Raw genomic sequence first — 71,867 nt, forward strand, 5'->3', positions numbered from 1 at the left:
ATTTTTAAAGATATGAATTTTTAAAGGTTCGAAAAAATCTCAAATCTCACTTTCGACCCATGAAAAATATATTTTAAAAAAATAATGGCTAAGTAATATATTTGAATAAATTCTTTATACAATAATTAATAATATTGTTAAAAGAGATTTTTAAAAAAATCAGACAATTACATACATTTTATCGGCTATTTTACAAAGAAGCGATAAAATAAAAAAATAAAGAAAACGTCTTAGCTAAAGGGCCAGGCGCGGTGGCAGCCTAAAATGCCCGACATTTTAGGCTGCCACCGCGCCTGGCCCTTATTTGTGTATATTTACTGCAAAAAGTATTAAGTGTGCATCAATAATATTATTGCATTTAGCTTTTGCTAGGCGCATTCTAGAGTGCACGGAAAAACAGAAACACTATAGGGTTAGTCAATTAAAATATGTGTATCTTCTTGTGTTGTAAATAAAGTTTAGTTTAGAATTTAGATACACCGCATCGCATCGCCTCTTCACTTTAATTAATCCCCAAACCACGCACTACCCTACCATATAGTCGTTATTGACGAAATAAAATATTTAATCGAGATTGTTCAATGTTGTTTATCGCTTTGACTTATAGGCATTTAAAAACTTATCCCAGGTACTACAGTGTCTGAAGAGTGGTAACTTCGCTCGTTTCGCTTCGTGAAAATACTGTATAAATCATCAACGGATGCAAAAGCTATAGGTTAACTTAACTTTTATTGACAAAGAAAAAGGTCCTTTGTGTCCGCCCTCTTTATTTGAAATCCGTTATTAATTGATATTTTCAGTCAATATCGTTTTTTTTGCCTCCATTGCAATTCATTGTGGACGATTTAGGTATACAAAACTTTCACAGTGATGAGTGAAGTAACCACTTTTTAAATACTTCAGTGCCTGGAACAAGATTTTAAATGTTTGTATGGTTGCCCAAGCACATACGGCATTCTCGCAACATAGTCGGCCTAGTCCAGTGGAATAAACACTGAACAGGTTAATACATCTGGGACCAACCATGTGCGGGTTTCCTCACGATGTTTTCGTTCACCGTTGCATACGAGATCAGAAAAATATGTATCATTGGTAGATGCCTTCTGATTTAACCTGCACCGTCTGCGAGTGCAAACCAAAGGTTTACACACTAGGCTACGCACGCTTTTTTAGTCAATAATTATCCTGTATTAATGCCTTTTTTACAAATTGTCTATGGGGGAAAGATACCTACATGCGTCGAATAGGCATAAAAAGGTCGAATGGTCTTGTACCTGAACCCTTACTGATCGTATCTACTAATATAATATTAATCTTACATAGAGGAAAAGATAAAAGTGGAAAAGATAGTTTTTTGTGCATTGCACATTACTAGGCCTCCAAGCACTATGCATTTAGGTAGTATAATCGCATAGTCAATTTTCACAATAATTATACTTACTGGTCCTTTCCAAAATAGGTCTATTAGGTACATACAGTTCACATCAATGCCAAATTACAACACATTTACGCTAATAAAGCTCGCATTCAAATTATAACGACTTATTTATTACCTTATTATGAGAATCCATGAGAATTTTATGAAAATTACAAAAAATATGTCGAAATAATCACAAAATCTGGTATAACAAGTGAACATTCACAGACAATGTCGTTATTGTGATAAATCATTATACTTTTAAGATAACTAAATGGTCCTAACCATTGTTAAGATACTCGAGTTGCGACTTAAGATCACATAAAGATTGAAAGGCTTGCAGTTTTGAAATTTTTAGGTTATGTAGATAAACCGTAAACAATACTGCCAACTGCAGAACTGAAATTGTTTAAATAAGAAATTTAAAACAACCCCAATACAAAATTCCAATAAGTGCCAGAAACCAAATGCAAAATATTGAGTCGATCAAATCACTGGAAGTTGCTTAAAAAAAAGGAAAAACAGGCTATACTCCACTCGGGCTAACTTGTCGCTAGCGGTCATTGACTCCCTGTCAAAATCTTGTCATTTTCCATATAAAACCACGATTGATAACATCTGACACTTCATTGTCAATCGCGGTTTATATGGAAAATGGCAAGTTTTTGACAGGGAGTCTTAATTTTATTATTCGTAGGTCTTAAAATAATATAATTGGACGCTGTTAAGCATTCGTGTACTAACCCACACAAAAATTACGTATTGAGTTATGAATGCAGTTAAGTTCTGTAGATGATTTAGAACAAGACAGCATTCAAAATTTAACAGCCAAAAAAATGGTGGGAAATGACACTAATGCTTAACAGCGACCATATTTATTTATTTATTTCTCACGTGGTGGGCAATTTTTTTTTAAATATTGAAATGTCGTCGGATCTGTCAGATTAAGATAGGGGATGTTTAGTATACCCCAAAGAAGCTTCCCTATAAAGCACTGACGATTCAAAGGTTATTTAAGCCTGTAGGGACATTTTAAAATATAAAAAAATAAAGCTTCATATTTTCTTAACTAAGCTTTGCAGATATTTTATTTTGCTCTAAACTAAATGATTTATTCCTCGTTGTCTAAAATATATTTATAATTTACCTAAATTAGCAAGTTTCTGAATATATTTTCTTTTCCAAAACTTTAAAATTTGCAGTTTCTGAACCCACCGCTAAAATAAAAAAACGCTCTCTTTATTTTTTTATCAGCTTTACCTAATGTACAAAACCTACTAGGTCTCCATGACGCTCGAATGACTACAAAAATAGCACCCTCCCCTCCTCTACGATTTATTCGCCACGTTCATTTAAGGCCTTGTCGAGCACTCTCTGTAGGAACACTCGCGATCTTGTCAGTTTTCAAACAAAAACTATATCATAATCAAAAGTCGGTCCACCGACTAATTAGTTCCGATGAATGACTCTACTTCGGGACTGTTTGGGGAATGACTCTGACGATGATGGCATAACTTTATCTGGCGGTTTTTTAAATAATGTCATTATCCGTCGTTATCTATTATCCTGAGTTTTGTAATATTTTGTTCTTGGAAACCACTTATTGCATAAATATGTAATTTGTAAAAAATTATAATGTAATAAAAATTGCGACGAATCGGATACACGTGTCACCGCATTGATCATAGGAAACCGCTGTATAAAGTAGAATATTGTTTTTATAGATAATGTAGAATGACATAGTATAAGAAAATAATCCATACTAAATTTATAAGTGCGAAAGTGTGTCTGTCTGTCTGTCTGTTACCTCTTCACGCCCAAACCGCTAGACTGATTTTGCTGAAATTTGGCATGGAGATACTTTGAGTCCCAGGAAAGGACATAGGATAGTTTTTATCCCGAAAAAATGTACGGTTCCGCCGCGATAAACGAGTTTAGGCGCAACGGAGTTGCGGGCGTCATCTAGTGTTAATATAAATAGAAAAGAAATAATTATAAATGTATAAAATAAAGTTGTAACAAACATAAACAATAACAATATAACCAGGAAAAAACCTGTAATAATTGTCCTGTATTATGTATAGGGGAAACAAGAGGTCCCAGATTTAAAAAATATATATTTTGTTCTTAGATGTGTTTGGGTGAATTTCCCAAACGGCATTTTTTTTTTGTCTTCGTTGAAATTACTATTTAAAAAAGGGAATATTGTTGTAAATTATTTGTTTTAGTATTCAATAGGTAGCTATAGGATTGTGGCAAAAATATAATATGCCTAGGACTATTACAAAGGTAGAAATAAATAACTTAAAGATCTATTTTTATCAAATCGGTGCTGTCCCTCTACTTTTTTTACAAACAAAAACGCTTACATACTAGCAAATATGAACAATTTAAGGGTATAACTTATATTATTTCGTAGAATATTAGTTAATCTATTATTATATACCATATTTTATTATATAATTAACGATTATAGTCACTTAGAGGCACAAATGTACTTGTCCTGAGAATTTTCCTCATATCGCTGGATAAAAGAAATTTAAGCATTACTTTTCATCGACGAGTCGGACAGTCTCCGAACCCCAATTTTAATTTACTTCTTAGTGTGTGCTTCCACGCAGTCAAGACAGATTTGCGTCAAACCGCTGCATAATCCTGTCAAAAATATAAGTATGCCATTAAAATGCTCTCGGACAATTATTTTATAATATCGGTGATTGAATTTTTTAAATGTAATTAATAGTTTTAAAATTGTTGTTTGGTTCTAATGAATGTATTAAGTGATTAAGCTTCATTATCTGTAACCAAATTTATCTTAGATATAATGCATTTTTTATAATTTCCTAAAAAGTGCGTTATTTCTCACGTCGCTGCTCTCATATCAGTGTAATCGGTGGTCATTTTAACCACCGATATGATAATTTACACCGAAATTATAAGAAAAAACGAATCGGTGTCTTAAATCTAATATCGGTCTTTAGAATCATGACCAACGCACAGTTTTGTCACATCGGTGGATTGCTTTATCATATCGGTTGATAATTTTACCATAACGGTGAATTTTTTTATCATATCGGTTAATCTAGTGGTATTTCGTTAAGTATACAAGGAAATTACAAATGCGCATGATAGTAAAAATAAATGGATGTAAGGATGTATGGGCCATTCAAAGTTTTTATTTTATTTTTCTTTTCAAATCTAGTTCATTTTAATAGAGACAACGATGATAACTTTTTTTTTATTCTATATCCCTACATCAAATGACTGGATTTCCCAAACCGCTTTTTTGCGCGGCAAGGCTGAAGACTATCTTATTTTTTCAAGATGTCGTTTTCATTTTCGATTTTAAAAGGAAAACATAACGCTTATAATTTGGGCCTATCTTTATTTTTTTAAATAATAATTATTTTCCAAGAAAATAAACATAAATAGGCGATTTCCAATTTTGGTAGCTTGTCGCCGAACAATTTTACTCAATATCTAGACCGATTAACAGAAAACTTGATACTGGATTAGATTTTTATTTTTATGTAGTCGTTTTATTTAGTTGACATAATAATATATCAATTTTATTGTGCTAACTTCTGTAGCTGAGTTTTTATGACACAGTTTAGGTCTGTCGCGGAGAATTTTTAAATTTTGGTGGGATTTACGAAACGTTGTTTCTAAGAAATACAATTGATCCCTTAAGCATAAAAAATACGCCATTTACTTCATTCAGCCACACGCTTACTAGTTTAGGAGGTGGCTGTGGGCTGGGTCGTACCAGTTTCCAGCCAGAAATGAAAGTAAACCGTTTTGTCACAAAACCTCCGATTTTATGCAATTTGGTGTAGGTACTTAAATTATCCTACTTGTGGCAATAATATCATGTTGTTATTTTGAATATCGGTAGAGTTTTGGTTTCTTTATAGTTAAGTTAATGTGCTATAACTTTAGTGCAAGTAGTTTTTTTTAATGATTATTATTTTTCTCGCAAATTCTAATTTTGGTGGGTAAGAGGGTGTGTAAAACATTATTTTCACAAAATACCATTGATTCTTGAAGCATAAAAAATACGCCATTCACTTCGTTCTGTCATAAGCTAACTCGTCTAGGTGGTGGTTGTCGTACCAGTTTCCCGTAAACACCTAATCTCCAATTTTGGTGGAAACAAAAAATTCCACCAAAATTATATAAAAATGCAAGTTGTTGAAATCCACTCGAATATTGTAAAACATTTTAAAAATATTTTAACTACTCTATTCTTGATCAAAATAAATACATAAATATAATATCATATAGGTAATATTATCATATCACTCGATTAGTATGTCATTTCATTCATATCGGTGCACAGAAATAAAAATCGGTACCGGTTTATCATATCGGTGGAAACCAGAATTCAAACTGAATTTTCTCCTTAGTCTTAACCGATACGTTAATGATATTAAATTTGGGAACATTTTGTATCCTAAAGAATACATACAACCTGAAAAGTATATAAAATATGTATTAATAAAAAAGTTCACCGATATGATAAAAAAATGGTCATTTGTTGAAATTCACCCGTTTATATTAATACTTCAGAATTTCTGGGATGAAAATAAGAATCAACAGAATCAACTGAATCGTACTTCCAATTGCTTGCACAATAATGCAATTGTGTGAAGGTTATTTGAAATGATCTACGAAAACAACCCAAAACAGAAAAATAAAATGTATCCTAATAATTGAGTACAAAATTTTCCATTTTTCATTTTGGGAAATCCTCTTACCTACTTCGTAATTCCCAAAAATTACTGAATAGTTTTAATATACACATTATATTACAAAGTAATAATATAAATATCATAAGATACAAATAAAAACTTATTTATATCCCACATTTAAGATTTTATTTGTATCTTAGATGTACCCGATGTATTATTTTCCTCTATGCTTAGTTTACCAAGTATACAAACATCTATTAATTGTTTTATTAGTACAGTCATATATTTTTTTAATTATATGCTAATATATTGTTTATAGTAATAAAAAAATACTAGAGTACCAAAAACCGAGACATAGATCAAAATGTTGCACTACTTTGAACAAGCTATGTGCGAAAGAACGTTAAAATCATTTTAATTGCTTCTTATAATGAGTTCTGTTTAATTGGTCATTCATTTGTAATATTCGTCTACGAGCAATTCCACAGAAAGCCATGGGTTTTCTCGAATTTTGCTGAAAATTTTGGTATAAATAAAGACCTAAATCAATCAAAAACTTTATAAAATGTATTTTACATATTACAAATAAGTTTATTATAACCTCAGAACAGGAATCTAAAATCTGTGATTATAACAAATATTTTTACAACAGAAAGATAAGCAATTTTATTTAAAAAAATGTAAAAATTTTCCAAGTGGGAGTCCGACTCGCGCATGTCCACGCGCAGGGTTCCGTAGCATTATAGAGCAAAATTAGGCCAAAAATTGTGTTTTTTGTATGGTAGCCAAAAATCACGTTTGTTGTATGTAAATAATAATTTTATTTTGTTTTTAGTATTTGTTATAGCGGCAACAGGTATAGGTACACAATCTGTGAACATTTCAGAATTTTAGCTATAGCAGTTCTTGAGCTACAGCCTGGAGACAGACGGACAGACGGAAAGACTGACAGACATCGAAGTCTCAGTAATAGGGTCCCGTTTTTACCCTTTGGGTACGGAACCCTAAAAATTAAAACAAACAGCACTGAACAGTCGATTTAAATAAATTGATGGCCTCTTGGAATATGCTGTGTTCTGAACTTATTTCTCTTATGAGTTAGCAATAAAATATTATCAGCCATAATTATTCCCATGACATGGCAACTACTACACAAGTACCATGTTTAAAATATTTATCTGTCCATTGTCACTCGTGGACATAATTGCCATTGTCATTCACTTCCGCGTGTCGTTCGTGATTCAGATACATAACACGATAAACTTTCTATGAGATAATTACTGGGGCCTAATTCTTCTACCTCGAATGTCACTTGAATCTCAGGATTGCGTTCGCCCAAGTGAGACAACCTACTTATTCGTCTGACTATATTTCCTCATAAATAAAGCCACAGTAAACCCAAGAAATCATTCGATTTAAAGTATTTAATTTGAAGGATTTTGTCGTGGAACACTTTTCTCATTCCCGAAGTTTCAGGGTGCTCGGTGAACTGATACGAGAAATTACTGAGTGGGTACTATTTCTATTTGTCATTAGCTAAGATCGGGATTCGTGATTATCATCATAAGGAGTGAGCACACTGACACGGGCCGTGCCGGGGCTCAGCGTGCCGGGGCTCATCGCAAAAATCAGCCTCCATACAATTTGTATAGAAGCGGAAATCCGCTGCACTCCGTCACAGTGTGCGATACGCGCATTCGCTTCCATACAAATTGCATGGAGGCGGATTTTTTGCGTTGAGCCCCGGCACGCTGAGCCCCGGCACGGCCCGTATCATCATTTCAATCGTTTAAACCCGACGAAAAGAAGGAATTGACCTGAAACGGTATTTCAAAATCATATTTTGCTTAGGATAATAATTACCCTCTATATTTGCTCCTAAATAAATATATTTTGAAAAAGAATATACATATACAAGTAATTAATGATATAACCCTTAAAATACATTTCATAACTTGTAAACATGTTATGTTTTCTATAATTACCTCAAACGGAAAAGCGGTTTGATTTTATTTTTCCTGAAGTTTCTTTCATCATTTATGTTTTACTTTAACATAAAGGTATCGATGAAGCCATGATCAAACAAGGTTGAAGGTTACACTTTTATCAGATAGAACATAAGTAACATTATTTATCATTATGATCTTAAGCCAATCGCCATCCACTGCTGAACGTGGGCCTCCCACACGAGCGCCGACTATCCCTTTTTCAAATCGTCGAAAAATTGAGCTACATGACGTCAAATGTCACAACTTTTTCCTAATCGTGGTCTTTCACAAAATTACCAACCTATGAGTCTGTGTTTATATTATGTACTGTGTGTATATTTGTTTTGTTAAACAAAAGTACCTGGATGAGGTCGAGCTTTGCTCGGTATAGCAAACACTCATTGACTTCGTGTTACTTAATAACGCCATCTGCTGGTCATTAAAACAATTAGTTGCTAACAAAATAGTATTATTCTTCGCCTATAGATGTCAGGAAGAGTCATATTTTTCAGTTTATCGATTATCGATAAAACACGAATAAAAAGACATTTTCTGAAAATGATTCCTAGCTAGATCGATTTATCGCCCCCGAAACCCCCTATATATAATATCGTTGGAGCCGATCGTGTATATATATATATATATATATTGGAACGTTGTTGCTAACGATTTAACATAGGTTGGCAATCTTGTGAAAGACCACGATTAGAAAAAAGTTGCGACTTTTAACGCCCTGTATCTCAATTCTTCGACGATTTGAAAAAGGGATGTGATAATCAACGCATATACCAAACCCTTAGTAGTAATATGTGACATCCCTATATTACCACTGCACTATTTTATCACTAAAAGTGTATTGTGCAATGTCACAACGGCCGCGGACGTGCCGCCGTGAACACTTCATCAAGAGACAACATCAAACAGCCTGTTAAGAGATTGACATCGCAAATTGCAAAATTGCACCGCGTTACGATGATTTATATTGTAATTCTAGTTTGTCTGCACCGAGCCGAGGCGCTGTTTGAGAATCGTGTTTTGGTAGGTATTACTTTGTTTCTAAATACTAAACCTAGACCTAACATGACTTTTTTATCGGACTTTCGAAACAGAAAGAGTTCTTTATTTTGCAGTGGATATACGTTTTATAAATAGCGTTCCTATATTATTTACTACATAGGAAAATAGATACAGCCAAAGTGCTGCGGCATGCGTCGGAGACGGGGCGTACCAAGCTCGACATTCTACTCTGGTAGTGAAAAAAATGTTTGTGTGTATTGAATAATGTTAATCTTATATGCCTACTCATATAAAATTCTCGTGTGACGTGTCACAATGTTAGTTACCGTAAGTACTCCTCCGAAACGGCTTTACTGATTTAAGATTTTTACCAAATTGTATATATGCATATTCAGTAGGTCTGAGAATCGGCTACTGGCTACTTTTTATATTGATAAGTGCATTTGTTGAATAAATTATAGAAAATGATTACAACTCGAGACTGACGGCGACCATTGTTTGTGCGACGGGATAGCGATGGACGTTGTCATGATGAAATATACTTATTTAGTCACTTCAATAAAATAATATAGGTGAAATACTTTATATGGCAAAACAATGTTTGCCGGGACAACTAGTTTATAACTAAAAGATATTTTTAAAATGCAGCGCCAAGTCTCGATTCCTCTCGATGACAACATCAAACTGACTCAAGTAACAAACAAATGAACTAACATAATAAGATTTTTTTACTCTACTAACGGTAATATAAACACCATATTATATTTAGGGTCCAGCTGATCTGAAGTTCCAATACCTGGAGCCATGTGACAAAGACGTGGAAGAACCATTCAGGTTCGCCCTAGACCAGAAGAAGTACAATCGCACCGTGTACATCTGGGAAATATCTATGGATACTGAGTATCTCGTAGATGACACTTTGACTGTGAGTACAACTTAAGAGGATTCCACACCGCCCTTTTTTCCATACAAACGTTGTCCCCTGTTTCCTCCCTGGATAATGCTAGTAGAGTTATAATTTTTTTCCTGAATATCTACGGCCACTAATACAATGTCCCTATGTTTTCTTTTTTTTCATAATTTAATTATTAAATAAGATATGAACGTTCAAAAACGCAAAAAAATGGCCAAATTTTCCACTGTGTTCAAAAGTCCAGAAAACAGATTTGGCTAGATTATACAAAAAAAGCAAAACATAGGAACACAGCTCAAGCCTTTCTTTAATCTTTAGTGAAAAAAGTACTTAAATCGGTTAAGTTTTGGAGAAGGAATCAGGGGACAACGAATCGTTGATTTTCTGGATTTTCTGCAGTTGTCTCTATCGCGTTCTGCGGTATAGGCCTGAGGTAAGGGAGACAGCTATAGATATTACATGTACTTTTTTTTCATTTCTCTAGCCCCTGTTGTATCCTCTTAAGTGGACGTGTGAGTACGACATATAGAATACAACTTAAGGTGCCATACAAAATATTATTTTCTCCAAAAAAAAAATTCGACACGTGGTATTATGTAAAATTTATGATTTTTTTAGGACACCGACACTATTTCCACGCCAAAGAAGTAGCCTAACAGACAAACATTTTGGCCTACAAAGATATTATTATATGACCCCGTGACAATTTTCTTGTAAATAAATAAATTCTATTGTAATAAATTCTAGCGACAAAAAAGTTATTGCATACTTGAAATTTCTGTATTCAAGAGCCGTATTTACCACACTCTATTCAGGAATCTTTACCCTATAATTTAGTAGTGTAATGGGACTAAGAAAACATTTACTAGCTATCGACGCCAACATGCCTTGCCGAGCCCTAATACATATTATATATGCCGCATTTCCGCGACGGAATTTCGGCATGGTAATTTAAAATACATTGCCGGCGTAATCATGTCGAACTTCCGCCGCGGAACATCGGCATGGTGTGCTTAGACACTAACTATTCCTTTGTCACTCATACTTCATTTTACAATATTATTATGGTAAGGTTGAAGTGAACCTGGCTGTAAAGAAGCAGGGTGGGTACAAGCAAGGCGCGTTCTACATGTACAAGCCCCTGTGTGAGGCTCTGAAGACAATGATTGGAGACATTTACAAGGAATTCCTTACCAAAGCAGCAGGCGTCGACGACTGTCCTGTGCCGCCTGTGAGTAAAAAAATAATGCTAAAGATTAACTCGGACTTCAGACCCGCTCTGAGAGAATTAACTGCATATGGTACGCGGATAATTTTGGTTAAAGAACATACACAAACATGGGATTGACAGAAACATACATACATTTATACGTGGGAGAGCCATGCTTCGGCACGAATGGGCCGGCTCGACCGGATAAATACCACGTTCTCACAGAAAACCGGCGTGAAACAGCGCTTGCGCTGTGTTTCGCCGAGTGAGTTAGTTTACCGGAGGCCCAATCCCCTACCCTATTCCCTTTCCTACCCTCCCCTATTCCCTTCCCTTCCCTACCCTCCCCTATTACCCTATTCCCTCTTAAAAGGCCGGCAACGCACATGCAGCTCTACTGATGCTACGAGTGTCCATGGGCGACGGAAGTTGCTTTCCATCGGGTGACCCGTTTGCTCGTTTGCCCCCTTATTTCATAAAAAAAAACATTTCAAAAAAAGGGAGACTAGAACTAGTAAGATTAAAATAAACTTGTGAAAATACAATGTTATGTTCCTTGGTGAAACAAAATTAAATAACCAACAAAAATATGTGGGTGCATACTGCATAGCCCATAGACGAATAAGCTCTCGATCCGCCTTTGAATGAAATTCGTTCGTAATAATAATTTTGTTTACAACAAATAAAACTTAGAAGATTTTTTTACCTTTTTTTGGGGTTCAAGCGAGTACTATTCGCTTGGCATCTGTTATGCGCTTCTAAGCTAAGTATAAAGGTACTAAAAATATAAAATAGACTCCTCTTTTATTATTTTATATTTTCAGGGCTCGTACACCATGAAAGATTTCCACTTTGACAATTCTGAGTTCACGATACCCCAGCTGTATGGAGAGTACGAGATGACATCTTACATATACAAGGACGAGCAGCGCATCAGCTGCCTTAGAGCTTACTATGAGCTGGCCCGAAAAGGCTCGGAGTAAGCCAAGCTATTCACGCGGTTTTGACTTCACTTGGAAATTAAATATGTTTTGTGGTGGTATTTTTTATTATTGCATTCCTGAATTAATACAGGTAGATTGCTGCCCAAAATTTTATTTTGTGATTTATCGGGGAAAATTCGCTTGTAATGTAACGTTACAGAGGGAGGAGAACCGAGCATTACATTGCGCACCTTGTAATGACACAATGTTTAAGTTCGTGATACAACTTGTAACATCAATGCTACGTGACAGCGAAGCCAACTTACTATGTAATGCTTAAAATCGAATCTATAATGTTACATTACACGCGAATGCTCTTGGTGAGGGAGCACCTTAACACAATAATGTAATAATAATAAGGTAATGTAACTAGCATTGTGTTTCTAATCTAGGCTATTCACATGCCTTGTTCTTTTTTCACGCCCAAGTGTAGCTATTGTCCTTTAGCCTAATCGATTTATTTTTAATTACGTTCTCCTACAAAACTTAAAAGTGTTCTCTGACTGTAACACTATGGTAATAATATAATAATAATAGTAATATAAAAATAAATATTCCATCAAGTATTAAGAATAAAAATATTAACTAATGTATAATTCCCTACTCAATTTAATTTCCAAAACTTAAAATAGATATACATACTTAATAACAATTATACAATTACTGTATAACAGATATTTGAAATTTAAATCTTGGTTAGCAGTGTTGTTCACTGTTTTTGGGATGCGACATAATTACAGAATGCTAAACTAGCATCAGGATTATGTGACAGGATTGAAATTTCGCAAAAGAAGACAACCGGCTTGGCGTAGGAAAGGAAGTCAAATTTCCCCTCCACTGCTACCGCGCTGCAAATAAAATATGCATTACGTTTTATTTTCGCACGTACTATATTTTGATCGAAGCACGGTATATTATTGTATAGGCTAACTATGATCAATGGTCAGAGACGGAAAAATAGTCTGTATATTAATATAAATGTATGTAATCTAGGAAAAATTGGCGGCACAGGATTACTTACCGACTTACCGGGGTCTCGACCCCGCTTGATTAAACTGTTACATCCGAAATGCGACATATACGCGGCTTTGCCTTTCTTTATTGGCAGTTGGCACTATTTTATTGATACTAAGAGCCTGTTTCACCACTTCCTGATAAGGCTATCCACCAATTAACATACAGACAGATCAAGTATGGAGAATCTGTCAAAAAAGTTGTGAATAGCCTATTAGGCACTTTATCAGAAAGTGGTGAAACAGGCCCTAAATGTTTCTTTTTATTTATATACAGTGACGGCCTTCCCCATTGCGAGGTCCCGGGCGGCAGGTCTTCGCAAGACCCTTTGGTCATTTGTTGACCGCCCCCGACATCGGGACCTCACCGCCTAAAATTCAAATAAAATGCCACTTTATGACCTGTTGCTTGACGCGAGGCCCCTGCAAGTGTTCGCCACCCCCTAAGGCCGCCACTGTTTATTTAAATAGATGTAGCCAGAGTGCAGAAGGAAACATTGCGGGAATCACACGTTTTGGCGTAAAAAAAATATAATTTACTGCGACTTCGCAAAAGACCGTAGCGCTATAAACACAATTTTACAGGAGACCGAGTTTATATTATACAGACCACTATTTTTAGTTGAATATCTAATTAATTACACAATATAATATTTAAATTTTAATTTAATGGTTACGTATTACCTACTTAAAGCATTTTAATTATTATTGCACACAAAAAACTGCCCAAAAAAGTGTTACGGCTTTTTGGATAGTCGGTGTTGAATATCTGCAATGTTTTCACGCTAGAGGCAGCGACTGTAGCTCTACCATGAGTTTAAAGCTATACTATTTTTCGATTCTCGATACCGACTACCGTAAATTTTTAGTATGGAAAATTTTACAGCGGCTCTAGCGGTTACTTGCGTAACTGAAATCGCCATACTAAATATTTACGTAGTCGGTATCGAGTATAGATAAATACTATAGCTGTAAACTTATTGTAGAGCTACTGTATAAACAGTAATACGTTTTGTTCGACGTTTGACAACGTGTCAATATTCTGATATGACTATGCAACATAATATCACAGATTTTAGTCACATTATTTACTGCATGCACATGCAGTAGCGCCCTCTGCTCCGACAGTTGTGTTATATTCAAGGTAAAAAATCAAGCATTGTTTCATGATCATGACAATATCATGTTGTTATCATAAAGTTAATATACCTAGCGGAATAAAGCAACAATCTCGAGCTGTCAAACGAAACCGAAACTGGTTTTCATTTGTGTGAAAAATATGTGTACGTATACACTTACACAAGCATGATTGAACATGAATTCTATGAGATTAAATTGTTAACGTGCGGCACGTGCCGACTAGACGTCAAAAAAGAGTGCTGCTGTCATGTATCACACGTCTCTTTTTACCACGCAGTGTTACTGATAGTGACATCTCTCTTGGTCAGGCCTTTGTTTCTCTATTCCGCTAGGTATATTAACTTTATGGTTGTTATAGACATAGCTGCTTTGACCCAGGGTGTGCGGTCAACGATCTGTTGTATCGAATCAATCACTCCCAACATCACGACTGCGGCTGACAGAGGGCCCTCCTGATAACGATATACTTGAAATGGGCAAAAACAAAGCGGGAAAATTTGTATCCACCATAGAAAAATTAAATTAACCATAACTTCGATTTAGTAATATATACGAAGATTAGGCAGCTCTGGAAATATTGCATACATACGGGTCGAATTAATAACCTTCCCTTTTTTGAAGTCGTTAAAAAATATGCAAATTGTAACTTAATCTAATTTTATTACAAATCACGTTGTTTTGTCACATCCTGGGATGAATTTATAGTCCATTGAAATGTTACATGAGCTTTGCATTTTTTAGAGGACGCAATTATATTTTTGGGGCATGTGGAGAGATAAGTAGAAGCTTAACCTCAAGTTTGTGTGGTCGCCACTCTTGTCCCGCAGCCGCCATCTTGAAAAAACGGAGTGACAACACCAGACAACACTATTCTCGCGATATCTCGGAAACTGTATGTCCTACAAAAAAATTGTTAGAACATAATTTGTCGCAAATCATTTTGCCTACAAACATTTTTTATAACTTTTTACCCTAAATTAAAAATTCTAAAGTTATAAGCAAAATATTGAGAATTTATTATAAGAATTATAAAGAAACATCCTGAATTAGCTAGCATGAAAATAGTGTTGTTACCATTTTTTTTCAAGATGGTGGCCGGAGGACAATGGTGGCGACCTCACAAACTTGAGGATAAGCTTCTATTGACCACATGTCCCAGAATTAAAATTGCGTCCTCTTATAAATGCAATATTCGGTCCTAATTGTAACATTTCAATAGACTATAATTACTACTTATTTCTTCACTCTTATCACAGTATCCGTTTTCTACCGGTTCACCTTGATATTATTTTTAATTGCTTTAAATTTAAACTACCTGTTTCTAGTGCATAGCTCTATATGACCTTGAACTACAATATGAACATTACTTAATTATTAAGTATAGTTAATTTAATACATTGAAAATTAAAAAAAAGTCCTCAATTTTTTTCCTCATTCTTGATTACAGTAAACGTCAATCTGTTTGTCTATAGAAATTCTAATTAATACTACAAGATCTCAAGATTTAATATATTTGTATTAACGTTTTATCTCGAAAATGTCCGAAAATTGCCAAGAAATTTTTACTCAACAAATTATACAATATTTCCAAAGTATGTGAATTTCTTTCGCAGTACTATAATTGAAAGTTCAAAACAATTTACCGATCACACCTACTCAGAGACATCCATACACGCTATTATATTAATTTGAAAGTATATATTTTATATTATATTTTTATAGACCTATAATTTAACAACTTACAAAACCTGATAGTAATCTTACAAAACCTTACATACCTGTAAAATGTTACAAAACATGCGCTTGTTCTTCGGCTAATCCATAGTTCGACAACATATTTTTAGAAAAAAAAATCCACAGCCGAACATATAACCTCCTCGTTTTTTGGAAGTCGGTTAAAAAGGAGTCTCTGCTAAAATAAGAGACTTTGTTACTCTTTTTGCGTTGACTTGTCTGTGAACTTTACAATGAAAATTAAGATATTTAGTTAGAAATGTTTCATGACACATCCTCTGCCTTTGTTTGATAGATTGCGTGAATATTAGTAAGTAGTACTATGAGGGTTAGTGCCAATCCACACGTACCACAACCACACGACATCGCAACGACAAAATGTCGTCGAGCTGTAGTTACGTGTGAATGGTGTCGCTGCAGCATTTTGTGGTTGCGTTGTGGTACCGACAAAATGACGTTGCGATGTGGTTGCGACGTGGTTGCGATGTGGTTGCGACGTGGTTGCGATGTGGTTGCGATGTGGTTGCGACGTGGTTGCGTCATGTGCAAGTCGAAATATTGTAGTTCGACTCCGGCTTTTATAGCGGAAACACATCTTGCTTAAAGTCATAATATCTACGCTTCACACCACGTCAGTCTGGCCCCGTGGTAAGTACCTGAAGGACTTGTGTTACACAAAGACTTCTATTTAAACAAATAGAAGTCTTTGGTGTTACAGGTACCAGACAACGGAAATATATTTAACACTTTTATACTAAACATATATTTAAGATTTTTATTATATGATACACTTATTTAATACACATACATGACCCAGGAACTTTGAAAACTTTTTGTTCCGTCGGCGGAATTGGAACCCGCGACCCCCGGCTTGAGCTACCAACGCGCTCACCACTGAGCCACAGAAGTCATGGATTTCGGGGTACATCCTTTATTGGTAAACAAAAGTCAAAGCCAATTTCGTACTGATTATCTTATTGCCATTATGCCATATTATGCAATATGCTACATATTGCCATTATGGACTATGAGCCATAAAGGACAAAAATCTCGTTTAATGTATGGGAACCCCTTAAATATTAACTTTATATTGTTTTTAGTATTTGTTGTTATAGCGGCAACAGATATACACAATCTGTGAAAATTTCAGAAGTCTAGCTATAGTGGTTCTTGAGATACAGCCTGGAGACAGACTGACAGACGGACAGACAGACGGACAGACATCGAAGTCTTAGTAATAGGGTCCCGTTTTTACCCCTTGGGTACGGAACCCTAAAAAACATAATAATAATAATATTATTATTATATTTAAAAAAAACATTAAATAAAAAAATATACGGCAACGAAAAATGCGAGTAACGAAACGCATTCGTGAGTAACGTTTCATACTAGATGGCGTACCCGTTACTCAGTACCAACTTTTGCTTTGGAAGAGCGCGGGCAGCGTGTCGTTGCATCGACGCAACGTTGTGGTTGCGATGTGGTTGCGACGTAGTTGCGACGTGGTTGCGACGTGGTTGCGACGTGGTTGCGACGTGGTTGCGACGTGGTTGCGACGTGGTTGCGATGTGGTTGCGATGTGGTCGGTATTTTACAAGTGGTCGACAACGACTGCAAAATGTGGTACGTGTGAATGGTCCAGTTCATTTACAATACGAAATATTATATGCCCGACCACGTCGTGTGTTTGTCGTGTGGTTGCGGTTATCGTGTGGTTGTGGTACGTGTGGGTTGGCCCTTATAGTATATTATACTCAATTGTATAAGAAAGAAAATTATATTATAATCATTTCTCCGCTGCGAATTTTTTAACCCGACATTCAGTAGCGAACTTAATACAAATTTACTCGATTGTACCAAGTAGGTACAATTATACCAAGTAAGTACAATTATACCAAGTACAATAATTGTACTTACTTGGTACAGTATTTACAGTACATACAGACACATAACTCCTGCGTAGCCTCAAGGAAACCAGACGCCATAATGGAAACAGTTAAGAGGTCATTATATGGAACACAGAACCTTCGGAAATGAATGGAAAATCTACATAATTCATGATAATTATTTTCGTATGTAATAAAGGCAAACAAATTGAATGTTACGGCTTCATTACACTCATTCAACTTATAGGACGTTTTTTTTTGTAGATAAATAGGTACTTCAGAACAGATATGTGTACAGATACACTGATATTTTATAATATTATTGCATAATCAGGATTATGTATACACTAACTTATATTTAATTATTTGAATTGGTCGATTTTCATCATTATATAACTATATTTTTGGTTGTATTCTTTTGTCCAGCGACTAGATACCTATTATTATAACTTTTACACAATTAAAAACTGTTAGGTTGGGTTGGGTTGCACTTCAGGAATGCCGATAGATGTTAAAACGAAACAGCAGGTACATTTTACTGTCTGGTATAAAGAGACATTGACACCGCCGCACCGACGGCGCTCCTTTTTTTCATTCACACCCCCCTTTAGGGTTGATTCAGACCGCAACGCGACGCGTAGATGCATTTCTAAATTTGTATGGATTTGACAGATTTCAATTGCGTCAGACGTCTTGCGAATCTGTCAAATCCATACTAATTTAGAAATGCATCTACGCGTCGCGTTGCGGTCTGAATCAACCCTTAGAGCATTAATTTACTAGGCTAGTCGGTAATCCGCACGCTGCCGATTCAGCGGACGTACTGTGAAAAAAATTATCCGTTTGATGCGAGACGTCCGTTGCGTACGATACCAACCTGTGGAGGAAGCTCACCCTAAGGTGACGTACCGCCTAAGCGGTACGTCACAACTGGGGGCCTACCACCACCTCTACTAAGCGACACCGTTTGACAGATAAGCAATATTACTTTAACGTCAGGCTAGCGATCTTAAACAAGTTGATATTTCAAAGCGGATTTAAGGCGAGGATAAACCCCAATTTGTTATTCCGTGACTCCCGGTTTACCTAGTTCCAATATAATAACGAAGTGTTAAAAAATATGAGATATAAAGCACAATATTCAAAATACCTTAAACCATAAACATTTTAATAAAACGTAATACTTTGGCTGTAATTAATTTACAAACTTACCTCCGAAAAAACTCTATTTCATCGAAATATAAGTATTAACTAGGATAATTGTACATTTTATTTGAATAAATTGTTAGTAAATCTATATTATAAATTCTTTAACCGAGCAATTTTGTTTCTTAATATTTATTTCCAAAGATATTTAAAAAAACATGAAAAATAGAGAAGATCCGCCCGAGAACCTATAGTTTTATGCTAAGCTAAAATGAATCTTATTGCGATGCGTATACGCTTGGTCTTTGGTTGTGTGCAAGGTTATCGTTTTTGATTGAGATTAATCCCCGCCTTAACAATGTTTTTCATATTTTACTGTTTTTTTTGTAAAAATATATTTAAAAAGTGAGTACTGTAACGTTGTTGTAATCTTACAACAAAGTGTTTTGGAAACATGATAGTCTTAGGAAAGATCTTGGTATGCCCCCTGCAATCGTCATAAACTGTCAACGGCTGCCATCGGCTGCCGCCGACACGTGCCGCTGACTACCGCTGACTGCCGCCGAAACGTGCCGCCGACACGTGCCGTCGCGTTCGTCTGTAAGAAGCCTTACGAATATTCGATAAGTTCACGTGTACTGATGCAAACCTAACATAATAATTTACTCGTCCCAAAAAAATATGCACTATGCACTAAAAAGTTTTCACTTCAGTAAAAACACTTTAGCAGTATTTACAAGATTTCTTTCCTGTATGACTGTGGCTTGTGAAACATTCACTGTATGACCCTGAGGCCTGTAGCATACCCCGGCGCGCGGCGCTTGACCGCACCACGCTGTAAGGTCGCCATACTGTTATTAATGAACTTGGCTTATTGTAGGTGTTTGGGACAGTATTCGCCCATAGGTTTCGTCGCTGGCTTCGTCGCTGGCTCGGATCGGACTCGAAGATTCCAAGGCTACACCGGTATATCTTGCTGAGCGGGGGCGTAAATAAAACACACGAGTCGTCGAGGAGAACATCGACCCCGAAATCCGTCTCGCTTACCCGGCTCAAGGCAATGCCATATAGAAAGCCCCTCTGAGGTACCCGACCGCGGCAATGCCGTATAGAGAGCCGCTCCGATTCGTACGTCTCTTCAGTCTTATTTTCACTATCGGAAGCGGCTATTTTCCCTATTTTCCCTATTTTGCCATGAGCCAAGGTAATTGAAACGCATTTCGGGAAATTCTTTATTTATCGTTCCACAATAATCAACTTATTCTAAATAATAACACTTATATTTAACACAGTTATAGCTAGGCGAAGATAAAAGTTAATACAATTTACATAGTTTTTTAGCACATTTTTCCTAATATTTTCCAAACTATTTATATTTCAGACACTAATTTTCTGATAATTATAAGTTAACATTCTATTTTATTAAAATAACAACTTTTTACCTCTTAGGGAGCCACAGATTTATCACAGTTCACTTCTAAAGTTTATTTTTAAAAACACTTATTTTGCACTGAGTTTATTATCATATTTCACTGTTAACGAGTTTGTATACACTCACTACGAGTTTATCGGGTGCGAGGCCGCTGTCCTCAACATCCTCCCCCCGGCGCAGTAGCCAGGGTCTACGCAGCCTTCTCCGGTGACTGCGGGCTCGCCGAATCCATGGTTGACTGCAGGCTGGCTGGCCTCGCTGGTGGCTGCCCGGCTGAGCACGAGCTGGTTGAGCTCGTCACGTCTCGATCTGGTGACTGCGGGCTGACTAGGCCCGCCGCTGACTGCCCGGCTGAGCACGAGCTGGTTAAGCCCGTCGCGACTCGTTCTGGCGACTGCGGGCTGACTAGGCCCGCCGCTGACTGCCCGGCTGAGCACGAGCTGGTTAAGCCCGTCGCGACTCGTTCTGGCGACTGCGGGCTGACTAGGCCCGCCGCTGACTGCCCGGCTGAGCACGAGTCCGCCGGCTCCTCTCCCGGCGCCGTCGGCTCCTCCGGCGGCGACTCTTCTATCACCGCCAGCTTTGATGTTGGTCTGCGGAACACTCCACTACGCGTGCGCACGTCCGCGCAACGCACTCGTCCGTCCGGGCCCGGGTAGACGCGGTGTACGACTCCTCGCGGCCACGTATTACGCGGCAGCGCGGGGTCGACGACGATCACCAAGTCCCCCGGGGCCAGGTTGCGGCCGCTCCTCGGGGCCCCGCCACGGGGCGTGAGCGTCGGGAGATACTCCCTCACCCATCGCCTCCAGAACTCGTCCGCCAAGGCCTGCGCGACCCTCCACGTCTTCTTGTCGGCCGGCTCGCACGGCCCGACGTATGGTTGACCAGTAGATGACCCTATGAGGAAATGGTTAGGTGTGATCGCCTCTGGATCGTCGGGGTCCACGGAAACGTGAACGAGCGGTCGAGCGTTCACGGAGTATTCCGCCTCGGTCATCAGGGTCTGGAGCACCTCCTCCTTCGGTGATTTCTCGTTCAGTGTGGTGAGTAGGGCGGTTTTTACCGACCTCACCAGTCTCTCCCAGGCGCCCCCTTGGTTCGGCGCCCCTGGCGGAGTGAACTTCCATTTCATGCGGTGTGTGAGGCCCAGCTCGGTCATAGCCGGCACCCACTCGGCGTACGCTCGTTGCAGCTCGACGTTCGCGCCTCTGAAGTTCGTCCCATTGTCGCTGTACATGACCGCCGGCCATCCCCGCCGTGCGGCCATTCTTCTCATTGCCATCAATGCTGAATCGGTCGACAGCGTGGCTACAAGTTCCAGGTGGACCGCTCGCGTCGTCAAACAGGTAAACAGCGCTCCCCATCTCTTCTCATGACGCCGGCCGATGGTAACGATCATTGGGCCGAAACAATCGAGACCGCAGTAGGAAAATGGTCTCTGGAACGCCCCCAGGCGCTCTGGTGGCAGGTCTCCAGGTTGCGGGATTTTCGGGCGCGCCCTCCTCATCCGACAGAAGGCGCAGTTGTGTATGATGCTCCGCACCGTCGGCCGTAGCTTCAGGATCCAGAATTTCTGTCTTAGATCGTTCACTACTCTCTCGCGGCTCCCATGTCCGGCTCTGGCATGCTCCCTGGCCACCAGCAGCCTCGTGAACGGGTGTCTTCCGTCCAGGATAACTGGGTTCTTCATTTCATCCGGCACCTGCGCTGCTCTGATCCTCCCGTCCAGCGTAAGCAAGCCGTCTCTGTACACCGGGTTGAGCCGGTACAAGGAGCTCCATCTCGGCGCCGTCCCTCCGTTTTTCATCTTCTCTATTTCCCGTGCGAAGCTATCGTGTTGTGATTTTCGGTACCATAATACCTCCGCCTTCTCCAGGTGCCGCACGTCGAGACTGGCCCGGCGATCACGACACTTCTCAATGAATAGTAGAACCATCGCCGTACATCTCACGAGGCGCTCGTACTTTGAAAAGCGGCTCACGTCTGGCAGACAGTCTACTTCGCTCGCCTCCGTGGTCTGGAAGGCGACGTGCTCCTCTAGGTCCTCGGCTTGAACGGGACTCTCCGTGGGCCACTCGTTCACAGGCCTACGCAGGAAGTCTGGTCCATTGAACCACGGATCCTCTTCGCTTTTGGTGACATAGCCCGTTCGGGTGGCCATGTCAGCGATATTATTCTTGGTGCTCACCCACCTCCACTGGTGTACGGATGTCAGCTCGGCGATCTCTCCCAATCGGTGTGCGACGTATGGCGTATATTTCCTGCTTCCGTTCTGTATCCACCACAGAACTACCTGAGCGTCGGTCCAGTAGAAAATCGCATCTGTCTTCCATCTGTGTTCCGCTGTGACGGCGTTCCCGAGCCTCGCTCCGACCAGAGCGGCTTGTAGCTCTAGTCGGGGTATCGTCTGCGTCTTCAGTGGTGCCACCTTAGCCTTGGCTGCGGCTAGCATTACTCGAATTTCTCCATCTTCTTGCTCCAGCCTCCAGTAGACGGCCGCCGCGTACGCGTCTTTGCTCGCGTCACAGAACACGTGCAGCTGCCGGTTTCTTGTGGGGCTCCCCCCGTTGTAGCTCCGGGGTAGCTCGAGGTGGCTGATGTGCTCCATGTCTCTCAGCCATCGAGTGAAGTCTTCGGCTGACTCCGCCGGCAGCGGCTCGTCCCAATCCAGCTTCTGACGCCACAGACCTTGCAGGATAACTTTGGCGGTGATGGTGTAGCAGCTCAGTAGCCCCAGCGGATCGTAGATGCTCATCACTGTGCTAAGGGCCTCTCTCTTGGTAGGTGCGCGCTGTAGCTCTCGGACCTCTTTAGGGACTCTTGATAGAGATGTGTTGAATTTCAACGTGTCCCCTCGAGAATCCCACAGTATCCCCAGGGTCTTCTGTTCACCCTTAGTGACAGGCTGCGCCACATCATCAGCTAGGCGGTCCACCGGTAGCCCCGTCAGCGCTCGTCGGTCGTTGCTCGTCCATCCCCGCAAGTGGAATCCGCCCATCTTGTGCACCCGGTCCACTTGTTCCACGACTTGCTTGGCCTTCTCATAGTCTGGATAGCTGTCCACATAATCGTCCATGTAGTGAGCCTCGGTGATGGCGCGATAGGCTTCCGGGCACGATACCGCGTGTTCCTCTGCATTTCGATTCCGTACTGAGTGTGCCAGGTACGGTGAACACGATGCCCCAAATATCATGACCACCATCTTGTACTTGGAGGGCGGCTCCTCTCGGCCCTCCCTCCACAGGAACATCTGCGCCGGTTGGTCCTCCCTCCTGATCTTCACGCGAAGGAACATCTCTTCTATGTCTGCTTTCACGGCCACGGCTTCCTCCCTGAACCGGAACAGTATCCTCGGTAGGGATGTCAGTAGATCGGGCCCCTCCAATAAATTATCGTTGAGGCTCACGCCGTTCGTTTTGGCCGCCGCGTCGAAGACCAAGCGCAGCTTGCCCGGCTTGTTTGGGTTCTTGACCGGGAAGTGCGGTAGGTACCATGTGTTCTCGCTTCCGGCCTCCGTCCCGTCGCATTTCTCCGCATATCCTTTTCGTATGAGGTTCACCATCTGCCCATGATACTGCACCGCATCTTGGGGGTTTCTGTCGAGCTTGCGTTCTAAGTTCTTGAGCCTCCTCAGCGCGTTGTTGTAGCTGAGGGGCAGTTTGACGCCATCCTTGCGCCACAAGAGTCCCACTTCGAATCGACCGTCTTCCGTTCTCTTGGCCGTTCTGCCAAACAGGTCGATGGCTCGCTGTTCCTCGTTGCTCAGTTTCGCCTTAGCCGCTATTCCCAAAGCGTCTATGTCGAAGTGTTTCTTCACCATTTCTTCCAGACGATCGTTTCTGGTTTCCACCGTGGATATATGCAGGATGTCTTCGTTCTCGTCCTGCCTTATGATGCGCTTGGGGATGCTGCCATGTATCACCCATCCAAGCTTCGTCTTAGAGGCTGCAGGCTGGTTCCTCTTCCCGATTCTCAGCTCCCGAGACACGATGAGCTGCCAATTGTCCGTGCCGATGAGAAGTTGGGGTTTCTCGTTCTCGTAGCAAATCTCTTCGTTCTTGAGATCGCGCAGGTGAGCGAGTTGCAAAAGGGATTCCGGAACGGATTGAGTTAAGAGGTTCAACCCGTTCACAGTCCTCGCGGTGATGTCGTGTCTGGTACCGTCGCGACCTCGTACGCCCAGTTGTACGAGGCGGCTTCTCTCTTCCCTTCTCTCGGCGTTGATCCCGTGCATGCGCAGCATCTTCGATGGACCGTCCGCGCCGATAGCCTCAGCGACGTCTTCATCCAGCAGAGTCACCATCGAGCCCTCGTCGAACAGCGCGAAGATGTCGGCTTCGCCCCGTGGCCCAACGACTTGAATTCTTCTCATCTTCAGCTTCACCGCGCGGTCGGAGGCAACCGACGCGGTGATTACGGCGTCCTCGATCGGTGGAGCGCCGCCGGACCTCTCCTCGTGTAGTAGTGGGTGGTGAGGCCGCTTGCATCCCTGCATACCGCACTGCTTCGCTTTGCAGTTGTATCTTCTGTGTCGGCTCGATAGGCACAGGAAACACAGCCCCTCTTGCTTGACTGTGTCCCATCTCTTTTGCACACTCAGTTTCTTGAAAGCAGCGCAGCGAAACAGAGCGTGGCGGTCGGTGCATATCGGGCACTTCGTTTGTTCTTCGCGCATTCTCTCTGGCTGGCTGTGGCTCGGCTTGCCTCGGCCCTCTTCTGATATCGCGAAGACTGGTCTTCTCGGTCTAACTTCGTTCTTGTTGGGAGGTGGACGCGATGTTTCTTTTCTCGAAGCCGGAGCCGTGGTGAATCCGTAGCGCAGTGCTCTGTCCGCTTCTCTCATTAGGAATTCAGAGAGAAGGACGACATCGGGCTCGTTCCGGTAGTGCGATGTCTCTTCTGCGTAGTCGTACCATTTGCTCTTCTCGTACGGGCTGAGCTTCTCCAGGATGTCTCTCACAAGCAACGGATTGAAGAGGTACCCGTGCTTTAACTTCCTCAGGATGGCCACCATGTTCTGAATCTTCACCGCGAAGTGGTTGAGCTCTGCTGCCGAGCCTCCGAGCCTCGGAAGCTTCTTTAAATCTTCCATCATGCGGTCGACCATCACCTCGGGCCGGCCGAAGCATTGCTCCAAAGTCTTCATGATCTGTTCGGGTGGTGTTGCGATGCTCAGCAACGGCGCCACTGCTTCTCGAGCTTCCCCCCGGAGACAGCTTCTCAGGCGCGCCAGGTTCTCGATCGGCTTGAGCTTGTAGAATGTGGTGGTATCTTCCATGGCTGCTTTGAACGGCAGCCATTCCGAAGGAGAGCCCGTGAATATGGGCAACTCCGTCTGATGGCGCGGCTGTCGTTGGTTCAACAGCTTGTCTAGAGTGTCGGCAAGCTGTTCCACCCCGTTGATCCCGGCTGCAGGAGGTGTAGGTGAGCGAATGCGGCTTTGTATCGGCCGCTCGAACCTCAATCTCTGCGGCTCGCGTCTCTCTCCCGCAGGTGGTATGTCTTCTGGCTTCGGCGCGTCCCCTTCTTCCTCTGGCACGACCCGTTCCTTGGCCGTCTCTTCGTTGTCAGGACCTTGTTCGCTTAGCCAGGCTCGGACCCGTTGCTCCACCTGCTCTGAAGGCTCATCATCGTCTGGATCGCTGGTTTCCTCGGCAGTGGCGACATCAGCGATGAGCTTCTTCTTGATAAGTTCTGCTTCGATCTGCAGTTCCTTCTTACGGAGTGCGGCAAGTTTCTCTTCCGCCTCATATCGGATGCGCGCGACGACACTTGCTGTCGATCGACGCGACCTTATTGAAATAGCCTTCTTCCTGGCTACAGGTACTCCCGATGGCGCGGGTGTCTTGCTGGCGCCCGGCTTCGGTTTCGACGCAGTTTGAGGCGGATCCGCCCTTCCCCCGGTCGGTGGCTGGCTGGTTGCGGCTGCAGACGGCGACCTGGGCGGATCCGAAAATACTTTCGGTGGCTGGTTCTCCTCCGCCCCGCTCTGACTCCTCGTGACGACCATCTTGAAATTAAGTTAAATCTTCTATGTTTAATCTTCTAAGTTGAATCTTCTATGTTGAATCTTCTATTTTGAATCTTCTATATTGAATCTTCTATGTTGAATCTTCTATTTTCAAGGATCTTCAGTAGGTTTTTGTGACGAAAAATCTACGAATCCTTGCTTCCCCTCCAGCGGTGTTGTCTTGTATCTCCGAGTCCAATCTTCTTCAAGTCCGGTCTTCCAAAATTTTTTCTTCCAGTTGACTGTTGAAATTCTTCTAAGTGTCGTCTTCAAGTCAGGCGCGCAAAGGACCGCTTCACTGTCTTCAAATCCGGCTCGAAGGACCACTTCACTGTTTGGGACAGTATTCGCCCATAGGTTTCGTCGCTGGCTTCGTCGCTGGCTCGGATCGGACTCGAAGATTCCAAGGCTACACCGGTATATCTTGCTGAGCGGGGGCGTAAATAAAACACACGAGTCGTCGAGGAGAACATCGACCCCGAAATCCGTCTCGCTTACCCGGCTCAAGGCAATGCCATATAGAAAGCCCCTCTGAGGTACCCGACCGCGGCAATGCCGTATAGAGAGCCGCTCCGATTCGTACGTCTCTTCAGTCTTATTTTCACTATCGGAAGCGGCTATTTTCCCTATTTTCCCTATTTTGCCATGAGCCAAGGTAATTGAAACGCATTTCGGGAAATTCTTTATTTATCGTTCCACAATAATCAACTTATTCTAAATAATAACACTTATATTTAACACAGTTATAGCTAGGCGAAGATAAAAGTTAATACAATTTACATAGTTTTTTAGCACATTTTTCCTAATATTTTCCAAACTATTTATATTTCAGACACTAATTTTCTGATAATTATAAGTTAACATTCTATTTTATTAAAATAACAACTTTTTACCTCTTAGGGAGCCACAGATTTATCACAGTTCACTTCTAAAGTTTATTTTTAAAAACACTTATTTTGCACTGAGTTTATTATCATATTTCACTGTTAACGAGTTTGTATACACTCACTACGAGTTTATCGGGTGCGAGGCCGCTGTCCTCAACAGTAGGCTTCTATTTTCTAACGACATTAGAAGACACTATACTCTAAATCCTAGACAAGCTTTCATATTAAAATATAATATTATGTCAAAATAAGTATGACGTCTGAATATTGTGGTATGGGCCTTGATAGGATTTTTAATATCAATTCTAATTTCTGAGTATAAAAAAATAAATCAAAATAAATAAAAAAAAGATTTTTTGAGTCTTTGAGTTATTACTTCTTTACCTGTTTGAAAAAATAATTTAAAGCTTCTACTCGTGATAGTTACAAAATATGATGGGCTTTCGCTAATCATCGTATTTACTAAAGCACACTTTTTTAAATTCTACGATACCTTATAACAGCTACTTATTTTGCTTAGGGACTTCGCATTCACCCATAAAGTATAAAGCAGTTTAATATAACGAATTTTATGGGTTTCATCTTTAAAGCAAGTTAAGTTTATTTTAACAAGCATGAGAAATAAAAGTCACAACAACTCATTTTTTGAGTGGATCATGATCACAATTCATAAAGATCAATCACCGAGTAAAAGACTTCAACGCGCGTGTCGGTATCGCTCACCGCAAGTCGTGCGCGGGCGCAGCGGCCAGCGACACGACTCCGCCCACGTTAACGTGTTAACATTGTCAACACGGTTTGGGTGAAACTTGGTACGAACATTTACTAATATTATAAATTGTCGCTGTTAGGGTAAATTCAACCGCAACGCGACGCGTCGATGCATTTTTAAATTTGTATGGATTTGACAGACTTGGACGTCTCACGCACTTGAGATCTGTCAATTCTGTACAAATTTAGAAATGCATTAATTATTCGTGTTATGAGCTACCAAAAATTACGTATTGAGTTATGAATGCAGTTATGTTCTTTAGAACAAAATCACATTCAAAATTCTACGAAAACAAATTGTAGGTTACTACAAAAAATTTGATTTATTCACCTCTTCACGCCTAAACCACTAAACTGATTTTGCCAAAATTTGAAGATACCTGGGTCCCAGGACAGGACATAGAATACTTTTCATCTCGAAAAAAGGTATGGTTCCCACGCATTAAATCGAATATTGGCACAACGGAGTTGCGGGCGTTATCATTTTATACTTAACGAGCTTTTGCCCGCGGCTTAGCTCGCGTTAAGAAGTATTATTATATACAAACTTTCATCCCCTATTTGAACCCCTTGGGGTTGGAATTTATCAAAATCCTTTCTTAGCGAATGCCTACGTTATAACATCTACCTGCATGCCAAATTTCAGCCCGATCCGTCCAGTGGTTTGGGCTGTGCGTTGATAGATCACTATGTCAATCAGTAAATCAGTCACCTTTGAGTTTTATATATATAGATTATTATCTTCAATAGGAGATGTAATTTTAACGACATCCCAAATTGTTAAGAAGATATTGATTTGTCAATATCTTACATTATCTTGTTAAAAATTTGCGTTTATTTGGGTAGTAATAGGAGAAAAAGTTATAGGGCTTGATGGACTATGCCTGGATACTGTAAAGGTCAAATTTAATTTATTGGTATAAACAATTTTATTAAATAAATTAAAAAGATGTAGGTAAAAAGTCCAAAGACGACTATTTGGGTTAAAAATTCAAGAACGACACAAATTCAAAAGAGAGGCGTCTAAATAATGGTTTATGTAATAAAGTAAAAAAATATATAAATTGACTTCAGACATTCAGTGCCAGAGTTATACTTATTTAGACCTCTGTGGCTCAATTGGTTGAGTGTGTGGCAGCTCAAGCCGGGGGCCGCGAGTTCGAATCCCGCCGACGGAACAAAAAGTTTTCAATGTTCCCGGGTCTGGATGTGTATTAAATATGTGTATGATATAATAAAAATCTTAAATATAATATGTATATAGTATAAAAGTATTAAATATATTTCCGTTCTCTGGTGCCTGTAACACAAGTCCTTCAGGTACTTAGCACGGGGCCAGACTGACGTGGTGTGAAGCGTTCATAGATATTATGTTAGTAATTAGTATGAAATAAATAATATTTCGCTTTACAGTTTACGATTGCAGTAGGTCATCATAATTTAAGAGTTTATATATAAATAATAAAGATAAATGCAAAAAATTACAAGACTGTTTAATGATATACTTACCTAATAATATATTTAACAATCATCCAATTAACTGTGTATACGTAATGGATTTATTTAAATATACAAATTATTACAGAAAATATTAACTAATATTTGGAAATTCACAAGCTCGGAAAATTGTTTTTGTGAAACAATCTTAAGTCATCAAATTATCATCTATACTAATAGGTGCAGTTGATTCGAAGTACTTTTAGCGCTTATTTTAATGAGCTATTGGCCACTGTACCTACTTGTGCCATAATCGCAGAAATTTATTCACAGGCAGGTGACGGACCTACGTCAGTTGGTCGAGTTTTGTCAATTCAATATAAGTCGTGATCATAAAGTTAATATACCTAGCGGAATAGAGAAACAAAGGCCTGAGCAAGCGAGATGTCACTATCAGTAACAGTGCGTGATAAAAAGAGACCCGTGATACATGACAGCAGAACTCTTTTTTGACGTCCAGTCGGCACATGCCGCACGTTGACAATTTAATCTCATAGAATTCATGTTCAATCATGCTTGTGTGAGTGTATACGTACACATATTTTGACACACAGATGTAAACCAATTTCGGTTTCGTTTGACAGATCGTGATTGTTGCTCTATTCCGCTAGGTATATTAACTTTATGGTCGTGATTTACAAATCGGCTGGGTTTGACATAGCACGGCCAAATTACTTTGCATTTGGTCTGCCATCTGCCTATGAATCAACTTCTCTAATAGTACGTAAACTAGCAAACCCAGCAACTACTGCTATAAATGCATACAAGATTTATAAATAGGCCGTTATAAGCCACGGCCTAGGGGCGGCAGCGTCCATTGAGGCCCTACAGATTTCATATAAGGAGCGGCAGAAATAAAATAGTTTCCTATACTCTCATAACTACCTAATAATTATATGGATAAATAATAAAAAAAAATGTTTTATCTGCGCATGCACACTTATCTCTTCCACAATTTTCACCTTCGCTCGTGGTTGCCTGGAAGAGATTGCTACCTAGTAATAAGGCCGCCATTGTAACACCTATGTAAAATCTTGTTTGTATTCTCTCTGTATTGTGTGCACAATAAAGAATATTAATTGAATTTGAATTTTTGGCAATGAACGCATATTATGACAAACAATTCTCGTTGCGTTATTTTTGGAGTTTGAACAACAGATGTTGGCTGATTTCGAGACATAAGCACACCATCAAAATCGTGACAACTGTTTCGGAGGAGCTTGGCAATAAACATGAGGAGTCGAGAATTTTATGTATTTAATTATGACATTAAATACTAGATTGCCAACAACCTCCTTGCACCGAAATTCGCAACGAGAAAGAAAGCTTTCTAAAGTCTCAAAGCATCCCTTACCCACCCTAAAATTGGTTTCATTTAAAGCGGTTAATCTACGTCCTAAGACTTAACAGACGAACAGACTATTGCATATACGTATATATTATAATCAATTGTCGTAGTAGGCTGTAGTATGTGAACACCGGTACTTCCTAGAACTCACTGTATCCTATCCGCTCACATCCGCCTGGACGAAGGACGAATACTGCTCTACCTTGTTCACATTAAGTTCGTGTTTGTTCGTGCCTGTAGTTTATCTTTCGCTGGCGCTTTTGATTGGCTAGCGTCAAAACATTAGCCAATCATCATCGCCGTACTGTATTCCTATCTTAACTACTATTGAATAGATATTGACAGAAGTCAAAATATCTCAGAAATTGGGCATTTATATTCTAATGTTTAGTTTACCTATAGTCTACTATAGGTTCCATTTTGCTCTACGCCTTTACAAAGCAGCATGCCGTCGCTGCTTTGTTCGAACTGTTGAATGCCTGTAAGCATATGTGATATTATTAGCCTAAGGTGGCGTTCTGATCTTTGCTGCAAGTACCGAAAGAATTCAAACAATGCTATTAAGCCCAATAGCGCACTAGTGGCTAGGTCGTAGCGGCCAGGTCGCGGTGGCCATCGAAGGTATGGTGTGGCCTCTGGCCGCCGTGCGCCAGAAGCGCGTGGTCTATGGCGGTTTTATACTAAGGTATGTTTCTCAATGGCCGCCACGACCTGGCCGCTAGTGCGCTATTGGGCTGACCTACGCTATAGGATTAATTTTACTCTACGCCCAAAACAGCGGCGGCATTTGTTGCTAGACCAATTTCATCTGTTTGAATGTTAACTCGAGGAAGTTAACAAAATGAAAGATTGAAAACTGTAACCTTAACTATAAACAAAATAAATATGACAGATATTAGTCAAAAGTAATTTTTAATAAACTAGCGGAGCTTTCATAACGTATTTTAATTATCTACGTTATGTTTATTAAATTGATAAGCATTGCCAAATGAATATCTGTTAATAGGTACCGATAATAAAACAACAAAGTAACTGTATTGACACAGTTCTAATTCAGCTATTACAACACCCGGAACTCGAGCTAGCTTATAGCTACAGTTTAAAGGGCGTGCTAAAATAGCCACACTAGTGTTGTGCTTTTTATCGATTTTATTGGTGCGGTTAAACCGACATAAGACATTAATCATGACTCACTATGAATATATCGTAGTAAAGACTTTTTGGTAGTAATATTTGGGAGAGTGACTATCCGCAAAACGCTATAATTTTTTATAACACAGTAATTTGCTGCTCATGCGTTTTATGTAAGGACACGAGAACGAGATTTCACTACTTTACAGTTTATGGAGATTTGTCGGCAACGTTTTGCCGATATAATGATATATGAATGAATTTTAGTTACGCACGGTTAAAAGAACTATGTGCATAATTAAGAGAAAGAAACTTGTTTGGATATTATACTTATATTGGATTAATCTGAAGAGCTTTGATACTGTTACAGTTAGTAACAAATAAAGGCACATGAAAAAATCAACATTGTTCACTTTTAGCGAATACTCATGGGTACTTGGTAAATTAATTAGGCACTATACTATTATGTACCACTTTTTGTTAGGCAATCAAATACGATATTGCTTATTGTCAGAGTATCGATATGTAAGTGAATCCTTCCTATAAGCCGGTTCGATTGACCGATGATCTCTTTGTGTACGCCCAAAGCCACTCGGGCAAGGCTACCTTTCTATTGCAGTCTACGAACATAAAATAATTATAACAACCATAACCTAACCTGCATTCGAAGTGGGGATTTCGAAATAATTTACATAAATTCCACCGAGTAAAGTTAATACAACAGTCTAAACGGCCGATACTTGATTCTCGACCTTACGGACGAAGTTCCCAGGTATTTGGTAACGCGCAGTTATAACGGCGGAGTTTACACAACCAATGGTATCATAACATAATGCGACTATCATGCGTTACCGTACTGTAAACATTAAATTCTTTCGTTCGGCTACCGCGGCCCGAGGTCGGACACACTCATGACACCTGACATTGTTCTAACATTGCTGGCCAATTACGCACCGAATTCACCTCTCTTTTAATTATACCGTTCAGTATAAATATCGTGGTCCGCCGGTTAAATTTATCAGTCGGCCGTGTAGGTTTGAAGTGATCCAGTTCGTCAGACAGCACAGACCACGTTCGCAATGCAATCGCTGGTGGTGTTCCTCGCCGTGGCCGCCGTTGCGCGCGCCTCCCTCCTGCCGCTGGCACAGCCCGCGCACCATCCCGCCATCGTCCTGGACCCTCACGGCCGCCCCCTGGACACTGCCGAGGTCATCGGCGCCCGCGCCCTCCACCTCCAGGCTAAAGCCCTGGAACCCCACGGCCACATCGCCCACGCTGCCATCGCTGCTCCCATCGCCCACGCCGCCGTCGCCCACGTCGCTCCCGCAGTGATCGCCGCCCCCGCCGCCGTGTCCCACCAGTCCCGCGTTGACATCCGCCACAGCGCTCCAGCCATTGTATCCCACGCCGTCGCCGCTCCGGTCTACGCCGCTGCTCCCTCCGTCTCCGTGTGGGGCGCTCACGGCCTCAGCGGCCTCCACGCCTCACCCCTCCTGGCCCACGGCCTCCACAAGCGCTCCCTGGGCCTGTGGGGATCCCACGCCGCCATCGCCGCCCCCGTCGCCCATGCCGCCGTGATCGCCGCCCCCGCCCACGCCGTGTCCCACCAGTCCCGCGTCGACGTGCACCACAGCCCGGCCATCGTGTCGCACGCCGTGGCCGCACCCGTGATCTCGCACGTGGCCGCGCCCGTGGTCGCGCACGCGCTCCCCGCCGCCGTGTCCCACCAGTCCCGCGTTGACGTCCGCACCAGCCCCGCCGTGGTCGCCCACAGCGTGGTCGCCACGCCCTTCCTGCACTCCGCGCCCCTCGCGCACTCCCTGCATGGTGTTCATGGTCTCCACGGATGGTAAACGGCTAGAACTGACGAACTCCCAAAAAATTGTACAGTATAAATATATTATAAAAGTATTTATAAATAAACAAACTAAGCTTACGCAACATATTTTTCTATCTTTTTCTGGTTCTTCCCTAATAATATTTTTACAGGTAATCCTAAATTTGTAATTTATGAATGAGCAGATAAAAAGTAATTCGCCGAATGCTATTCAAAAACAATAAAACTAAGTAATTTACTTTTTGATACAGTTAAATAGAAAAAGATCGGCCATGTGCGAGTCGGACTCGCGCACGGAGGGATCCGTACCGCCATAGAGCGAAAGTTGGCAAAAGAATGTGTTTTTGTATTAAATATTTATTTTATTATCATATTTTATTAAACTACAAATATAATCATTAAGGATTTAGCGCCCGCCAGTTGCCAATATTGATTACGAGCAAAAAAATCACGTTTGTTGTATGGGAACCCCCTTAAATATTTATTTTATTATATTCATTCATTTTTTATAGCGTTATAGCGGCAACAGAAATACACAATCTGTGAAAGTTCCTTTTATTTTTGAGATAATATTTAAAACTGGAGACAGATAGACAGACGGACAAACATCGAAGTCCTGAGACTGTATACAAGACCCTATTACTGATAATAGGGTCCTGTTTTTATCCTTTGGGTACGGAACCCTAAAAATAGGGTAAGCTCTCATCGAGCGCTACTAGCAGGATAGCGTACTATTGACTTTTGTACCTATTATATTATTGGTTATTTCTTCTTTGTTCGCCTCCGTGGTCCAGTGGTTAAGAGCGTAGCTCTTGACTCTGAAGAGATCGTGGGTTCGTTTCCCGCGTTGGAAACATGTTATTTCCAAGTTTGGTTAGGACAGTGCAGGCTGATCACCTGATTGTCTGACAAGTAAGATGATCCATGCGTCGGATGGGCATGTAAAAAGTCGGTCCTGCGCCGATCTCTCGCCGGTCGTGTCGGTTTTCCGTTCTACTGGGTTATGTGAGTAAAGGAATAGAGAGTGCTCTTGTGTACTGCGCACACACTTGGGCACTATAAAATTACTCATGCGTAACTGGCCTGGTTTCAATGAAACCGGCCACCGTCACCGAAACCGGTGTGGGAGTTACTATTATTATTATTATTTGTTCTTTAATGTTCTAGTCTAGTTTTGTTTAATAAAATAAATTAGCAAAGTTGTCAGCATAATAATTACTAGGCAGTAAATAAAATTAAGTTCTGATAATTTGAAAACGGTGTTAACTCGCAACGAAGCATTTAAAATGATTTGAAAACTGGCGTGAAACAGCGCTTGCGCTGTGTTTCGCCGAGTGAGTGAGTTTACCGGAGGCCCAATCCCCTAACCCCTACCCTATTCCCTTCCCTACCCTCAACTATTCCCTTCCCTTCCCTACCCTCCCCTATTACCCTATTCCCTCTTAAAAGGTCGACAACGCACTTGCAGCTCTTCTGATGCTGCGAGTGTCCATGGGCGACGGAAGTTGCTTTCCATCAGGTGACCCGTTTGCTCGTTTGCCCCCTTATTTCATTAAAAAAAAATGATTGCCTGAGTTATATTTAAATAAATAATAGTTTTATTTTATTTCGCTTGTTATAATTTTTATTGCTTCATTATTTACATTGAGGTGTAGACGGTGTGTTTATTATACAAATTATGAAACATTTACATTAAAAAATTGCTATTTCAGACGTGGTTCCATTCGCTTTAAGCAATAAAGTTATAACTTTCCAGTTCATGAGTTACACTTTTGAAACGGAATATTTCAACTGATTTATATTATTTTATAGACATATTGAGTTTAACGCGGTTGGTTATAAAAGCTTCTAAATCTATGGTTCACACTCAAGAGGGCTACAGGCTCGATCCTCGATGGAGGTGTGTATTTTTCTGATCTCAAGTACATAATACAGACGCTCGTACGGTGTAGGAAAACAGCGTGTGGAAACCCGCACATAGATGGTCCCAGACGCATTTAGATAATATTTATTCCTCTGGACAAGACCGACTATGTTGCGAGAATTCCGTATGTGCTTGGGCAACTATACATACATTTAAAAAATCATGTCCCAGGCACTACAGTGTTTGAGGAGTGGTTACTTCACTCGGACAATACTGTATAAACCATCCACAACAGATGCAAATGCCTAAGCTTTTTTTAGTATTCAAGCTATTATATTATACAATGCAACTTCTTATCGTATTAAAATTAAAGCTTATCTTGGGTTTTGGGCACCTATGATTTGACTACAAAATATTCTTGATACAAGTTGTAAAGTCTTATATTTTTAAGATTTGTAAGTATGTAATTTTTATCTATTTCTTTTAAGACACGTAGGTATTTGCCGCTATACAATAAAAAACTTCCCTTCCTGTGTTTTTGTGTGTCATGCTTATTTAATATAATACTAGCTATTTGACCGAGATTTGCTCGGTATTCGATAAAACACGAATTAAATGACATTTCCTAAAAATGATTCCTAGCTAGATCGATTTATCGCCCCCGAAACCCCCTATATACTAAATTTTTTGAAAATCGTTGGAGCTGATTCCGAGATTCCAATTATATATATACAAGAATTGCTCGTTTAAAGATATAAGATATATACTTACAAAATTTTATGAAAATCGTTGGAGCCGATTCCGAGATTCCATTTATATATATACAAGAATTGCTCTTTTAAAGATATAAGATATTGAGCTACCTACTACCTCCTCATTGTGTTATCTATATTCTCACTCATAGACAATATTTTGATACTGGTCAAGCAGGAGCTTTACTGCACGTTATTGCTGATGATGATGACTAAAGCCTTCGACACGCCATCACAAAGCTTTCCCACGACAAACACATACCAGGCTAAGGACGTATAATTCTAAATTACTCGTGAAATTAATTATAATTTTTCGTAAATCACTTCACACATATTTTACTTTACAATAATTACACAATGAATTCATAGTAATGATGAAAACGTGAAATAAAAAAAAAAATATTATAATGAGTGTTTTATTTGGAGCTTAAGTATATTTTTGGAATAAAATAGTTTATTTCATTTGATGTGGCTTTAATTTTTAGATGCAAAATTGGAAATTTGTGACGTCACACTGGGGGGGGGGTCTCACAATGTGACCACCTGTGACAAAAGGGGGAAGGTGGGGTCTAAAAATCATGAAAATCGTGTGACGTACTCTATGGATATCTACGTGGTAAAGCCATGCTTCGACACGAATAGGTCGGCCGCAGAAATACCAAGGGCTCACAGAAAACCGGCGTGAAACAGCGCTTGCGCCTTCCCTACCCTTCCCTATTCTCTTCCTTAACCTCCCCTATTCCCTCTTAAAAGGCCGGCAACGCACCTGCAGCTCTTCTGATGTTGCGAGTGTCCATGGGCGACGTCGCCAACCCTTACGTCTGTCAAATTAATGTGTATGTAGTAAATAAAGTTCAGTTTTAAACACCATTTTGCACTGTGACCTTGAGAGTTAAAAAAAGCCAATAGGAGTTAAGGAACTACACAGCATCGGTATATTGTAACATACTTACATTTATTATCCATACGAATATAATAAATGGAAAAGTGCGTGTGGCTGTCTGTCTGTCTGTCACCTCTTCACGCTCAAACCGTCGTACTAATTTTTATGCAATTAGCCATGGAGATAGTTTGAGTCTCGATAAAGGACAAAGGAAAATTTTGTCCCAAAAAATGTACGATGCGATTCGAACGAATTTCTGTGCATCTCAGTTGCTCTCGTCATCTAGCTATTAATAATCTAGTAAATAATTAAATCAATTTCCTCTACTACTACTCTATAAGTCGCACGACCACTACTACAAATCTCATTTAGATCTCGTATTTATAGTAAAAATCTGGTTTTCGACTTCCTGGATCGTGTCTAGGTTATTAAAATATTATCTATATTACTCTAATTAAACATATCGTATAATATTTGCATACATTATCTTAAAACATTATCTACTATATTATGTGACTTTTGAATTTAATGTATGCAAATGTTTGAAAATGGATGCGGCAAAATGTCAACATAATATTAATTGCTTTTGTTTCATATAATATATAAAGGCTGGAAATTCGTCTAAATTGCATAACTAAAGCAATATGTTGAGATGTAACACTGCCTTGTAGTATTTTTCAGGTCATATGGTTTGAAATGTATGTCCAAAGCCCCTAGCCAAGACGTTCTTTATCGCTTTTTAGGGTTCCGTAGTCAAATAGCAAAAAACGGAACCCTTATAAATTCGTCATGTATGATAGTAAATCTTAATTTAACTTTCATGATATCAACTGAAATATAAAAATAAATTTAAAACCTTATAAGTTCATAAAAATAAACCTTATTGCTGCTGCGGAACCCTTCATGGGAGTCCAACTCGCACTTGGCCGATTTTTTTATAGAATCAACGAGCAAAATATATGGAATTGACATAACATGAGTCGAATGTCGACTTTATTTTATCGAACGCTTAATCATACATTTTGATAGACGAAGTTACGCTTTTAGCGTTGCTACTTTCACAGTGAACTCTATACAAATCGAAGTTCGTACCGAATCCGCTCAGTTTGTAGAAGCTCTTTAAACATTTTCTTTTATTATTCGATTGACATAATGAGGCCTTTATACAGACATTTTAAATTATTGTTTAAACTCGTGACGCGGGCGCATTGCCACACAAAAATTAAAAAAAATACTCTTTCAGCGCTGCTACTTTCACAGTGAACTCTATACTCTCTAAGGAGGCTCTTACACACACACAATGTTTTAATAATATTATATCACTTTGTTTTGTTACACCCTGTGTATTTAAAAATGCTCATTTTAATTTACATGAAGACATTGTACCGACTCAGCTGAATGATATTATCCGTAGGCTTATTTATAATATGGATAAGCCATCTAGTACGCCGCTCGGTTTTGTGGCATGTCCATATAAATCTACATTGTCACGCGCCGCGTCGCTCCCGCCCCGCTGCCCGCTGGTTTCTTCGAGACTTCAGCCGTTACTACTACTTTAGCTGTTATTTATACGTATTTTGATAGACGAAGTAAATGCTTTTTGCCTCGATATGCCTCATCCAATTATACCTATGGAGAAAATCTAATAAAATATTTTAATGAAGGTTAACATGACTACCGGTAAGGAAATGGACTTGAACAAACAACATACAAAAAATACTCAATATTAGACCCCGCAAAAAACTACCACGCCTTTATTAGTACTGCGACACTATACAATGCCTGAAGCTATTTATGTAGATTTAAAAGCTATAATTTTTTTATTGAAGTTCAATTTTATAATATGCTGCGTTTTGCGTAAAGGGCTTCACACACGGCAGCTATAATGTACATCTTTACGTTATAGCTGCCGTGTGTGAACTGCTTAATAAATAACTATGATAGATCATTCACGTAAAGGGATAATTGTAACTTTGAATTATTTACTGTCGCACTCAGAGACGAATATTTATTACTTAACTGTATTTAAATGAAGAGTTTGACAGATAATGTACGGGGGCTTATATCACTCTTTATTAATTACAATTAAGTAATTAATATTCATCTCTGTCCGATACTTACCGATAGCTTTTAAGCTTTCTATTATCATATTATGATATATCGTTACATAGAAAGAAACGCGGGTTTAACCCCAGCTTTTGAAACTTTTTAACCCTCTAACCAAAAATATTTTCAATTATTTGTTATAATCACAAATAACAAAATTTAAATATGAGTTAAAGCTTTCGGCCGTGATAAACGGATCACTTGATTTATCAAGGCCGAAAGCTTCGTAGGAGTTATATTTTTTTATTGTAATACACATAACAGGCTTACTTACGTATGCGTGCTTTCACAAAGTTTTACCAATGATTATAACTATTGAAACTAACCTAAGGACTCAGGTGAGTGGTGACATAATAAGCGTTGGTAATACGTTAAGAGATTAATAATAATAATAATATAATATCTATGGACGCTTCACACCACGTCAGTCTGGCCCCGTGCTAAGTACCTAAAGGACTTGTGTTACAGGTACCAGACAACGGAAATATATTTAATACTTTTATACTATACATATATTTAAGATTTTTATTATATCATACACATATTTAATACACATCCAGACCCGGGAACATTGAAAACTTTTTGTTCCGTCGGCGGGATTCGAACCCGCGACCCCCGGCTTGAGCTACCAACGCGCTCACCACTGAGCCACAGAGGTCGTCAAAGAGATTGACCGTACTCTTACTGGCCGCTAAGGGATAATTCTATTTAGGTGGTGAATGGTGAAAACGGGCATTAGTTTCCTAGTATGGTGTGCGCGCGGTAACTACAATGCTTAAACAAAAGCAAGATCTAGAAACCTCGCTGAAACTGGTATTAGGCAGTGATTAATGATAATTGTATTAACCCACTCTACATACTACGTCAAGATTAATTTTTATTTTATTGATCCTCATTACAGATTTATTACTTTTGGTCCTGTTATAATGACTCATTTGAAGGCCGCTACGTTGAACATTACCGCGAATCATTTGTCGCCAAATTGCGCCAAAACATTTCCGTTAAGTATATATACGAAGGATTACGGATCAGATGTATCAGTCAACCGTGTAGGTTTGAAGTGATCCAGTTCGTCAGACAGCACAGACCACGTTCGCAATGCAATCGCTGGTGGTGTTCCTCGCCGTGGCCGCCGTGGCGCGCGCCTCCCTCCTGCCGCTGGCGGAGCCCTACGGATATGGATACGCCGCCCTCTCTCCATACGCCTACTCCGTCCCAGCAGTGGTCGCACCCTCCGCCGTATCCCACCAATCCCGTGTGGACATCAGCAGCAGCCCCGCCGTTATCAGTGAATCCTACTCTACTCCTTACCTGGCCGCGTCTCCGTTCTGGGGCCACGCCCATCTCCTCAAGAAGCGCTCCCTGGGATACCTGGGACCAGTTGCCTACAGCACCCCGGTCGTCGCCCACTCCATCACCCCGTCCGCCGTGTCCCACCAGTCCCGCGTCGAATACAAGTCGAGCCCCGCTGTCGTCTCCGAGGAAATCGTGGCCGCCCCCGTGGTCGCTCACACCGTGGCCGCCCCCGTGGTCGCCCGCACCGTCGCCGCTCCCGTGGTCACTCACGCCGTCGCCGCTCCCGTCGTCACTCAGGCCGTCGGAGCTTCTGCCGTGACCCACCAATCCCGCGTCGACGTCCAGTCGAGCCCCGCTGTGATCTCCGAGAGCTTCGTAGCTGGACCCGCCGTGACTTACTCCTCCCCCTATTACACTCCCTACGCTTACGGACTCCACGGACACATTCTGAAGAAGCGCTCCCTGGGCTACCTCGGACCCGTCGCCTACAGCACCCCGGTCGTCGCCCACTCCATCGCCCCGTCCGCCGTGTCCCACCAGTCCCGTGTTGACATCAAGTCGAGCCCCGCTATCGTCTCCGAGCAAATCGTGGCCGCCCCCGTGGTCGCCCGCACCTTCGCCGCTCCCGTCGTCGCTCACGCTGTGGCCACCCCCGTGGTCGCTCACGCCATCGCTCCATCTGCCGTGTCTCACCAGTCACGCGTCGACTACAAGTCCAGCCCCGCCGTGGTCACTGAGAGCGTCGTGGCCGCCCCAGTCGTTCACTCTGCCGCTTACGCACCGATTAACGCCTACAGCCTCTACGGCTGGTAAACGGTGATTCTGACGAACTACCAAATTTTTCAATAATGAAAATTGTATATATTATGCATATTACTGTATATAAAAATAAATTATTGATATTATAACTTACGACATGTATTTTAATCCTCTTAGACATCCTTTAAACATATTAAGAAAAAGTTAGATAGGCAGAGAAAAATTATTAGTAAAGACTAAATGTATGGCACAAAATAAGAGAATAAAAATATTTTAGTCAATTATTGTAAATAAACTTTATAAAAAAACTTTTTGTATTTTTATATAAAATGCGAAGAAACTTTTCCCCAACCTAATATATTGGAATTTACGAATAAACAGTTTAGGATAAATGACGAGCTGTTAAAATTTTTTAATCGTCAAATTTTTCAATCATAGAAAATAAGACTTGTGATTTTAATGCGACGTTAAAAATAATGGCATTAATATTGTAGTAGAAGATCCGAACTTAAATCGACCTTCACCGAGCTGATAATAAAATGATAAATATTTTATCCCACCAAAACATGAAATGTAAAAGGAGCCAAGCAAAATGTTGCATAGCCATTCATAGCCATTCAATACTTCTGTCGTAAAAAGTTTTCAGATGACATTCAAGCCAAGCCTTCAACTCATTTTGTAATTTATATCAAAATTCTGTAATCGTATCAATAGATTTCTTTATTTTATAATTATTACAGTGGCCTAGCAATGAGCACAAGAGAAACAAATATAAAACTGCATAATCGGAGGAGTTCATACTTACACAGATGGCAAGCGTAAAGTGTTTTAGTATATTGTAACAAATTAACGACGCATGTGGCCGATGGTTCATGGTACCCAATAAATCCAATTAGTCCCTGATTATTTCTCTAGTGCTCATTGCCAAGCCACTATAAAATAAAGAAATCTATTGATACGATTACTGAATGTTGATTTAAATTACAAAATCAGTTGAAGGCTTGGCTTGAATGTGATCTGAAAACTTTTTACGACAGAAGTATTGTATGGCTATGAATGGCTATGCAACATTTTGCTTGGCTCCTTTTACATTTCATGTTTTGGTGGGATTTCATTTCTTTTTTTTTTTGGTTTTATTTTTCTTTTCTTTTCAAGTCACGTTATTACTTTTCTGTAGGTACTTAGCTTAGCACTCATTCTCTATCTCCTTAATATTTTTTCTTTGTGGCTTCGTTAGTTCTAAAGGTGGACAACGTAACGTAAACACTTCTGAGTTCTGAGTCGATTAAAAAATTCATATCTAATGATTGACTCTTAAGCTTTAATACTTGAAGGTGGTCAATTTTTTAGCATTACCGTGGAACACATAACAGCACTGATGTAAGCATTTCGACGTTCCTCGCAGGAAAGGAGCACATCTTCTTTCATGTGATAACTTAAAAATCCCATAACGAGCGAGTAAGGAGTGTACTGATTACATTTATATTTAAGTCAAATTTAATTATTATTTCATTCTTAACGTTGTTAATACTTTTTTTATTTAATTAATACTAATTCATTAAGTACATAAAAGCCTTTTGTACGTAAAACAAATATGCAGTCGAAACTCATACTGTTCTTGCAAAGTTACAAACATAAAAATCTTTTCTTAAGTATTTGATAAAGTATTATATTTTTCCATTATTTTTCAATTTTTAGGTTTTCCTGCCCAAAGGATGAAAGCACCCTATTATTAATAAGTCTTCGCTGTTTGTCCGTCGTCTATCCGTATGTCACCAGGCTGGATCTCGAGAACCAAAATAGCTAGATAGTTGCAATTTTCACAAATTATGTATTTCTGGTGTCGTTATAAAAGCTAATAGTCCAATTGAAATAAAATAAATTATTAATAGGGGGCCTCATACAACAAACACGATTTTTTCCCCTTTTTTTGCTCTATATCCATAATGGTAACAGTGAGGTTTTTGAAAATTTCAGAAAATACTCAACTGTCGGCGGGATTCGAACCCGCGACCCCCGGCTTGAGCTACCAACGCGCTCACCACTGAGCCACAGAGGTCGTCAAAGAGATTGACCGTACTCTTACTGGCCGCTAAGGGATAATTCTATTTAGGTGGTGGATGGTGAAAACGGGCATTAGTTTCCTAGTATGGTGTGCGCGCGGTAACTACAATGCTTAAACAAAAGCAAGATCTAGAAACCTCGCTGAAACTGGTATTAGGCAGTGATTAATGATAATTGTATTAACCCACTCTACATACTACGTCAAGATTAATTTTTATTTTATTGATCCTCATTACAGATTTATTACTTTTGGTCCTGTTATAATGACTCATTTGAAGGCCGCTACGTTGAACATTACCGCGAATCATTTGTCGCCAAATTGCGCCAAAACATTTCCGTTAAGTATATATACGAAGGATTACGGATCAGATGTATCAGTCAACCGTGTAGGTTTGAAGTGATCCAGTTCGTCAGACAGCACAGACCACGTTCGCAATGCAATCGCTGGTGGTGTTCCTCGCCGTGGCCGCCGTGGCGCGCGCCTCCCTCCTGCCGCTGGCGGAGCCCTACGGATATGGATACGCCGCCCTCTCTCCATACGCCTACTCCGTCCCAGCAGTGGTCGCACCCTCCGCCGTATCCCACCAATCCCGTGTGGACATCAGCAGCAGCCCCGCCGTTATCAGTGAATCCTACTCTACTCCTTACCTGGCCGCGTCTCCGTTCTGGGGCCACGCCCATCTCCTCAAGAAGCGCTCCCTGGGATACCTGGGACCAGTTGCCTACAGCACCCCGGTCGTCGCCCACTCCATCACCCCGTCCGCCGTGTCCCACCAGTCCCGCGTCGAATACAAGTCGAGCCCCGCTGTCGTCTCCGAGGAAATCGTGGCCGCCCCCGTGGTCGCTCACACCGTGGCCGCCCCCGTGGTCGCCCGCACCGTCGCCGCTCCCGTGGTCACTCACGCCGTCGCCGCTCCCGTCGTCACTCAGGCCGTCGGAGCTTCTGCCGTGACCCACCAATCCCGCGTCGACGTCCAGTCGAGCCCCGCTGTGATCTCCGAGAGCTTCGTAGCTGGACCCGCCGTGACTTACTCCTCCCCCTATTACACTCCCTACGCTTACGGACTCCACGGACACATTCTGAAGAAGCGCTCCCTGGGCTACCTCGGACCCGTCGCCTACAGCACCCCGGTCGTCGCCCACTCCATCGCCCCGTCCGCCGTGTCCCACCAGTCCCGTGTTGACATTAAGTCGAGCCCCGCTATCGTCTCCGAGAAAATCGTGGCCGCCCCCGTGGTCGCCCGCACCTTCGCCGCTCCCGTCGTCGCTCACGCTGTGGCCACCCCCGTGGTCGCTCACGCCATCGCTCCATCTGCCGTGTCTCACCAGTCACGCGTCGACTACAAGTCCAGCCCCGCCGTGGTCACTGAGAGCGTCGTGGCCGCCCCAGTCGTTCACTCTGCCGCTTACGCACCGATTAACGCCTACAGCCTCTACGGCTGGTAAACGGTGATTCTGACGAACTACCAAATTTTTCAATAATGAAAATTGTATATATTATGCATATTACTGTATATAAAAATAAATTATTGATATTATAACATACGACATGTATTTTAATCCTCTTAGACATCCTTTAAACATATTAAGAAAAAGTTAGATAGGCAGAGAAAAATTATTAGTAAAGACTAAATGTATGGCACAAAATAAGAGAATAAAAATATTTTAGTCAATTATTGTCAATAAACTTTATAAAAAAACTTTTTGAATTTTTATATAAAATGCGAAGAAACTTTTCCCCAACCTAATATATTGGAATTTACGAATAAACAGTTTAGGATAAATGACGAGCTGTTAAAATTTTTTAATCGTCAAATTTTTCAATCATAGAATATAAGACTTGTGATTTTAATGCGACGTTAAAAATAATGGCATTAATATTGTAGTAGAAGATCCGAACTTAAATCGACCTTCACCGAGCTGATAATAAAATGATAAATATTTTATCCCACCAAAACATGAAATGTAAAAGGAGCCAAGCAAAATGTTGCATAGCCATTCATAGCCATTCAATACTTCTGTCGTAAAAAGTTTTCAGATGACATTCAAGCCAAGCCTTCAACTCATTTTGTAATTTATATCAAAATTCTGTAATCGTATCAATAGATTTCTTTATTTTATAATTATTACAGTGGCCTAGCAATGAGCACAAGAGAAACAAATATAAAACTGCATAATCGGAGGAGTTCATACTTACACAGATGGCAAGCGTAAAGTGTTTTAGTATATTGTAACAAATTAACGACGCATGTGGCCGATGGTTCATGGTACCCAATAAATCCAATTAGTCCCTGATTATTTCTCTAGTGCTCATTGCCAAGCCACTATAAAATAAAGAAATCTATTGATACGATTACTGAATGTTGATTTAAATTACAAAATCAGTTGAAGGCTTGGCTTGAATGTGATCTGAAAACTTTTTACGGCAGAAGTATTGTATGGCTATGAATGGCTATGCAACATTTTGCTTGGCTCCTTTTACATTTCATGTTTTGGTGGGATTTCATTTCTTTTTTTTGGTTTTATTTTTCTTTTCTTTTCAAGTCACGTTATTACTTTTCTGTAGGTACTTAGCTTAGCACTCATTCTCTATCTCCTTAATATTTTTTCTTTGTGGCTTCGTTAGTTCTAAAGGTGGACAACGTAACGTAAACACTTCTGAGTTCTGAGTCGATTATCAAATTCATATCTAATGATTGACTCTTAAGCTTTAATACTTGAAGGTGGTCAATTTTTAGCATTACCGTGGAACACATAACAGCACTGATGTAAGCATTTCGACGTTCCTCGCAGGAAAGGAGCACATCTTCTTTCATGTGATAACTTAAAAATCCTATAACGAGCGAGTAAGTAGTTCGTTAGTAAGAAAGAGTAACATTATCAACTGTCAAAATATAAGGCTCCCTCCAATAGTATTATACCTTCATGAAGAAACTATTTTTAATTTGTTTAACAAATGATTTACAAAATACTTGAACCTGTGTTATTGCATCAATGTATACCTACTCGTGTTGCTGGTAAGGAATAATTTCTAGAAAGTAATCGTATATTATAGGAAAACTCGATTAGAATGTTTTTATTTTTTATCTTTAAATTGAATTTTTTAAACTTATAATAGAAGTTTGCAAAAAGACTGGAGAAGAGATAGATTCAAAAATTGTTATTTATTACTGACTACTTTCCTTCAGTAAGTCGAGGATACTTTATGAGGTCTACTTTATGCAAAACCGTGTCAGCTGTACAAAACCTAAAAAATCTTTTTTTTCTTACTTTCTTACATATATCTGTCTCATTGATTTATCTTAAGATATTATATAATATATACCGTATATTAATAGCGTCCTTATTTATGAAACTAGATGTCCCGCGCGGCTTCGCCCGCGTAAATTAGGAATTTTACAGAAACTGTACATTTTCCCATAAAAATAGCTATAAATACTTACTCCTTTTACGTGGCCTACTCTATATATGTGCCAAATATTGCCATAAAAATTGCTTCAGTAGTTCGTGAGATAAACCCTTTCTAATATTTTCCCCGTTTTTTCCACATTTTCCTGAGTTTCTTCGGTCGTATTAGTCTTAGAGTGATAATATAATATAGCCTATAGCCTTACTCGATAAATGAGCTATCTAACACTGAAATACGTTTTTAAATCGGACCTGTAGTTCCTGAAATTAGCGCATTCAAGCAAACATACACTTCAGGTTTATAATATTAAGTATAGATTTTTTTCAATTATCGCTTGACAAACTCGAGTCTCGACCTAAAAGACTTACGTAACTTGCATAGTAGGATATGCTTTCCGTTCTTAAAACAACGCCGAAACTCCCAAACTTGTATCTATAAAGAATCAGGAGTTCTCTCAGCACCTTCCGAACCAGGCCACGGTATACAAGGTATACCCCGGTGCAAAATCTAACTTGTTGGTATACTTCTCACGAAACCGAAGTCACTACATGTTTCGCTATAAATTTTGAGGAGTTCCCTCGATTACTTATGGATCCTTCATCAGATCACCACTTCTGTGAATATAATACTAAATTGGTATGATACCCTATATACCAAAAGAAAAATTTTGAAAATCGGTTAATAAACGGCGGAGTAATCGTTGAACATAAAAAAACGAAGACAACACCTCCCCCATTTTGAAAGTCGGTTAAAATTGAAGCATATGTGTTATTCTGATGTACAAGCTATATTATTGTAAAGTTTCATTAAAATCCGTTCAGTAGTTTTTGCGTGAAAGGGAAACAAACATCCATACATCCACACATCCAAACTAACTTTCGCCTTTATAATATTAGTAGGCTTATTGTAAAGTTTCATTAAATTCCGTTCAGTAGTATTTGCGTGAAAGAGTAACAAAGATCCATACATCCATACATCCAAACATCCAAACAAACTTTCGCCTTTATAATATTAGTAGGACTAGTAGGATTGGCGTTTAGTTGTACAAATGTACAGGCCACTGTGATCTCAAATATCTCCTCTTTGGTTAAGAATTCAAAATTTAAATTTATATATTCATTTATTTGGTATAAGTATATGAGTTTCCAAAACAGTCATTTATTTGTTTTTTCTTGATTATTTTTTCTTTGGAGTCGTCCATATCGCATAATGGAAAAATTTAAATATCGCTTTATTTACGAACTACTCGTAGTAGTTCCTGAGATTAGCGCGTTCAAACAAACAAACAAACTAACAAACTCTTCCGCTTTATAATATTAGTATAGATATGAGTTCTACCGTGGTTCGTGGCACGAGTGCTGCAGAAACAACTCGAAGAATTAACAATGTGTATGGCGCTGGTGTCGCAAAAGAAAACACGGTACGGTTTTGGTTCCAACGTTTTCGTTCTGGAAATTTCAACCTTCAGAACAAGCCCCGTGGACGACCCGAGACCATAATGAATAATGAAGAATTAAAGGCTATGTAGAAGCCGCTTCATCGCAAACCACTTCAGAGCTAGCAGCAGTGCTTCGGTGTAAGTGATAAAACTGCTTTAATCCACTTTTGAAGCAAATTGGGAAGATAAAATTGAAAGGACTGCTGCGTTACATTGCTCAACCGACATAACAATGACGGGATTTTAAATCGGATCATTACTTGTGATGAAAAATGGATCATTTACGACAATCGGAAGCGTTCGTTGCAATGGCTGTCCCCTGAAGAATCAGCCAAATCCCGCCGTAAGCGAAAATTGACTCAGAAAAAGTTACTTGTGAGTGTTTGGTGGACTAGTGCCAATGTCTTTCACTACAGCTTTCTAAAATCTGGCCAAACGGTTACGGCAGATATCTATTGTCAGCAACTGCAAACCATGATGGAAGAACTAGCTACTAAACAACCCAGGCTGGTCAAACGCTCTAGGCCACTGATGTTTCAGGACAACGCTAGACCACACACTGCACAACAGACTGCCGCAAAACTGGAGGAGCTGCAATTGGAATGTCTGCGACATTCACCGTACTTCCCGGACCTTGCTCCAACAGATTACCATATTTTTCGGAATTTGGATAGCTTCCTACAAGGCAAAAAATTCAACTCCGATGTGGCAGTCCAAACCGCATTCAAATAATTTATTGACTCTCGTCCCTGCGTTTATTTTAGTAAAGAAATCAATGAACTACCCTTAAGATGTCAAAAATGCATCGATAACAATGGTACATACTTTGATTAATTAAATACTAGCTATTTGACCGAGCTTAGCTCGGTATTCGATAAAACACGAAGAAAATTACATATTTAAATAAGAACCTAATATATTTTGTATCAAAATTAAAATTTGCTATTGAACAAATACATAACAAACTAGATGCCTCCATATTTTATATGTTATTGTACCTTTTAGCAAAACGAATTATAATACGAGGGCTGCCTTTTAAGTTTTGTCGTTTGGAATAAATACAGGCAATCTAATCGATTATCAACATTTATTGTTTTTTTCAAGAATTCTTCGCAATATTTAAAATGCTTTTGCATGCGTTCAAACCAGTTTTTAAAACATTTATTTCAGTCTGAAGTTGGGTAGTCAAAATGACCGATTTTTAAGCGTAAACAGCTTCTACAGGTGAGCTTAAACGTTGGCCACAAAGACTTTGCTTAATTTTGTGGAACTTATTAAAATCCTTAGGGCTCAAGCCAGGGCTGTAAGGCGGATGATCTAAAATTTCAACGTTTTGGGTTCACAAATACATCTTTCTTTGACCGGCGATACTCGTATGCGAACATGCGTTGTCATGGCCAGGAACATACGACGTCTTGAATCGTTTTTTTCGAAATTCGGTGATGACTTGTGGCAAACAAGCTGTGGTATACCAGTCAGCGGTAACCGATTTACAATCTTCGGGTACAATAGTGGCGATGTGACCACCCTTTGTCGCAATGGAGGCAAACATTTTTTTTAAAGTGCTCTGTGAGTCCATGACTTTGGTCGATTTTGGCTCATTCTAGAAAAGCCAGACAGTAGACTGCTGCTTAGAATTTGGATCATAAGCATATATCCAAAACTCGTCACCATTGAGCAAACGATAAACGTGCTTTGACTCGCTGCAGAGTTTTGCGACAAAAACTAACACGGGCTGTTTTTGGTCGTCGCTAAGCAAACAAGGTATCTTAAGAGAAATCACAATTTTTACTCCAAATTTTTCGTGCAAGATTTTTTGGACAGTGGTCCCTGAAATGCCCATAGATGCCTCTATTTCGCTATATATCACATAACGGTCTTCGAGGATTAGCTGCTGCACGGCTTCAATATTCTCTTGCGTTACGACGGTTTTTCGACGATCATCACGTGGCTGGTCACTGAGTTAAACTTCTAAATGCCAGCGTTCTATAATCCTAAGACATGGTCCTGCATCACTAAGTACAGAAGTGATCTCAAAACGCCGAAGTCGCGATAATCCACTTCGTTAGTTGTAAAAAATTATCGCACAGAAATTTTCCTGTAACATTTCCATTTTTACAACCGACTGGTCACCTTTCAATAGACGATACAATAAGACTATTCGACCAATATGAATAATTTCTCTTGTTTTTAAAACCCAAATACAATGAGATTAAAATCTCATATGGCTTCTTTTTCAATGATCGCGGGAAATTTACAAGCGACAGAACTTAAAAGGCAGCCCTCGTAGGTCCTTTAATCATCAATCACAATCCATTTTCCGAAGTAAACTCTAGGGGTCTTTTACCTGAGCTTGGTAAACTAGGGAATAATAAAAAATGTATTTCGTTTCCTTTTAAATACTTTAATATAAATTTATATTTTTGGTAGTTCGTCAGTTCTTGCCGTTTACCATCCGTGGAGACCATGAACACCATGCACGCCGTGAGCGATGGGCGCGGCGACCACGCTGTGGGCGACCACGGCGGGGCTGGTGCGGACGTCGACGCGGGACTGGTGGGACACGGCGGCGGGGAGCGCGTGCGCGACCACGGGCGCGGCCACGTGCGAGATCACGGGCGCGGCCACGGCGTGCGACACGATGGCCGGGCTGTGGTGCACATCGACGCGGGACTGGTGGGACACGGCGTGGGCGGGGGCGGCGATCACGGTGGCGTGGGCGACGGGGGCGGCGACGGCGGCGTGGGATCCCCACAGGCCCAGGGAGCGCTTGTGGAGGCTGTGAGCCAGGAGGGGCGAAGCGTGGAGGCCGCTGAGGCCGTGAGCGCCCCACGCGGAGACGGAGGGAGCGGAGGCATAGACCGGAGCGTGAACGGCGTGGGACACGATGGCCGGGCTATGGCTGATGTCAACGCGGGACTGGTGGGACACGGCGGCGGGGGCGGCGATTACTGCGGGAGCGACATGGGCGATGGCGGCGTGGGCGATAGGGGCAGCGATGGCAGCGTGAGCGATGTGGCCGTGGGGTTCCAGGGCTTTAGCCTGGTAGTGGAGGGCGCGGGCGCCGATGACCTCGGCGGTGTCCAGGGGGCGGCCGTGAGGGTCCAGGACGATGGCGGGATGGTGCGCGGGCTGCGCCAGCGGCAGGAGGGAGGCGCGCGCCACGGCGGCCACGGCGAGGAACACCACCAGCGATTGCATTGCGAACGTGGTCTGTGCTGTCTGACGAACTGGATCACTTCAAACCCACACGGCTGACTGATACTTTTGGCCCGCTCTCTGCCATATTTATAGTAAACGGAAATGTAGTTACTCGCTTAGTTATGTCGTTGACCGGTAAAGTTAGAATCAATGTCAGGTGTAACCGACGGTGAATTGACCTTGAAGTATATTTTATTAATCAACCCTACTTTCACTTTAAACTGTATGCAGTGCTAATGCTTAAGGACGCTATCACATTTTTTCACAAATGTCAGCGATTTTCAGGTACCTTTTTAAAGAATTAGGAGTCACACTGCGAGGATATTTTGGTTTCAAATGAAAGATAATAATATATTCATCTCCACGTCTATACTATAAACATTTTATAGCCGCATTCAACATTTTCACATAAGTAAATACGTTTTAACCATCACAATAATCGCAAAATATTAAAAAAATGGGGTTTGATTAGGTACCATTATAGCTAAATACACTGAAGTAAGGAAAATAAACATACAAAAATATTGTTGCTTATTTAGTCCCCTATACGAATAGCTAAATATTTTATATAAAAATAAATGACATTTCCATTTATAACCTCTTCTCTAGGATCATTTCTTTAAACTAAAAATAATTTGTTTATTAGTATCAATATTCAAAAAGTATTTATTCCATTTTTTGCACATTACAAAATTTGGACATGTCAAGATTTAAATGAAAAAATATGAAATTAACAATTTTTAAATATGGATTACGGGGAAGGTTGTCTGCTTTATAATTATTGGACTCTGTTTAATAACTGCATTTGTGTATCATGCTACAAAAAATTACGTATTGCGATATGAATGCAGTCATGTTCTTTAGATCATTTAAAATGGCATCCATAACTTAAAAAATGTGGGTTGATCTACAATTAATGACTGCGAGTACATACGAGTATTGAATACTTAAATCCATATTATAAAAATATAAACTTTAGCTAACCTTAGTATGCCTCGAGAATTATACTGAAAACAGTTGACAACAGTCTCCTTAACGGGGGGGTATCCTGAGGGTGGTAGTGATAAGGGGGATTTTCCTCACTTAAACCATCCCTCCTCACTCCATCTCACCACCAGATTACTCGGTTATAATCTAAACTTAAAAATAATAATATCTTCATTTTAGGTCCCTCCGTCATCACCATCATATTGAACTTTTCTTTAGAAGTATTCCAAAAACCTAAAAAAATAGTTGGTTTAGTGACATTAAATGTACTTAATACTATAAAATATATACATATTATAATATTGTATAAGGGGCAATATGCTTTATGTAAGTTTTCCATTATTAACCCATCAAGCCCCAAGCGGAACCCAGGTGCCGCATAACAACTGAATATCTATTGTGTCTGGTATGTATTAAAAAATAAATTTCAAAAAGTAAATCAATGTAACGATTTGACTACTTACAGGGGGGAGGTGTAAGAGTTGTTGATCATTTTACTCTCCGTTAGAACTTTTTTATTTCAATAAAATCATTGTTTCAAACTTACGTTTGAAATGATAATCCCAATATTGTGATGCCTTCTTAAGGGAGTAAGGATTAAAAACTTGCATGAAACTTGCTTCTAAATATTTCTGTTCGTCGTCTATTTTGAAGCATTTTCAAATCCTGAAAAAAAAACATTTAGTCCATGACAATATTTTTATCGATATACTTCAACCAAGGTGCATCCCTAAAGCACACGTAAAAATCTATGCTATATTTGTAGCCAAATTATTACTTGATGTGACATTTTTATCACTAATGGCATAAACAGCATGATTAAGCGATTATTAAACTTATAAATTTTCTTTTTAACTTACAAAAAATACCGATTGATAAGCCCAAAAACGTTGTTGAAAACTTACGTATGTTATGTTAAATCCACGTGTTTGAGGCATTCCTTGGCCGTTTTTATGGTTTATTATTTAGCGGAACCACAAAACCCAACAAGATATTGCATTTAACGTTCACTAAGCACTTTTAAAACATGAAATATGCAGACCGACTCCTTTGTTATGTTCTACTGAGTCGGACATAACATTACAGGCTTTTGACGTTTACACACCGATATGAGCTTCCTCTTTCACTCAACTTACAGCATCGTTAGTAAGAAAGAGTAACATTATCAACTGTCAAAATATAAGGCAATAGTATTATACCTTCATGAAGAAACTATTTTTAATTTGTTTAACAAATGATTCACAAAATACTTGAACCTGTGTTATTGCATCAATGTATACCTACTCGTGTTGCTGGTAAGGAATAATTTCTAGAAAGTAATCGTATATTATAGGAAAACTCGATTAGAATGTTTTTATTTTTTATCTTTAAATTGAATTTTTTAAACTTATAATAGAAGTTTGCAAAAAGACTGGAGAAGAGATAGATTCAAAAATTGTTATTTATTACTGACTACTTTCCTTCAGTAAGTCGAGGATACTTTATGAGGTCTACTTTATGCAAAACCGTGTCAGCTGTACAAAACCTAAAAAATCTTTTTTTTCTTACTTTTTTACATATATCTGTCTCATTGATTTATCTTAAGCTATTATATAATATATATATATTAATAGCGTCCTTATTTATGAAACTAGATGTCCCGCGCGGCTTCGCCCGCGTAAATTAGGAATTTTCCAGAAACTGTACATTTTCCCATAAAAATAGCTATAAATACTTACTCCTTTTACGTGGCCTACTCTATATATGTGCCAAATATTGCCATAAAAATTGCTCCAGTAGTTCGTGAGATAAACCCTTTCTAATATTTTCCCCGTTTTTTCCACATTTTCCTGAGTTTCTTCGGTCGTATTAGTCTTATCGTGATAATATAATATAGCCTATAGCCTTACTCGATAAATGAGCTATCTAACACTGAAATAAGTTTTTAAATCGGACCTGTAGTTCCTGAAATTAGCGCATTCAAGCAAACATACGCTTCAGGTTTATAATATTAAGTATAGATTTTTTTCAATTATCGCTTGACAAACTCGAGTCTCGACCTAAAAGACTATGAAAAGGCTCATAATCATAGGACGATGCATGGTATAATATGGTAGTGATGATGATGATTAAGAACGTAATTTGCATAGTATATATGCTTTCCGTTCTTAAAACAACGCCGAAACTCCCAAACTTGTATCTATAAAGAATCAGGAGTTCTCTCAGCACCTTCCGAACCAGGCCACGGTATACAAGGTATACCTCGGTGCAAAATCTAACTTGTTGGTATACTTCTCACGAAACCGAAGTCACTACATGTTTCGCTATAAATTTTGAGGAGTTCCCTCGATTACTTATGGATCCTTCATCAGATCACCACTTCTGTGAATATAATACTAAATTGGTATGATACCCTATATACCAAAAGAAAAATTTTGAAAATCGGTTAATAAACGGCGGAGTAATCGTTGAACATAAAAAAACGAAGACAACACCTCCCCCATTTTGAAAGTCGGTTAAAATTGAAGCATATGTGTTATTCTGATGTACAAGCTATATTATTGTAAAGTTTCATTAAAATCCGTTCAGTAGTTTTTGCGTGAAAGGGAAACAAACATCCATACATCCACACATCCAAACTAACTTTCGCCTTTATAATATTAGTAGGCTTATTGTAAAGTTTCATTAAATTCCGTTCAGTAGTTTTTGCGTGAAAGAGTAACAAAGATCCATACATCCATACATCCAAACATCCAAACAAACTTTCGCCTTTATAATATTAGTAGGACTAGTAGGATTGGCGTTTAGTTGTACAAATGTACAGGCCACTGTGATCTCAAATATCTCCTCTTTGGTTAAGAATTCAAAATTTAAATTTATATATTCATTTATTTGGTATAAGTATATGAGTTTCCAAAACAGTCATTTATTTGTTTTTTCTTGATTATTTTTTCTTTGGAGTCGTCCATATCGCATAATGGAAAAATTTAAATATCGCTTTATTTACGAACTAGTAGTTCCTGAGATTAGCGCGTTCAAACAAACAAACAAACTAACAAACTCTTCCGCTTTATAATATTAGTATAGATATGAGTTCTACCGTGGTTCGTGGCACGAGTGCTGCAGAAACAACTCGAAGAATTAACAATGTGTATGGCGCTGGTGTCGCAAAAGAAAACACGGTACGGTTTTGGTTCCAACGTTTTCGTTCTGGAAATTTCAACCTTCAGAACAAGCCCCGTGGACGACCCGAGACCATAATGAATAATGAAGAATTAAAGGCTATTGTGGAAACCGCTTCATCGCAAACCACTTCAGAGCTAGCAGCAGGCTTCGGTGTAAGTGATAAAACTGCTTTAATCCGCTTTTGAAGCAAATTGGGAAGATAAAATTGAAAGGACTGCTGCGTTACGTTGCTCAACCGACATAACAATGACGGGATTTTAAATCGGATCATTACTTGTGATGAAAAATGGATCATTTACGATAATCAGAAGTGTTCGTCGCAATGGCTGTCCCCTGAAGAATCAGCCAAATCCCGCCGTAAGCGAAAATTGACTCAGAAAAAGTTACTTGTGAGTGTTTGGTGGACTAGTGCCAATGTCTTTCACTACAGCTTTCTAAAATCTGGCCAAACGGTTACGGCAAATATCTATTGTCAGCAACTGCAAACCATGATGGAAGAACTAGCTGCTAAACAACCCAGGCTGGTCAAACGCTCTAGGCCACTGATGTTTCAGGACAACGCTAGACCACACACTGCACAACAGACGGCCGCAAAACTGGAGGAGCTGCAATTGGAATGTCTGCGACATTCACCGTACTTCCCGGACCTTGCTCCAACAGATTACCATATTTTTCGGAATTTGGAATAGAATAGAATAGAATAGAATAGTATTTATTTCCAGGAAATTTGTTTAACAATGGTTCTTAATATTTATGTATGGTATCAAAATTTCTGCCTCATTGGCGTGGAAATATTGTCTAATTATTATTTCAAAACATTTTCTTTAGATCTTATTCTAATTAACATGCCTTAAGTAACTAGGTCTTATTTTAAAAGATCTTATTACATATTTTAACATAATATTATAACAGTAAAGTCAAAAACATACATTAAAGTCATTTGATAGTTACGTCATAGTATTTAAAAATAAATAAATAAAAAAAGTAAAATAAAAAACAAAATATAACAAGACGAAGGAGGAGAAGCTAAAATTCCGTGTCAACTTTACAATCATGGATGATGGAGGTTATGTGGTTATAAAATAATATGGCGGATGGCATATTACGTGGCATTGTGTTGTATCACAAACACGTGATTCGTAAAACCTAATAATATCCCAATATGTATATTGAATTTGGAAACAGAAACAATATTATTCTCTCCAAATGCAAATAATCTTTTTGCTTATATCAGGTGTACACAATTAAGGTATTTAACATATTATTTATACTTATTGTTCTGGGTTATACATGGTTATACATATGTCCTAGCTTCCTACAAGATAGGAAAATATGGATAGCTTCCTACAAGGCAAAAAATTCAACTCCGATGTGGCAGTCCAAACCGCATTCAAATAATTTATTGACTCTCGTCCCTCCGTTTATTTTCGTAAAGAGATCAATGAACTACCCTTAAGATGTCAAAAATGCATCGATAACAATGGTACATACTTTGATTAATTAAATACTAGCTATTTGACCGAGCTTAGCTCGTTATTCGATAAAACACGAAGAAAATTACATATTTAGGTAAGTACCTAATATATTTTGTATCAAAATTAAAATTTGCTATTGAACAAATACATAACAAACTAGATGCCTCCATATTTTATATGTTATTGTACCTTTTAGCAAAACGAATTATAATACGAGGGCTGCCTTTTATGTTTTGTCGTTTGGAATAAATACAGGCAATCTAATCGATTATCACCATTTATTGTTTTTTTCAAGAATTCTTCGCAATATTTAAAATGCTTTTGCATGCGTTCAAACCAGTTTTTAAAACATTTATTCCAGTCTGAAGTTGGGTAATCAAAATGGCCGATTTTTAAGCGTCAACAGCTTCTACAGGTGAGCTTAAACGTTGGCCACAAAGACTTTGCTTAATTTTGTGGAACTTATTAAAATCCTTAGGGCGCAAGCCAGGGCTGTAAGGCGGATGATCTAAAATTTCAACGTTTTGGGTTCACAAATACATCTTTCTTTGACCGGCGATATGCGAACATGCGTTGTCATGGCCAGGAACATACGACGTCTTGAATCGTTTTTTTCGAAATTCGGTGATGACTTGTGGCAAACAAGCTGTGGTATACCAGTCAGCGGTAACCGATTTACAATCTTCGGGTACAATAGTGGCGATGTGACCACCCTTTGTCGCAATGGAGGCAAACATTTTTTTTAAAGTGCTCTGTGAGTCCATGACTTTGGTCGATTTTGGCTCATTCTAGAAAACCCAGACAGTAGACTGCTGCTTAGAATTTGGATCATAAGCATATATCCAAAACTCGTCACCATTGAGCAAATGATAAACGTGCTTTGACTCTCCTTGGTTGAATCGCTGCAGAGTTTTGCGACAAAAACTAACACGGGCTGTTTTTGGTCGTCGCTAAGCAAACAAGGTATCTTAAGAGAAATCACAATTTTTACTCCAAATTTTTCGTGCAAGATTTTTTGGACAATGGTCCCTGAAATGCCCATAGATGCCTCTATTTCGCTATATATCACATAACGGTCTTCGAGGATTAGCTGCTGCACGGCTTCAATATTCTCTTGCGTTACGACGGTTTTTCGACGATCATCACGTGGCTGGTCACTGAGTTAAACTTCTAAATGCCAGCGTTCTATAATCCTAAGACATGGTCCTGCATCACTAAGTACAGAAGTGATCTCAAAACGCCGAAGTCGCGATAATCCACTTCGTTAGTTGTAAAAAATTATCGCACGGAAATTTTCCTTTAACATTTCCATTTTTAAAACCGACTTGTCACCTTTGAATAGACGATACAATAAGACTATTCGACCAATCTGAATAATTTCTTTTGTTTTTAAAACCCAAATACAATGAGATTAAAATCTCATATGTCTTCTTTTTCAATGATCGCGGGAAGTTTACAAACGACAGAACTTAAAAGGCAGCCCTCGTAGGTCCTTTAATCATCAATCACAATCCATTTTCCGAAGTAAACTCTAGGGGTCTTTTACCTGAGCTTGGTAAACTAGGGAATAATAAAAAAATGTATTTCGTTTCCTTTTAAATACTTTAATATAAATTTATATTTTTGGTAGTTCGTCAGTTCTTGCCGTTTACCATCCGTGGAGACCATGAACACCATGCACGCCGTGAGCGATGGGCGCGGCGACCACGCTGTGGGCGACCACGGCGGGGCTGGTGCGGACGTCGACGCGGGACTGGTGGGACACGGCGGCGGGGAGCGCGTGCGCGACCACGGGCGCGGCCACGTGCGAGATCACGGGCGCGGCCACGGCGTGCGACACGATGGCCGGGCTGTGGTGCACGTCGACGCGGGACTGGTGGGACACGGCGTGGGCGGGGGCGGCGATCACGGCGGCGTGGGCGACGGGGGCGGCGACGGCGGCGTGGGATCCCCACAGGCCCAGGGAGCGCTTGTGGAGGCTGTGAGCTAGGAGGGGCGAAGCGTGGAGGCCGCTGAGGCCGTGAGCGCCCCACGCGGAGACGGAGGGAGCGGCGGCGTAGACCGGAGCGTGAACGGCGTGGGACACGATGGCCGGGCTATGGCTGATGTCAACGCGGGACTGGTGGGACACGGCGGCGGGGGCGGCGATTACTGCGGGAGCGACATGGGCGATGGCGGCGTGGGCGATAGGGGCAGCGATGGCAGCGTGAGCGATGTGGCCGTGGGGTTCCAGGGCTTTAGCCTGGTAGTGGAGGGCGCGGGCGCCGATGACCTCGGCGGTGTCCAGGGGGCGGCCGTGAGGGTCCAGGACGATGGCGGGATGGTGCGCGGGCTGCGCCAGCGGCAGGAGGGAGGCGCGCGCCACGGCGGCCACGGCGAGGAACACCACCAGCGATTGCATTGCGAACGTGGTCTGTGCTGTCTGACGAACTGGATCACTTCAAACCCACACGGCTGACTGATACTTTTGGCCCGCTCTCTGCCATATTTATACCCTACTTTCACTTTAAACTGTATGCAGTGCTAATGCTTAAGGACGCTATCACATTTTTTTCACAAATATCAGCGATTTTCAAGTACCTTTTTAAAGAATTAGGAGTCACACAGCGAGGATATTTTGGTTTCAAATGAAAGATAATAATATATTCTTCTCCACGTCTATACTATAAACATTTTATAGCCGCATACAACATTTTCACATAAATACGTTTTAACCATCACAATAATCGCAAAATATTAAAAAAATGGGGTTTGATTAGGTACCATTATAGCTAAATACACTGAAGTAAGGAAAATAAACATACAAAAATATTGTTGCTTATTTAGTCCCCTATACGAATAGCTAAATATTTTATATAAAAATAAATAACATTTCCATTTATAAGAAAAATAAGAAACGCTCTCAAATTTCTTCATACATTTTCGCCCTATCAAGAAAGCGGCGAGCGTCGTAACCGCCACTGTACAAGGCGTGCTGATATTGAACGTTATTTTAATGTCCTTAAGGTCGATATTCGTACTGACCTGCTAATTTTTGACATAATTTTTGTGATAGCGTCCTTAACGTGAAAAGTAAAAACATCACGTAACAAAAATAAAATAGACTAACATAATATTACGTCAATTTTATTTAAAACGCCCTTATTTAAGGGTTTCACACACAGAGCAGGTAATGAATATTAATATACATACAATTACATCCCGGGATGTATAGCTTTAAATTATCTTAATGTATCACACACACAACAGGTAATGTAATGTATTATTTCCCTACATTTCAATGGTATACGCCCCGCTTGACGCACTTTGAGTTACTTGCTATTAGATTTACTAGATATTTCATCAGAAGATGATTCGGATTGTGATTTTGATGCGCGCATTGTTACATATTGTGCTAAAACAGAATGATATGGATTGAAGATAAGATATTTGATTGAAAATATAGGGCTCTGGGGAACAGACTGCCTGCAGTACCTGCTCTTAACAGCAGTGCTAAGGTGGCAAGTGGCAACACTGTGTGTATCTGTCTATCATACACATATAATATAATCACAGAAATTTTTGAACATCCTATGAAGAGAAGAGATGTAAAGTAATATACAGAAATGTATTGAAATGTATTGAGGTGTATTTAGATGTATCAAAATATAAATGTATACTTTCATATAGCTCTGTATCTTAAGATACGAAGATGTAAAAATATACATTACAGCTGTTGTGTGTGGTCTCTTGACGATTTCTATAGGAAGAAGTATCGAGATGTATCGTGCTATAATATACATCTTTACATTACCTGCTCTGACAGCCTTAAAATGACGACATTATTGTTGATAAGACGTTTCAAATAAACTAACACACATAACCTCTATCTTTGTAGCAATATTTATCCCGGCGAAATACATTCAAGTTACAGTTTTTAATCATACATATTTTTTGTGTAAGTATTTAATATTTTTTATTACAAAAAATTCCAGAAATTAAATGATTTTAATAATATTATGTTAAATCAAAACGTTGTTCTCCTTATTTATTCCTTTATTTTAAACGCCATTGTATATTGCATTCTATCTTAGATATTTTAAATCTCAAACCTCAAATATTTGTTCATAGTTTGTTTTAAATGTCAATCAAATAAGCTGTGACGCTAGAGTCAGGTCCCGATAGTCAACCTAATTACTGTAAAATTTTACAACAGTCAGTTACATCCTATAATGTCGCATCACATGAATGGTAGACAAGTCATGTGATAAGAAAGCTTAGCCGTATAGCCAGGTAGCTCGAAGGTCTAGCAGTTTTTCGGGGAAGAGGTTACATACAATGATAAGTTCGTTTAAGTTTCCTTATTTTTCAGTGAATTCACACATTTCAGGTTTGCCTTGCCAGGACATCCATTCAACCGAATGGTCAGTCAACACTCCAAAAAAAATCTTTACTTTTGGATTGAAGCCGACCATGTTAGACTATAGTAGTCTGCAATAAAGATATTTGTATATATATTTGTTGGTATTGCATTTGAAAGAAAACCACTGTGATTTTGAAGGTTGCGTAGTAACTACAAGGCCCAAGTACAATCCCGTTGTTCTGTTCAGTCTACCTACATGAAAATAGTCTGGTTCTCTCTTCTAAGCAGTGGTTGAAGGCACTCATTGTAATCATTGTGAATTGTTTCTGGATTCCGACTGAGTAGTGACTTAATTGTGATCGAATTGGAACTGAATTGCAACTCAATTGCGGCTCAATAATTGTGACCCGCCTCCCTGGTCCAGCGAAGAGCATGGCTCTTGACGCGGAGGTCGTGGGTTCAATTTCCGTGTTGGAAAATATACTACGTCCAAGTCAGCCAGCATTGTTCTAACTAATTAGGACAATGCTGGCTGAACAAGTGATTCACAAGTTAGATGATGCGTCGGATGGGCATGCAAAGGGTTTTCCAATAGTTGAATGAAATGTTGAATTTAGTTTGTAAACGCACCCTTTCACTTAACATCGAACTGTCACTGTCAGTTTATTCAGTAGACAACATTTTCATCATTGTGAAGTTCACCAACGAACAATGTCTGCAAAATCTTAACAATTTACTATGGAAATTCGAAGTCGTTGGCTGTATGACTTAGAGAGCATGATATTATAACAGGACGGCGCCACAAGCACACAGCACACGTTATGATCGATTTATGGAAGAGCAAGTTAGAAGTTCACGTGTTATCTCAAGAAATCGGATACCGTCACCGTAACTGTAATGGGAAATATTATTATTATTACTCGATTGCAACTCAATTGTGTCTTAATTTTGACTGATTTGTGAAAAAAATGTGATTGAATTGCCACTGAATGATGTCTTAATTTACACAGACTTGTGACTGGATATTTTCCCGTAAAAAGTAGTCTATGCTTTTTTCTAGTGTCTACTTTTTATCTGTGCCAAATAACATGAAATTGGTGCAAAATCTTACTTGTTGGTAGGATATGCTTAAAAATTAAAATACTTCTCACGAAACCGACGTCATTATATGTTTCCATATAAATTTTGAGAAGTTCCCTCGATTACTTATAGATTTCTTCATCAAGTCACCACTTTTGTGAACATGGTACCAAACTGGGATGATATACTATACACCAAAAGAAAAATTTTGACAATTGGTTCGGAAACGGCGGAGTAATTGTTGAACATAAAAAAAACGAACATAACACCTCCCCCATTTTGAAAATCGGTGAAAATTGTAGCCTTTGTGTTATCCTGATGTATAAGCTACATTATTGTTAAGTTTCATCAAAATCCAATCAGTAGTTTTTGCGTGAAGGAGTAACAAAATTCCATACATACAAACTTTCGCCTTTACCACCTAATAATCCTTTACCGCCTAATATTAGTATTATTTAAGTAGGATTTTATTATAAGTGTATATTTTAAGTAACTTTATAGAACTAATATATTTCCTCACTTAAACCATCCCTCCTCACTCCATCTCACCACCAGATAACTCGGTTATAATCTAAACTTAAAAATAATAATATCTTCATTTTAGGTCTCTCCGTCATCACCATCATATTGAACTTATAACTATTCCAAAAACCTAAAAAAATAGTTGGTTTAGTGACATTAAATGTACTTAATACTATAAAATATATACATATTATAATATTGTATATGTATACGGGGCAATATGCTTTATGTAAGTTTTCCATACTTAACCCATCAAGCCCCAAGCGGAACCCAGGTGCCGCATAACAACTGAATATCTATTGTGTCTGGTATTTATTAAAAAATAAATTTCAAAAAGTAAATCAATGTAACGATTTGACTACTTACAGGGGGGAGGTGTAAGAGTTGTTGATCATTTTACTCTCCGTTAGAACTTTTTTATTTCAATAAAATCATTGTTTCAAACTTACGTTTGAAATGATAATCCCAATATTGTGATGCCTTCTTAAGGGAGTAAGGATTAAAAACTTGCATGAAACTTGCTTCTAAATATTTCTGTTCGTCGTCTATTTTGAAGCATTTTCAAATCCTGAAAAAAAAACATTTAGTCCATGACAATATTTTTATCGATATACTTCAACCAAGGTGCATCCCTAAAGCACACGTAAAAATCTATGCTATATTTGTAGCCAAATTATTACTTGATGTGACATTTTTATCACTAATGGCATAAACAGCATGATTAAGCGATTATTAAACTTATAAATTTTCTTTTTAACTTACAAAAAATACCGATTGATAAGCCCAAAAACGTTGTCGAAAACTTACGTATGTTATGTTAAATCCACGTGTTTGAGGCATTCCTTGGCCGTTTTTATGGTTTATTATTTAGCGGAACCACAAAACCCAACAAGATATTGCATTTAACGTTCACTAAGCACTTTTATTAGCACTTTTAAAACATGAAATATGCAGACCAATTCCTTTGTTATGTTCTACTGGGTCGGACATAACATTACAGGCTTTTGACGTTTACACACCGATATGAGCTTCCTCTTTCACTCAACTTACAGCATCGTTAGTAAGAAAGAGTAACATTATCAACTGTCAAAATATAAGGCTCCCTCCAATAGTATTATACCTTCATGAAGAAACTATTTTTAATTTGTTTAACAAATGATTCACAAAATACTTGAACCTGTGTTATTGCATCAATGTATACCTACTCGTGTTGCTGGTAAGGAATAATTTCTAGAAAGTAATCGTATATTACTCGTATAGGAAAACTCGATTAGAATGTTTTATTTTTTATCTTTAAATTGAATTTTTTAAACTTATAATAGAAGTTTGCAAAAAGACTGGAGAAGAGATAGATTCAAAAATTGTTATTTATTACTGACTAGGTACTTTCCTTCAGTAAGTCGAGGATACTTTATGAGGTCTACTTTATGCAAAACCGTGTCAGCTGTACAAAACCTAAAAAATCTTTTTTTTCTTACTTTTTTACATATATCTGTCTCATTGATTTATCTTAAAATATTATATAATGTATATATTAATAGCGTCCTTATTTATGAAACTAGATGTCCCGCGCGGCTTCGCCCGCGTAAATTAGGAATTTTACAGAAACTGTACATTTTCCCATAAAAATAGCTATAAATACTTACTCCTTTTACGTGGCCTACTCTATATATGTGCCAAATATTGCCATAAAAATTGCTCCAGTAGTTCGTGAGATAAACCCTTTCTAATATTTTCCCCGTTTTTTCCACATTTTCCTGAGTTTCTTCGGTCGTATTAGTCTTATCGTGATAATATAATATAGCCTATAGCCTTACTCGATAAATGAGCTATCTAACACTGAAATAAGTTTTTAAATCGGACCTGTAGTTCCTGAAATTAGCGCATTCAAGCAAACATACGCTTCAGGTTTATAATATTAAGTATAGATTTTTTTCAATTATCGCTTGACAAACTCGAGTCTCGACCTAAAAGACTATGAAAAGGCTCATAATCATAGGACGATGCATGGTATAATATGGTAGTGATGATGATGATTAAGAACGTAATTTGCATAGTAGGATATGCTTTCCGTTCTTAAAACAACGCCGAAACTCCCAAACTTGTATCTATAAAGAATCAGGAGTTCTCTCAGCACCTTCCGAACCAGGCCACGGTATACAAGGTATACCTCGGTGCAAAATCTAACTTGTTGGTATACTTCTCACGAAACCGAAGTCACTACATGTTTCGCTATAAATTTTGAGGAGTTCCCTCGATTACTTATGGATCCTTCATCAGATCACCACTTCTGTGAATATAATACTAAATTGGTATGATACCCTATATACCAAAAGAAAAATTTTGAAAATCGGTTAATAAACGGCGGAGTAATCGTTGAACATAAAAAAACGAAGACAACACCTCCCCCATTTTGAAAGTCGGTTAAAATTGAAGCATATGTGTTATTCTGATGTACAAGCTATATTATTGTAAAGTTTCATTAAAATCCGTTCAGTAGTTTTTGCGTGAAAGAGTAACAAAGATCCATACATCCATACATCCAAACATCCAAACAAACTTTCGCCTTTATAATATTAGTAGGACTAGTAGGATTGGCGTTTAGTTGTACAAATGTACAGGCCACTGTGATCTCAAATATCTCCTCTTTGGTTAAGAATTCAAAATTTAAATTTATATATTCATTTATTTGGTATAAGTATATGAGTTTCCAAAACAGTCATTTATTTGTTTTTTCTTGATTATTTTTTCTTTGGAGTCGTCCATATCGCATAATGGAAAAATTTAAATATCGCTTTATTTACGAACTAGTAGTTCCTGAGATTAGCGCGTTCAAACAAACAAACAAACTAACAAACTCTTCCGCTTTATAATATTAGTATAGATATGAGTTCTACCGTGGTTCGTGGCACGAGTGCTGCAGAAACAACTCGAAGAATTAACAATGTGTTATGGCGCTGGTGTCGCAAAAGAAAACACGGTACGGTTTTGGTTCCAACGTTTTCGTTCTGGAAATTTCAACCTTCAGAACAAGCCCCGTGGACGACCCGAGACCATAATGAATAATGAAGAATTAAAGGCTATGTAGAAGCCGCTTCATCGCAAACCACTTCAGAGCTAGCAGCAGTGCTTCGGTGTAAGTGATAAAACTGCTTTAATCCACTTTTGAAGCAAATTGGGAAGATAAAATTGAAAGGACTGCTGCGTTACGTTGCTCAACCGACATAACAATGACGGTATTTTAAATCGGATCATTACTTGTGATGAAAAATGGATCATTTACGATAATCAGAAGCGTTCGTCGCAATGGCTGTCCCCTGAAGAATCAGCCAAATCCCGCCGTAAGCGAAAATTGACTCAGAAAAAGTTACTTGTGAGTGTTTGGTGGACTAGTGCCAATGTCTTTCACTACAGCTTTCTAAAATCTGGCCAAACGGTTACGGCAAATATCTATTGTCAGCAACTGCAAACCATGATGGAAGAACTAGCTGCTAAACAACCCAGGCTGGTCAAACGCTCTAGGCCACTGATGTTTCAGGACAACGCTAGACCACACACTGCACAACAGACGGCCGCAAAACTGGAGGAGCTGCAATTGGAATGCCTGCGACATTCACCGTACTTCCCGGACCTTGCTCCAACAGATTACCATATTTTTCGGAATTTGGATAGCTTCCTACAAGGCAAAAAATTCAACTCCGATGTGGCAGTCCAAACCGCATTCAAATAATTTATTGACTCTCGTCCCTCCGTTTATTTTCGTAAAGAGATCAATGAACTACCCTTAAGATGTCAAAAATGCATCGATAACAATGGTACATACTTTGATTAATTAAATACTAGCTATTTGACCGAGCTTAGCTCGGTATTCGATAAAACACGAAGAAAATTACATATTTAGGTAAGTACCTAATATATTTTGTATCAAAATTAAAATTTGCTATTGAACAAATACATAACAAACTAGATGCCTCCATATTTTATATGTTATTGTACCTTTTAGCAAAACGAATTATAATACGAGGGCTGCCTTTTATGTTTTGTCGTTTGGAATAAATACAGGCAATCTAATCGATTATCACCATTTATTGTTTTTTTCAAGAATTCTTCGCAATATTTAAAATGCTTTTGCATGCGTTCAAACCAGTTTTTAAAACATTTATTCCAGTCTGAAGTTGGGTATTCAAAATGGCCGATTTTTAAGCGTCAACAGCTTCTACAGGTGAGCTTAAACGTTGGCCACAAAGACTTTGCTTAATTTTGTGGAACTTATTAAAATCCTTAGGGCTCAAGCCAGGGCTGTAAGGCGGATGATCTAAAATTTCAACGTTTTGGGTTCACAAATACATCTTTCTTTGACCGGCGATATGCGAACATGCGTTGTCATGGCCAGGAACATACGACGTCTTGAATCGTTTTTTTCGAAATTCGGTGATGACTTGTGGCAAACAAGCTGTGGTATACCAGTCAGCGGTAACCGATTTACAATCTTCGGGTACAATAGAGGCGATGTGACCACCCTTTGTCGCAATGGAGGCAAACATTTTTTTTAAAGTGCTCTGTGAGTCCATGACTTTGGTCGATTTTGGCTCATTCTAGAAAACCCAGACAGTAGACTGCTGCTTAGAATTTGGATCATAAGCATATATCCAAAACTCGTCACCATTGAGCAAATGATAAACGTGCTTTGACTCTCCTTGGTTGAATCGCTGCAGAGTTTTGCGACAAAAACTAACACGGGCTGTTTTTGGTCGTCGCTAAGCAAACAAGGTATCTTAAGAGAAATCACAATTTTTACTCCAAATTTTTCGTGCAAGATTTTTTGGACAATGGTCCCTGAAATGCCCATAGATGCCTCTATTTCGCTATATATCACATAACGGTCTTCGAGGATTAGCTGCTGCACGGCTTCAATATTCTCTTGCGTTACGACGGTTTTTCGACGATCATCACGTGGCTGGTCACTGAGTTAAACTTCTAAATGCCAGCGTTCTATAATCCTAAGACATGGTCCTGCATCACTAAGTACAGAAGTGATCTCAAAACGCCGAAGTCGCGATAATCCACTTCGTTAGTTGTAAAAAATTATCGCACGGAAATTTTCCTTTAACATTTCCATTTTTAAAACCGACTTGTCACCTTTGAATAGACGATACAATAAGACTATTCGACCAATCTGAATAATTTCTTTTGTTTTTAAAACCCAAATACAATGAGATTAAAATCTCATATGTCTTCTTTTTCAATGATCGCGGGAAGTTTACAAACGACAGAACTTAAAAGGCAGCCCTCGTAGGTCCTTTAATCATCAATCACAATCCATTTTCCGAAGTAAACTCTAGGGGTCTTTTACCTGAGCTTGGTAAACTAGGGAATAATAAAAAAATGTATTTCGTTTCCTTTTAAATACTTTAATATAAATTTATATTTTTGGTAGTTCGTCAGTTCTTGCCGTTTACCATCCGTGGAGACCATGAACACCATGCACGCCGTGAGCGATGGGCGCGGCGACCACGCTGTGGGCGACCACGGCGGGGCTGGTGCGGACGTCGACGCGGGACTGGTGGGACACGGCGGCGGGGAGCGCGTGCGCGACCACGGGCGCGGCCACGTGCGAGATCACGGGCGCGGCCACGGCGTGCGACACGATGGCCGGGCTGTGGTGCACGTCGACGCGGGACTGGTGGGACACGGCGTGGGCGGGGGCGGCGATCACGGCGGCGTGGGCGACGGGGGCGGCGACGGCGGCGTGGGATCCCCACAGGCCCAGGGAGCGCTTGTGGAGGCTGTGAGCTAGGAGGGGCGAAGCGTGGAGGCCGCTGAGGCCGTGAGCGCCCCACGCGGAGACGGAGGGAGCGGCGGCGTAGACCGGAGCGTGAACGGCGTGGGACACGATGGCCGGGCTATGGCTGATGTCAACGCGGGACTGGTGGGACACGGCGGCGGGGGCGGCGATTACTGCGGGAGCGACATGGGCGATGGCGGCGTGGGCGATAGGGGCAGCGATGGCAGCGTGAGCGATGTGGCCGTGGGGTTCCAGGGCTTTAGCCTGGTAGTGGAGGGCGCGGGCGCCGATGACCTCGGCGGTGTCCAGGGGGCGGCCGTGAGGGTCCAGGACGATGGCGGGATGGTGCGCGGGCTGCGCCAGCGGCAGGAGGGAGGCGCGCGCCACGGCGGCCACGGCGAGGAACACCACCAGCGATTGCATTGCGAACGTGGTCTGTGCTGTCTGACGAACTGGATCACTTCAAACCCACACGGCTGACTGATACTTTTGGCCCGCTCTCTGCCATATTTATACCCTACTTTCACTTTAAACTGTATGCAGTGCTAATGCTTAAGGACGCTATCACATTTTTTTCACAAATATCAGCGATTTTCAAGTACCTTTTTAAAGAATTAGGAGTCACACAGCGAGGATATTTTGGTTTCAAATGAAAGATAATAATATATTCTTCTCCACGTCTATACTATAAACATTTTATAGCCGCATACAACATTTTCACATAAATACGTTTTAACCATCACAATAATCGCAAAATATTAAAAAAATGGGGTTTGATTAGGTACCATTATAGCTAAATACACTGAAGTAAGGAAAATAAACATACAAAAATATTGTTGCTTATTTAGTCCCCTATACGAATAGCTAAATATTTTATATAAAAATAAATAACATTTCCATTTATAAGAAAAATAAGAAACGCTCTCAAATTTCTTCATACATTTTCGCCCTATCAAGAAAGCGGCGAGCGTCGTAACCGCCACTGTACAAGGCGTGCTGATATTGAACGTTATTTTAATGTCCTTAAGGTCGATATTCGTACTGACCTGCTAATTTTTGACATAATTTTTGTGATAGCGTCCTTAACGTGAAAAGTAAAAACATCACGTAACAAAAATAAAATAGACTAACATAATATTACGTCAATTTTATTTAAAACGCCCTTATTTAAGGGTTTCACACACAGAGCAGGTAATGAATATTAATATACATACAATTACATCCCGGGATGTATAGCTTTAAATTATCTTAATGTATCACACACACAACAGGTAATGTAATGTATTATTTCCCTACATTTCAATGGTATACGCCCCGCTTGACGCACTTTGAGTTACTTGCTATTAGATTTACTAGATATTTCATCAGAAGATGATTCGGATTGTGATTTTGATGCGCGCATTGTTACATATTGTGCTAAAACAGAATGATATGGATTGAAGATAAGATATTTGATTGAAAATATAGGGCTCTGGGGAACAGACTGCCTGCAGTACCTGCTCTTAACAGCAGTGCTAAGGTGGCAAGTGGCAACACTGTGTGTATCTGTCTATCATACACATATAATATAATCACAGAAATTTTTGAACATCCTATGAAGAGAAGAGATGTAAAGTAATATACAGAAATGTATTGAAATGTATTGAGGTGTATTTAGATGTATCAAAATATAAATGTATACTTTCATATAGCTCTGTATCTTAAGATACGAAGATGTAAAAATATACATTACAGCTGTTGTGTGTGGTCTCTTGACGATTTCTATAGGAAGAAGTATCGAGATGTATCGTGCTATAATATACATCTTTACATTACCTGCTCTGACAGCCTTAAAATGACGACATTATTGTTGATAAGACGTTTCAAATAAACTAACACACATAACCTCTATCTTTGTAGCAATATTTATCCCGGCGAAATACATTCAAGTTACAGTTTTTAATCATACATATTTTTTGTGTAAGTATTTAATATTTTTTATTACAAAAAATTCCAGAAATTAAATGATTTTAATAATATTATGTTAAATCAAAACGTTGTTCTCCTTATTTATTCCTTTATTTTAAACGCCATTGTATATTGCATTCTATCTTAGATATTTTAAATCTCAAACCTCAAATATTTGTTCATAGTTTGTTTTAAATGTCAATCAAATAAGCTGTGACGCTAGAGTCAGGTCCCGATAGTCAACCTAATTACTGTAAAATTTTACAACAGTCAGTTACATCCTATAATGTCGCATCACATGAATGGTAGACAAGTCATGTGATAAGAAAGCTTAGCCGTATAGCCAGGTAGCTCGAAGGTCTAGCAGTTTTTCGGGGAAGAGGTTACATACAATGATAAGTTCGTTTAAGTTTCCTTATTTTTCAGTGAATTCACACATTTCAGGTTTGCCTTGCCAGGACATCCATTCAACCGAATGGTCAGTCAACACTCCAAAAAAAATCTTTACTTTTGGATTGAAGCCGACCATGTTAGACTATAGTAGTCTGCAATAAAGATATTTGTATATATATTTGTTGGTATTGCATTTGAAAGAAAACCACTGTGATTTTGAAGGTTGCGTAGTAACTACAAGGCCCAAGTACAATCCCGTTGTTCTGTTCAGTCTACCTACATGAAAATAGTCTGGTTCTCTCTTCTAAGCAGTGGTTGAAGGCACTCATTGTAATCATTGTGAAT

General features: G+C 39.6%; 8 protein-coding genes across 10 annotated transcripts in view; 4 read left to right on the plus strand and 4 right to left on the minus strand.

Annotated features, from left to right (window-relative positions):
• The first annotated feature begins 8,980 nt into the window (after nucleotides 1-8,980).
• LOC121738275 lies at nucleotides 8,981-12,219 on the plus strand. The gene is made up of 4 exons (XM_042130231.1): nucleotides 8,981-9,134; nucleotides 9,883-10,038; nucleotides 11,099-11,257; nucleotides 12,061-12,219. Exons 1-4 carry the CDS (start codon nucleotides 9,069-9,071, stop codon nucleotides 12,217-12,219), a joined length of 540 nt encoding a protein of 179 aa, XP_041986165.1. The 5' UTR covers nucleotides 8,981-9,068.
• An 8,489-nt stretch (nucleotides 12,220-20,708) lies between these two features.
• Nucleotides 20,709-26,870, minus strand: LOC121738307. Of its 2 annotated transcripts, none has more exons than XM_042130278.1 (2): nucleotides 21,096-26,870; nucleotides 20,709-21,065 (listed from the first exon to the last, which is right to left on the minus strand). In XM_042130278.1, exons 1-2 carry the CDS (start codon nucleotides 26,581-26,583, stop codon nucleotides 20,761-20,763), a joined length of 5,793 nt encoding a protein of 1,930 aa, XP_041986212.1. In that variant the 5' UTR covers nucleotides 26,584-26,870; the 3' UTR covers nucleotides 20,709-20,760. The 2 variants fall into 2 exon arrangements, with proteins under 2 accessions (XP_041986212.1, XP_041986211.1); XM_042130277.1 differs by having other exon boundaries at nucleotides 20,709-21,059; nucleotides 21,090-26,870.
• Nucleotides 26,871-33,214: 6,344 nt separating this feature from the next.
• LOC121738318 (larval/pupal cuticle protein H1C-like) lies at nucleotides 33,215-34,162 on the plus strand. The gene has a single exon (XM_042130295.1). The coding sequence runs from the start codon at nucleotides 33,297-33,299 to the stop codon at nucleotides 34,068-34,070; it is 774 nt and encodes a 257-aa protein (XP_041986229.1). The 5' UTR covers nucleotides 33,215-33,296; the 3' UTR covers nucleotides 34,071-34,162.
• Nucleotides 34,163-40,710: 6,548 nt separating this feature from the next.
• Nucleotides 40,711-41,776, plus strand: LOC121738316 (cuticle protein 16.5-like). Its single transcript, XM_042130293.1, has 2 exons — nucleotides 40,711-41,034; nucleotides 41,200-41,776. The coding sequence occupies exons 1-2, from the start codon at nucleotides 40,758-40,760 to the stop codon at nucleotides 41,766-41,768; spliced, it is 846 nt and encodes a 281-aa protein (XP_041986227.1). The 5' UTR covers nucleotides 40,711-40,757; the 3' UTR covers nucleotides 41,769-41,776.
• A 2,390-nt stretch (nucleotides 41,777-44,166) lies between these two features.
• Nucleotides 44,167-45,224, plus strand: LOC121738276 (cuticle protein 16.5-like). Its single transcript, XM_042130232.1, has 2 exons — nucleotides 44,167-44,490; nucleotides 44,656-45,224. Exons 1-2 carry the CDS (start codon nucleotides 44,214-44,216, stop codon nucleotides 45,222-45,224), a joined length of 846 nt encoding a protein of 281 aa, XP_041986166.1. The 5' UTR covers nucleotides 44,167-44,213.
• Nucleotides 45,225-51,013: 5,789 nt separating this feature from the next.
• Nucleotides 51,014-51,874, minus strand: LOC121738323 (cuticle protein 65-like). Of its 2 annotated transcripts, none has more exons than XM_042130303.1 (2): nucleotides 51,598-51,874; nucleotides 51,014-51,129 (listed from the first exon to the last, which is right to left on the minus strand). In XM_042130303.1, exons 1-2 carry the CDS (start codon nucleotides 51,824-51,826, stop codon nucleotides 51,074-51,076), a joined length of 285 nt encoding a protein of 94 aa, XP_041986237.1. In that variant the 5' UTR covers nucleotides 51,827-51,874; the 3' UTR covers nucleotides 51,014-51,073. The 2 variants fall into 2 exon arrangements, with proteins under 2 accessions (XP_041986237.1, XP_041986236.1); XM_042130302.1 differs by having other exon boundaries at nucleotides 51,014-51,200; nucleotides 51,567-51,874.
• Nucleotides 51,875-59,041: 7,167 nt separating this feature from the next.
• Nucleotides 59,042-59,897, minus strand: LOC121738319 (cuticle protein 38-like). The gene has a single exon (XM_042130296.1). It carries the CDS (start codon nucleotides 59,852-59,854, stop codon nucleotides 59,102-59,104), a length of 753 nt encoding a protein of 250 aa, XP_041986230.1. The 5' UTR covers nucleotides 59,855-59,897; the 3' UTR covers nucleotides 59,042-59,101.
• Nucleotides 59,898-68,792: 8,895 nt separating this feature from the next.
• The window catches only part of LOC121738325 (histidine-rich protein PFHRP-II-like), a 10,607-nt gene continuing 7,532 nt past the window's right edge, over nucleotides 68,793-71,867 (minus strand). Inside the window, exon 2 of the mRNA XM_042130305.1 lies at nucleotides 68,793-69,355. Within this exon, the coding sequence (XP_041986239.1) occupies nucleotides 68,853-69,355 (503 nt within the window). The 3' untranslated portion in view covers nucleotides 68,793-68,852. The remainder of the gene's footprint in view (nucleotides 69,356-71,867) is intronic.

This window comes from Aricia agestis, chromosome Z, assembly GCF_905147365.1.
Source record: "Aricia agestis chromosome Z, ilAriAges1.1, whole genome shotgun sequence".
NCBI classification, from domain to species: Eukaryota; Metazoa; Arthropoda; class Insecta; order Lepidoptera; family Lycaenidae; genus Aricia; species Aricia agestis.

Coding starts and splice junctions, on each gene's coding strand:
- LOC121738318 (XM_042130295.1), top strand. CDS start 33,297: ATGCAATCGCTGGTGGTGTTCCTCGCCGTGGCCGCCGTTGCGCGCGCC.
- LOC121738319 (XM_042130296.1), bottom strand. CDS start 59,854: ATGCAATCGCTGGTGGTGTTCCTCGCCGTGGCCGCCGTGGCGCGCGCC.
- LOC121738323 (XM_042130302.1), bottom strand. CDS start 51,826: ATGCAATCGCTGGTGGTGTTCCTCGCCGTGGCCGCCGTGGCGCGCGCC. Junction 51,201..51,566: donor GCTCCCGCAGTAATCGCCGC/CCCCGCCGCCGT, acceptor CGCGCACGCGCT/CCCCGCCGCCGTGTCCCACC.
- LOC121738316 (XM_042130293.1), top strand. CDS start 40,758: ATGCAATCGCTGGTGGTGTTCCTCGCCGTGGCCGCCGTGGCGCGCGCC. Junction 41,035..41,199: donor GCGCTCCCTGGGATACCTGG/GACCAGTTGCCT, acceptor TGGTCGCCCGCA/CCGTCGCCGCTCCCGTGGTC.
- LOC121738276 (XM_042130232.1), top strand. CDS start 44,214: ATGCAATCGCTGGTGGTGTTCCTCGCCGTGGCCGCCGTGGCGCGCGCC. Junction 44,491..44,655: donor GCGCTCCCTGGGATACCTGG/GACCAGTTGCCT, acceptor TGGTCGCCCGCA/CCGTCGCCGCTCCCGTGGTC.
- LOC121738307 (XM_042130278.1), bottom strand. CDS start 26,583: ATGGTCGTCACGAGGAGTCAGAGCGGGGCGGAGGAGAACCAGCCACCG. Junction 21,066..21,095: donor GACGGCGCCGGGAGAGGAGC/CGGCGGACTCGT, acceptor CCGGGCAGTCAG/CGGCGGGCCTAGTCAGCCCG.
- LOC121738275 (XM_042130231.1), top strand. CDS start 9,069: ATGATTTATATTGTAATTCTAGTTTGTCTGCACCGAGCCGAGGCGCTG. Junction 9,135..9,882: donor TGTTTGAGAATCGTGTTTTG/GTAGGTATTACT, acceptor TATTATATTTAG/GGTCCAGCTGATCTGAAGTT. Junction 11,258..12,060: donor ACGACTGTCCTGTGCCGCCT/GTGAGTAAAAAA, acceptor TTATATTTTCAG/GGCTCGTACACCATGAAAGA.